Genomic DNA, 72,089 nt, shown 5'->3' with positions numbered 1-72,089 from the left:
AGGTGGAAGAGGGATGGAACATGGAGATTTACCCAGGTTCGGGCCACCTTATGGTGTAAAACCCTACTCCTGCTTTGTGGTGGATTGCGTCGCGAGGGCGTTGAGGATGAACTAGTACAAGGGTGAGCTGCCTCTGGAGGGCTCGAGGGGTGAATGGGTTGGATGGGATCTGATCCCTCGCTATGGTGGAGTCTAGCCTATATTTATACTGGCCCCGATACTCTCCTCTCATGGTTTAGGCGGGAAAGGATACCACAACGGCCAAATTCAAAGGGGGACAAGAGTACACCCTATCCTGACTAAGGTGGTCTTCGCCTACAAAGCTTCTGGTCGTGATGCGTTGATGGGCTCGGTGATGACCTCCATCATGCTGAGCATGTGGTCTTGCTCTCGTTGCACCAGAATGGCAACCTTTGGGGGATTCCTTGGGAACCCGCGTACGTCCTTTCCTCCTTAGCACCAAAGGGGAAACTATCCTTGCCTGCGCCCGCTGGCGCCCTCCTGGCTTCGGTCGTCACTGCTCACGTCACCGTGCACCTCGCGAGGTGGACGCGAGCCTAGAGGTGTCCGCTCCTCAGGAGACAGCCTCAGGGGGCCGCTCCCTCGGAGGCCTTTGCGTAGTTCGCCTCGCGAGGTGGGTGGGGGAGTCCTGGATTAGGGGGTATCCGGACAGCCGGACTGTGTACAACGTCCGTACTATTGAAGCATGAAGGTACAAGACTCAAGACTTCGGCCCGTGTCCGGATGGGACTCTCCTTTGCGTGGGAGGCAAGCTTGGCAATCCGGATATTATATTTCCTTCCTTGTAACTAACTCCATGTAAACCCTAGCCCTCTCCGGTGTCTATATAAACCGGAGAGGTTGGTCCTTAGAAGGCCGATCACAATTACATTCATACCATCATAGGCTAGCTCTTAGGGTTTAGCCTCTACGATCTCGTGGTAGATCTACACTTGTACTACCCATATCATCAATATTAATCAAGCAGGAGGTAGGGTTTTACCTCCATCGGGAGGGCCCGAACCTGGGTAAACATCTATGTCCCTTGCTTCCTGTTACCATCAGCCTTGACGCACAGATCGGGATCCCCTACCCGAGATCCGCCGGTTTTGACACCGACATTGGTGCTTTCATTGAGAGTTCCTCTGTGTCCTCGCTGTCAGGCTCGATGGCTCGTCTCATCGTCAAGGACGACATTACTTCGGAGGGAGCTCTGGCTGTAGGCCAGACGCTCCGACTCGGCGGCTTTATCATGGCCGCCCCATCAGCGGTAGCGCCAATGATGGCCTCTCAGGTCATCAATCATAACCTTCGTGTCAGTTCAGAACTTGCCAAACAGATGGACGCAATGGAGCTCTCCTCCCTTAATAAACTCTTGGATCGCATCGCCGCTCTGGGAGTCGCTGCAAACTATGACCGGATCGGGCTTAAACCCGACCGAAGGGACATCAGGTCCCCGCCGGCCACCCATGAGGTAGTGATAGTGGAGGAACCACATGCGGATTGTCCCTCAATTTTGAGGACGAAATATGTTCGGATTGCCGAACTCCTTGAGCCAAAAACCTGCTCAAAGGGAAACACGCCCCAGGTCCCGGACTTAGAATCGGGCACCGGGCCAAAGGAATTGGGTGATATCCCGGATTCTGAGCTGTTAAGCGCGCAACCGCCCGCGCCCTTGGGCGTTAGATCGGATCAAAATCCGGATTCCATTAGCAACACCTATCTGGACTTAAACTGTCTCTCCCGCATCAGGCAAGAGCCCCAGGAGACGGTACACCATTACTAGGCCAGGTACCTCCTTGCGCTTAACAAGGTCAAGGACTGTCGCGAGGTGAACATGGTCTCACTCTTCTGCAAAAACTGCACGGAAGAAGGGCTCCTTAATGCTATAAGCCGCCGCGACATAGTACGCTTCGTGGACTTGACAAACATAGTACGGAAGTACCGTCCAATGGAGAGCGCTTGGAAGACCCAAATAGAATTTTGTGATAGTACTGCTCTCACCAAGACCTTTGTCCGAACTAAACGGACCAACTCTCGTAAGTTGTCCGATCCAATCCCTAAGAAACCAAAGCCCGCCCCAGGGCGGGGATCCGTATTGGTGGAATGGCTCGACGGGCCATGTAAGCTCCACAATACTCCGGATAAAATGCCAACTCATAGCCTTAGGGCATGTTGGATACTCTGGCAGGTGGCAAAAAGTGGCGAGGATCTTCTTGTAAGCCATAAAGCGGAACAACATCCTGCCAGCGGACATAATACGGTACTAACAGTCTTTGAGACTTTTGCCTCGAACAACAGGCGCAAGCGGGCTCATCGAAGCTCTACAGAAATTTGCCAGGTGGCAAAGATAAACCCCTGGAATGGCACTCCTATAGATTTCAATGCCAGTGATGAACCTCGATTCTAGACTGTCCGGGCACCGGCCGCTCTGGTCCTCAGCCCAATCGTGGACGGCTTTCGGCTCACCAAAGTACTCATGGACGACGAAAGCGGGTTAAACTTGATCTATGAAGAAACGCTAAACAAAATGGAAATTGATAAGGGCCGCATTGAGCAAAGTGGTACCACCTTCAGGGGAATCATCCCTACTCGGGAAGCGCGGTGCGCGGGAAAAATCACACTCAATGTGGTATTCGGCACCCTGGAGAATTACACGTCTGAAGAAATCACATTCCAAGTGGCTCCCTTTAGTAGCGGATACCACGCCCTTCTAGGGAGAGATGCGTTTACAAGCTTTCAAGCTGTACCCCATTACGAGTACATGAAGCTTAAAATGCCCGGACCCAATGGAATCATCACTCTAGCCAGTGATCCGGACGTCGCACTTCGCGCCGAAAACAAAACCGCAACACTAGCCGTGGAGGCATTATCTGAAGCCCTAGCGGCCAAAGAGTTAACAACACTGCGGGCCACCATAGACAGGGACGACGTGATACTCGACAAACGACCCAAGTCCACCTCATTTAAACCTGCAGACGAGATAGTCAAATTCCAAGTCCACCCAACGAACCCCGCCAAGACAGCATCCATGGGGACACAATTGAGCCCCGTGATGGATGCCGCACTGCGAGATTTCTTACGCGAGATATGGGACATTTTCGCCTGGCACCCTTCGGACATGCCAGGCATCCCATGTCGGCTGGCCGAACACAGCCTCAATATACTAAAGGGATACAAACCGGTCAAACAAACCCTAAGGTGGTTTTCAGAACCCAAACGGCAAGCCATGGGGGAAGAGCTAGCCAAGCTGCTTGAGGCCGGATTCATCAGAGATATTAAACATCCGGATTGGCTGGAAAATTTGGTAATGGTACCAAAAAAGGACAAATCTTGGCGCTTATGAGTCGACTTCAAAGACCTCAACAAGGCCTGCCCCAAGGATCCCTTTCCCCTCCCTCGCATCGATCAAATCATCGACACCACAGCTGGACACGACTCGCCATGTTTTCTTGACGCATACTTCGGATACCATCAAATAAAGATGACAGAGTCTGACCAAGCTGCAGCTTTTATAACGCCATATGGCCCTTTTTGCTTCAACACTATGCCTTTCGGGCTCAAGAATGCCGGCGCAACCTATCAACGCATGATTCAAACATGCCTGGAAAAACAAATTGGCAAAACAGTGGAAGCATATGTGGACGACGTAGTCATAAAAACTAGACACGTCAAAACCCTAATAGATGACTTGAGGCTCACATTCGATGACCTCCGGACATACGACATCAAGTTAAATCCGGAAAAATGCGTTTTCGGTGTCCCCTCGGGGAAGCTGCTCGGCTTCATTGTTTCCAATAGAGGAATCGAAGCGAATCTAGCAAAAAATCCGAGCTCTATCACAGTTGGCTATACCAACAGACCTCAAGCACATCCAGAAGCTAGCTGGATGCGTGGCCGCTTTGAGCCGCTTTATATCCAGGGTAGGAGAAAAGGCATTGCCTCTTTAGCTCCTCCTTCGGTGCAGCGAACACTTTGTATGGACGGATGTAGCCGCGGCCGGACTCGAGGAGATGAAGACCTTATTGGCCAGTAATCCAGTCCTAACAACGCCAAATATCGGCGAACCTATGCTACTATACATAGCCGCAACACATCAAGTGGTAAGCGCAGTGCTCGTCGTCGAACAAGAGGTGAACGGATACAAATTCCCGCTTCAAAAGCCGGTTTATTACGTATCCACGGTCCTCACTCCATGCAAATCCCGATACCCACACTATCAAAAAATAGCATACGTGGTCTTGATGGCATCTCGGAAGCTAAGGCACTACTTTCAAGAGTGTTCGATTATCGTCGCCTCAGAAGTACCACTCAATGACATAATTAACAACCGCGACGCTACGGGCCGGATTGCTAAATGGGCTATCGAGCTCCTGCCGTTCGACATAATATACAAACCACGGCGAGCCATTAAGTCGCAAGTACTGGCTGACTTTGTCGCCGAATGGACAGAAGCCGATCTCCCTAAAGAGTACGGCGCATCTCTAACTGGATCATGCACTTTGACGGCTCCAAAATGCTGGCCGGACTGGGAGCAGGGGTAGTCCTGACATCTCCCACTGGGGACACGGTCCAGTACGTCCTACAAATATTATACACAGACTCCAACAATGCAGCCGAATACAAGGCTCTGTTGCATGGTCTTCGGATGGCAGTCTCCATGGGCATCCAACGCCTGGAAGTGCGCGGGGATTCGAACCTTGCAATATCACAAATAAATGGAGACTTTGATGCCAAGGATCCGAAAATGGCGGCCTATCATAATGACGTCCTCAAAATGTCAGCTCGGTTCGAGGGGCTCGAATTCCACCATGTGGCTCGAGAAAACAATCAAGCGGCGGACGTCCTCGCCCGCATCAGCGCTAAACGCGACCCTGTCCCACCTAATATATTCCTGGAAAGGCTGTTCAAGCCATCCGTAGTATAGGAAGGGGAGTCCGGCAATACCAACATGGATCCGAATACACCATCAGACACAATCGGAGGCTCTACCACCGAAATAACATTTTCGGCCCATGAAATCATGGCTATAATTGCCTCGTGGACTGAGCCTTTCTTGGCCTACCTAAATAGGCAGGAGCTCCCCGAAGACCCAAATGAAGCACACTGCATAGTCCGGCGTTCTAAAGCTTACAAAGTCCACGATGGGGAACTCTACAAGAAAAGTGCGACCGGAGTGCTCAAAAGGTGCATCTCCGAAGAGGAAGGGCGGCAACTCCTAGCTGAAATCCATGCCGGACTGGGCGGACACCATGCCGTAGCTCGAGCGCTAGTCAGCAAAGCCTTCCGTACAGGCCTCTATTGGCCAACGGCCCGAGCAGACACACAAGACCTTGTCCAACATTGTGTCGACTGCCAGCTCTTCGCCAATCAGAGTCATATGCCCCCTACCGCTCTCCAAACAATCCCCATAACCTGGCCCTTCGCGGTCTGGGGGCTGGATATGGTTGAACCTCTTAAAGGGGGAAGCCATAAGAAAAAATACTTACTGGTCATGGTGGACAAATTCACCAAATGGATCGATGCCAAACCAGTTAAAACGGCCGAATCCGGACCAGTAATAGACTTCATATCAGGGGTCGTACACCGGTACGGTGTCCCCCATAGCATCATCACTGATAATGGCTCAAATTTCACAGCCGATGAAGTGAAAACTTGGTGCGGCAAAATGGGCATTAAGCTCGACTACGCTCTCGTCTACCACCCCCAAACAAACGGCCAGGTCGAGCGTGCAAATGGTCTCATCATGAGCGGCATAAAACCCAGACTAGTGCGATCTTTAACAGAATCGGATAAGCACTGGGTAGAAGAGCTAGAGTCCGTACTCTGGGGGTTGCGGACCACACCGAATGGAACCATTGAATATACACCATTTTTTATGGTGTACAGTGCGGAAGCAGTACTACCCTGCGACATAATACATTATTCACCACACGTACGCATGTACGAAGAGAAGGAAGCCGAGTTAGATCGGCAGGATAACTTGGATGCCATGGAGGAGGAGCGCGATGTCGCAAAAGCCCATTCCGCATTTTATCAGCAGCAGGCTCGACGATATCAAAGGAGAGAAGTGCAGGCCAAAACTTACAATATTGGCGAGCTCGTTCTACGCCTACCGGAGAAGAAGAAGGACAAACTCAAATCCAAGTGGGAAGGTCCCTTCGTCATTGACAAAGTTCTCACCGGAGGAGCGTACCGTCTATGTAATGCATCCGATAACAGACTCGAGCCGAACCCATGGAACGCGGCCAGACTCCGGAGATTCTACGTCTAACGCCGAACTCAGTGTTCGTCTCCTCACCCCTCCTTTTTAATTATGCTCCACCTCTTTTTCTCTCCTTTCTCGACTCCTTTTTTTCTTCTCTCTTCACATAAAGTATTTAATACAATACAGACTACCGGATCATTCCGGCCGTACTATGTGTGTAAGCTGTACCTGGGGGCTTCCTATTCGGAAGCTAGACATAATTACTTTAAATGGCTTTTTGCCCATCACATATGCGTTCCTTTTCCATATGTGCCTTTCTTCACCATTTTATGAATCGATATGACTTAAGATGTGGCCAAGCTGGGTTGCCTGGCTCTTGTGTTATGCCCTACGTTCCCATTAATTCGGCTAGGGCATAAGGGGAGCACCTCTGCGATTGTTACTGCCAGTTAAGCCGGATGTGTACCTCAGACTGGGTGAAGCCGAAAGCTAGTTTCCATAAGAGAATATTCGATCGGTGAACAAAGGATGTATTTGTTGGTTACACACAAAAAAACCCAGAAGCTTCTTATCCTGCACCGTCGTTTGCAGTCCGGACATGTGCATCGACACATGCATTCCCAGGGAAAGGAACCCCTAATGGAACTATTCTCCCTGGAAGATGTTTCTTGCTATCCATGCAATATAACATAACTAGTTGGGTACTTGTCTGTTCAAGCACTTATGACCCCTATGCCTGGTCTCCACGCATACCCCGGTTCTTGTATAATCGAGCGGGTATTCGGACACACCCCGGACTATATGGTCCAGGGCCTGAAGCGAAAAGGTCCGCCATGACAAATGATTTCAATCCGGCTAGGGGCTATTTATGCCAATTAAATTACAAAGTCACTGAGACTGACTATACTCCTCCTCTATACCATCTAACAGGCTATCTAGCCTAGAATCTTGTTGAGAATACTTAGCGGCTAACGCTACCTGGTCATATACCAGACTCATGGGAATTTCTTGCCCATCCGGCCCCGCCGGTCCTACTTCGGCCATGTGGTTCGGGTCCAACTTGGTGTAGCGCGTCTTCACCATTGCCTAGGCCTCTCTCGCTCCTTGCCGGCATGCTGATACCTTCCACAGACGGAAGCGCCGCCGGGCTCCTTGAAGCAGGTTCGCAAGCTCCCCATGCCATTCAGCAGGAGGCTTGATGGCCACAAGGTCTGAGCAACGCCGTGCATCACCTGCTGAGCACGCTCGTGCAACTGCGAAAGTTCTTGCAGCAAATCACCTGCAGATGAGGGCATCTCCTCTTCAGGGTGACCCGTTAACATTCCTGCAGGCAAAATTTTTCTCAAAAAACTTCCTCGCTGAACTATCACACAGTTCACTTGAGCTCTTACCATAAATGCCGCGTCGAAGCTTTTTGTTCTCCTTCACGGAGTCTGCTAGTTGAGCACGAACGTCCTTTAATTCCACGTCCAAACGAATAATGGCATCTTGTAGCCTGTTCTTCTCTTGGGTCACCTGCGTAAGAACGCGCTCGCCAGCCTTTAGCTACCGTTGGAGATGCGAATCGTCACCCATTACGCCCTCCGGATTCACCCCGGGATTGTCTGCAGAATCTTCTGTTAGACCAACCGCACCAGCCATTTACTAACTAATACATCTGTGTATAATGGAGACAAATATTACCAGAGGGGGCGTTTCAGGATCCCTCTAACTTGGCCACCGCATCAGTCAACTGGGCCATGCATGCCTCCAGCTCCCGCGCCAGTTGTTCGTTCTTGTCCACAAGGACATGTGCATATATTGATCCTTCAAACAATTGTCCCAACTATTCCACGTCTCAGGGGCTACTACCATACATACTTATCAAAATTTCTTACCCGTATGTCTTTGCTATACTGGTTTGTCGCTTGGGCAAGCCCGCCTCGAGCAGCATGGACATATGCATCTGCCCAATTGAAGGCATTAAAAGCCTCTTCGGAAAAGATATTGTTCCGGAGCACGGCCCTCCGGCGCCGGTGATTCATGGCGCTCTCCACTTAGGAGTTCGTGGCCGAACACATACCCGCATCCTCCATCGGGGGGCTATGTGGTGTTGTCCCCGTGTCCTCCTCCACCCCCGAAGCCGGTTCTGGAACCCGGCTGGTGGAGGTGATTGGTGGGATCCTCGGATATAGTCCGGTTATTCCTCTTCCTGCCAGACACAAAGGGCGTTGTCATATTTCAAATTCTATAAATTGCAGGACAGGTCATTACTTTACCTCTGCAGCGGTGTGTCAACCCTCACCGCCTTCCTCTTGAGCCTGCCCAATCCGGACGCCCGTGGTTGACGAGTCCCTAGGGGCTCGGCCCTTCGCTCCGGCCGTCGCTTCTGCAAACAGAATGACGCCTCAAGGGTAAATTATAATACCCGGGGGGAGTCCTCTTCGGAGGATAGGGTTTTTTAGCCCAGCTTACACGCGATGCGGGGAGCGGTCCGGGGTAGTCGGCCGTAATGGCCACTAGGGCGCCATCCCAGCTTGCCTGATAAAATACCCCGTTGACAAGCTCCACTATGATATCTAGATCTACCTTGAGTCCCGGATCTAGGGCCCTTCCAAGTTCCTCTGGTTGCGGGGAGGTGCTGAAGATTCCCTCTACGGCCCTCCTCAGTTCCTGCTCAAAAGCATTGATGTAAGTAATCTCAGCGGAAGGACGCTAGAGTAAGTAAAGCTGGGAAAAGAATGGCAACTTACCCACTCTGTGGGGTTGTACATGGAGAATCCGTCCCGCGTTTTTATGCGGAGGAATTCCTCCTCTTCCCCTTTGTACAAATCGGACAATATCCTTGCCAAAGCAGCAGCGGAGTCCGGACCCTTACGGTCGCAGCGGGTGGCGTCGTCTTCCCCGTTGAAATGCCACATGGGCTTCCCCTGATATTGGAGCGGCTGCACTCCTCGCCTTATGCATATCGCCATGACCTCGATTATCTTCAGTCCGGATTTGGCCAGCGACTTTATCCTTTTCATCAGGAGGTCTATCTCCTTTGTGTCCTCTTCTCGAGGACCCCGGGGGCACCAGCTTAAGTGTGCCCTCGGCGGGGCGTTGCTAAACTTGGGGAGACCTATCCAGACTGGATCTGGAAGGGGAATGTCATTTATATAGAACCACTCTGAAGGCCAGTTTTCTGGTGCCTTCTTAGGAGTGCCGGACAGGTATACGGTCTCGGCAATGCGCCATACTTCGGCCGCGCCCAGGTGACATAGGGACTCTCCCTGGGTGCGGGGGACAAGGCAGAACAACTTCCTCCATAATCCGAAGTGTGGTTCGCAGCCTAAAAACAGCTCGCAAAGGGCGACATACCCCGCTATGTGCAGAATAGAGGCTGGGGTAAGATTGTGTAACTGGAGGTCGTAAAACTCCAGGAGCCCGCGAAGAAACGGGTGGATAGGAAACCCGATGCCCCTCAGCAGATGCGAGATGAGGCATATCCGCTCATCCGGAGATGGGTTAGGAGATCCCTCAGCCTGTTCCCCTCCGTCATAAGTGGCTATTCCATCTCAGACAGAGACCATGAATGCCGGTGGGATAAACCCTTGAGTTTGTAGCTTTACCAAACGGCTGTGAGGAACTGAGCACTCTCCCCAATCCCCCGACTTAGAGCAAGGGGGGCAAGCAGAAGAGCTGCGGCGTCCCGCCATGCTGGGATGGTTTTCGCGGAGCGCTCTAGGATGCTAGCTCAAGGGAGAAGATTGAGGCTTGGATCTGAGAATCCCTGTCCCTTCAAATAGACGGTTGGCCCGGCGGATCGAGGGTGGCAAATGCAAAAATGCCTCGACTCCTCGCATTCGCTCGACACATGGAGATGGTCATTACTGAGGCGCTGAAGCCAAGGAGAACAACATTGATTGGAGGCCAGACGTAATTCGTCGTAACAGGTACTTTGGAGTATTCGGAGAAGGAACCCGCCTTGCAATGCCGAAGACAATACTGCGCGCCGGACTCATCTTCATTGAAGCCCGGTTCAGGGGCTACTGAGGGAGTCCTGGATTAGGGGGTATCCGGACAGCCGAACTGTGTACAACATCCGGACTATTGAAGCGTGAAGGTACAAGACTCAAGACTTCGGCCCGTGTCCGGATGGGACTCTCCTTTGCGTGGGAGGCAAGCTTGGCGATCCGGATATTATATTTCCTTCCTTGTAACCGACTCCATGTAAACCCTATCCCTCTCCGGTGTCTATATAAACCGGAGAGGTTGGTCCTTAGAAGGCTGATCACAATTACATTCATACCATCATAGGCTAGCTCTTAGGGTTTAGCCTCTACGATCTCGTGGTAGATCTACTCTTGTACTACCCATATCATCAATATTAATCAACCAGGAAGTAGGGTTTTACCTCCATCGAGAGGGCCCGAACCTGGGTAAACATCTGTGTCCCTTGCTTCCTGTTACCATCAGCCTTGACGCACAGATCGGGACCCCCTACCCGAGATCCGCCGGTTTTGACACCGACAGCGGGGGCCCTCGCAAGGGTCTTGCTCATGAGGTGTTGATGTTGGACCGCACCGGGCCGTTGGTGGATCCACGCACTGGCCATAGGGAGACAGGTCTGGGTACCCTTGGTCCAGAACCCTGACACTCCTGTCCGTTGCCGATGATCTTGTATTGCTTCTATATGTCGATGAGCGTTTTGCACCAGATAGCCGAATCGTAAAGCATAGTGGCGTTCTTCCTACACTCCACTGTAGCGAAGGTGGAGTCAGCGGTGCCGATGAAATGTGCGAATGCTCCGGAACCTTTGATGGCCCTAAGTAATGGTAGACGAGATCCTTGTCCCGCACACATACCTGGGCGATGGCGTTCTTCTGGTCCCTGCTAGGAGATGGATGGATGGGCACAAGGTCTAGTCCTGTGAGCTTGTGCTTCTCCTCCTGTAGGTACTTCTTGAACCTGGCAAGGTAGAGCTTCACCGAGTTTGGATCATTGGTGTACATCACATTCAACATGGTGCTGCCATGGGTCTGAACGGCGAACTCAAAGGTGAACTCCTCGTTGAAGGCCATATCCAGCAGGCTCACCCCTCGGATCGCCATTGGAGTCTCTTCTCACGCAGAGTTGATGTGGCAGCTCTCGTTTTGTGGCGATTGGGGGTAGGGGGAATATTAAGATGATGGGGAGATACGAGAGCGGAGGGCTCCTTATTTACACCAGGGATCAGTGTGTAGTGGGGTATTGGGGGCAGCAACAACAGCTCATTTTTTTGATCTTGGGGAACTGCAATCGCCAATGAATATAGTGGGTATGCGGCGACAGCACTTAGTTTTTCAACTCTTGGGAACTAAAATCACGAGCAAACAGAGTGGGTATAGGCGGCATCAATTATACTACCCCTCCTCCCTCGCTCGCTATATGTTTGGAAGAACACACCTCCTTGACGCATTCAAACGCCTCCATTAAACCTTCCTGGAAGCCAAGAAACCTATTCGAGCCACACGTCCATTCATGACCGGGTAACTTTACTTAAATTTTGTTTACTTTATTTAAAATTTATTCTTAAAACAAGCAAACCTTTCGCTCGTTCTATTAGTGCCACGTGATTATTATTCTCAGGATGCACATGATCAACTCATTTGCCGCACTTCCACAATTACAATACTACCAAGTTTGAACAACTTGCTATGGTTGTTGTCCTCTGCATCATCATGCAGTGTATTCCAGCTTGCAAGATTCACAACCAACCCATAATATTCAAATAATAAGTATAACAAAGATTCTTAGACATCTCAATGATTCACATATCAGAGCCAATAGTTACTATAGAACTAAAACATTGTGAGAATGTGAAAAAATAAATATAATTGATCGATTCTTCGTGTAAGCAATTTGATTCAAGGATTTGCTGAAACATTGGAACCTGTCCTATTTATGGCCACGCAGGTCAAACATGGGTAGATAAAATGTTCTGCAACACTGGTGGCACTACCACTTCCAACTTCTGCCTTATATATTTTGAAGTAGTGTAGAGCCTCATTCTTAGTATTAACAAATACACATAGCACAATCTAGTGGAATCATCAATCAACATTATGAAATATTTATTTCCACCTTTAGTCAAGACACCATTCATCTTGCACAAATTTGAACGTATTAGCTCTAGTGGTGCCAGGTATCTCTCCTTCATATATAGCCTTGTGAGGCTTATGAGGTTGCTTAGCTTGCACACATGCATGGAACTTAGAGCCTTTGGATAAAGTGAAACTTGGGATTAAATCCATCTTGGCTAGCCGTGTCATACAACCCGAGAACTTGGCAAATGCTTTTGACCATCCCAACATCTGTAGTTGGGTATTCCTGTTAGCACAGATATAGGAAGAGCATCATTATTATAGTAGTGGCACTAGTTGAAGCAACTTTATTTTCAAAACGAGAAAAGATTGCGATATAATAGCTTTATTAAACAATACAACGTTAGCACAGTATGACAAAGCACGATCATGTGGATAAAAGGAAAGTACTGACCTATGTGAGAAGAATTTGGGAGATCAAGTTATTCTTTAGGTCCCTGTATCTTTATATGGAGGAGATTCATTGACATCTAATAACAACCTCAGTCTGGCAGTAGAGGGAGGAGCGTCGACTCATTCCAATCTTTGTTGCGCAGTTCAACTAAAATTATGGCGCCCGCCATGCCGCGAGGGAGAGAGGGATCCCGAACATCCTTGCGGTAGGCCTGATGGACTCAACTAGTTCAGTGCAATGGACTTGATTCTACCGGATACGCCTTCTACAAGTTATCTGCATTGGAAATGAAATGGTAGCTAAGACAATAGCTCTATAAATGTATTATTACTTCATTTTATCAGTGGTAGTAGCAGTGCCAAAACATGCCTCAAATTATTAGTGGCATTAAATGAAGATGTAAAGACACTTCATTCTTGCTTTCTCATGGCAGTGGCAAAACAGTAGCACAAGATCACTAGCTGGATGTAGAGTCAAAATCAACCAAAAATGAACACACCTGATCATGGGAACCATTACTGAGAGAGGGCCCCTACACCGCCTGATGGTAGGCCTCATGGACTCAGCCAATCCAGGACTCGATTCTCCCGGATACGCCTTATGGAAGTGGTGAACCTGCAGCTCCACTGAGATGATTCAATTCATGCCACCTTTTTGTATAGTTCACCTAAAACGTAGCAATGATTGCATCATGCAGCTAGCAAGAAGTACTTGGTCTCATGATCTGGTAGCTTCTTCTTTATTAGTTGCACTAAAATTGCGCAACATTAAGGTTGGTTGTTATGCTCATGCAAGCTGCAACTATAATTTTCTTATCCTTTTGTGTAGTTCCACTAAAATCAAGTGCCATTGTGGTGACGGTGGCGGCTAATCTTGCAAAGGCAAATAAACTATTGCACGAGATTACCGACAGAGTTAGTCGAAGAGGTTAGGAACTCCAATCACCCTTTGTGCAGTTGAACTATATTCGAGATATGTTACCCATGTGACATTTTAGTAGAACCACACAAGATACTCTTTAAAAAACATGTTTTGTGTAGTTCACAAAAAGGTCACAATAGCAACAAGGTGAAATGGATACCCCTATCTGCACAAAAAAAGAAAGAAAACAGTTACTGCTCAATAACGAGATATGAAACATACACGAAATGAAAAGAAGCATATTCATTATCTTCATAGCAATCACGCAAGGACAGTAGAAATTTTAAAACGGCAATATTGCTTCATATTACCAGAAGCATTATGATAAAAAATGATATTAATCAAATATGGCATTACTTTAATGGTGACATTGCTTGTTTTATCAGATACATTAGATTAACAACAGCTAAAGAGTTGGTATAAGGGCATGGCATAGTGGGGACACCAGGACATTCACCAGCGTAAATAGGCAACTTACTTATCATAATGGGTAAATGGCAGGAGAGTACCATTTCTAGAACAATTTAATTGCATCATACTACTAGAGGCATTAGATTAATTATAACGTTGGTTAGACATGTCCTTACTGTAACAATGGGATTGCTTCATTTTACAAGTGCCCTTACATTAACAACATAAAAAAGTAGGTATAAGGGCATGCGATCGTGGACGCATCAGCACCATGTACCTACAGGGATGCATAAAATGGTGATGCCAACATCCAATCAAGATCTGGGATGGTCCCAAATTTAGTTGTCTTTAGCCACCTTTTACTATGTGAGGGAATCCTAGACATACTCTCTTGAGTTGTTCCCCAGCCACCATTTTCTTTCCTTTTTTAACCACTAGCAAAAAGGCCCGTGCGTTGCAATAGAAAGAAACAACAATGCAAACTCGTGGTGGCCATGTGACCATGACGTCTCCATTGACGCCTAGCTTCCAATAACATTGTTTTCCTGGCGAATCACAATATTTTGTTGGGTCGTAGCAAATATGTCCATGAGTTGCATCAGGAAAAAAAATCACAATCCCATTCCCAACACCGCCCACACACAGCCCACAACATCTATTTCAATGCGACACCTCATCTGTCAGCGTTTATCCTATTTTCCACTATCGCCAACGGTCTAACAGGTCGTAAGGCATCTGAACATGATCAATCCCAAGGCGACGAGATTGCTCATCCATTAAACCATACTGTCACAAGAAAATGTTTATAACTTAAAAACACATTCCACTTGAGCTAGGCGTCCTCAATGAGCTACTATATGGTGTCCATGTATTGGTAAAGAATACAAAATCTCTTACAAACAATATTTTTTAACTCGGTAAAATCGTACTCCAACATTGACCTCAATAATTGGAGTAGTTGATCAGAAAAGTGAAATATTATTATTTGCTACAAAAATCGAAATTGTTAACAAATCACCTAATGAAATACACATTTCCACAAAAATCACACTCATTATTTAATATCACTCATCAAGCTTTCAATTTGCGCGTACATGCATGATTGCATGCCATTTGAGTGTGATAGGTATGAAGTCTCCCGTTGGTATTTTATAAACACCAGCTCGACTCAGGCAACACACGTATTCACATGAGGACACGACAACACAATAGCTCAGCCATGGTGATAATTTAAGCATCTCTGCTTCTTTGTGAAGGGAGGTCTGCTGTTTGATCTACTACATAAAGACGTAGAACAGGACATTGTAATGGGAAAGAGAAGATGTTCAAACGCCAATGTGTTCCATGTTAATGAAAGAAGCCTATTAGTGTCCACAGGCCGTGGGAATTTTTCGTTCATGAGAACTGCAAGTACCGACTGTTGACCTGTCAAAATTGAAACAACCATCCCGAAATCACGATCCTCAAAGACCCAATCGGATCGATACCACAATCACTAATTCCTCCAGCATGTTCGTCGCTGCTACTACAATCGTCTACTTATCCTCTAAACTCCGCCGCCCCGGCAGTGCCACCTCTGCCTCCCGATGTGATGCCTTAACCGCTGCCGCCGGGCACAAGACGGCTGGAGTGCGGATGTAGTCCGTGGAGGTGTCTTACATGCGAAATCATTGTCATCCTATGGCGCGACCTGACCGGGAAGGACAGGCGTGCGCAGTCATGGCCACAATGATGCCCAGTGCTGTATGATATCTTGTTCGACCAGTGCAGCGGCCAGCGGTGTTCATCGTGGACCGGGACCATGCAGGCATGGCACGACGGTGGACCATCTGTCGGTGAGGCGGATGGAGGGCATCTTGCTCATGGACTCGCTGCCGGTGGATAGCATGACAACAATCCGACTGTCGGCTAGGCGGAGGAGGATCATCAGGCTCCTCTACTTTCTGCCGATGATGACACAACGGGCGACATCGGTGAGTTCCTATGGCACCTTTCATTGCCGGCACGCCCGTCTGTTGCCTCCCGTCTTCGCCGAGATGATATTTATGGGAATAGGGAAGGCGGCCAGGGATATCGGTGTTTGACTCCAACTGTCCTCGTCCTCTATAGTCACGAAGAAAAAATAGTACGTGTTGGGTAACACGATAGCAGGGGAGCGACCTACGAAAAGACCGAGCCAGATAAAAGTCATGTCGTGGTTATCGGAAAATCCTATATGCCGCTCGTTGCGTCAAACTGCCGGTGCTTCGCACAGGCGAGCGACCGAGCAGCGATGCAACGGGCCGGCCCGTTTAACCGTCCAGCGCTCTCGGTTTTGGGAACCTTCTAGAGGTTCCCAGCTCGGTTTTTCGGTTTTGGGAACCTTCTAGAAGGTTCCTGAACCGGTTTTTTATTTTCCTTTCTTTTTCTATTTCTGTTTCTTTTACTTTTCTTTTTTTCTTTTTTGTCTTTCAAGTTTATGTTTTCTCTTTCAAAAAAATGTTCGCGCTTTTTCAAAAATGTTCGTGAACAAGTTTGCTCAAAAAATGTTCTTTTCATTCATAAATTTGTTCTCAAGATTCAAAAAATGTTCATGCTTTAAGAAATTGTCCAAATTTGTTCTTCGTTTCAAAATTTGTTCTCAAGATTCAAAAAATGTTCGTACTTTTAGAAAATATTTATGTTCAAATTTTGTTCTCAATTTGAAAATTTTGTTCTCTAAATTCAAAAATTGTCCGGGATTTTAATTTTTTTTTCAAAAAATGTTCTTTTCATTCATAAATATGTTCTCAAGATTCAAAAATTTTAATGCTTTAAGAAATTGTCCAAATTTGTTCTTTGTTTCAAAATTTGTTCTCAAGATTCAAAAAATGTTCGTGCTTTCAAAAATTGTTCGCGCTTCCAAATTTGTTCTCCATTTCAAAATTTGTTCTCAAGATTCAAAAAATGTTTGCACTTTACAAAATTGTTCGCGCTTCCAAATTTGTTATTCGTTTCAAGTTTGTTCTCAAGATTCAAAAAATGTTTGTCAATTAGAAAAATTTTCAGGGAATTTTATAAAATTTCTTGTTTTGAAAATTTGTTCGTAATTTTGAAAAAATGTCGAGTTTTCAAAATAGGTTCTCTGTTTCTTTTTGGTTTTTCCTTTACTTTTTTGTTGTTATTTTTCATGTTTCTTTTGTTTGAAATTTTCAAATATTTGTTCTCAATATTAACAAATGTTCTCATGTTCAAAATTTGAAAAAATGTTTCATGTTTCAGAAAATGTTCTGGAATTTTAAAATGTACTTGTTTACAATTTCAGAAAATGTCCAGTAATTTTAAAAAATGTTATAGGTTTCAAAATATATTCACAATTTCAAATAAATATTTCATGGATTTCAAATAAATATTTCATGTCCGTATCAGTACATTGTTCTTAATAGGCTGCGATGCTTATATGTCACCAATGTTTGATTGGATTGTTGGCTATTGTTGCGCCCCCAATAGCGTGAGATCCAGGGTTCGATTCCTAGTAAGAGCGCACATTTTCGCATTTTGTATTTTTTCAATTACGCGATACACTGCACCGACTGGGCCGGCCCAGGTTAGACTCCTTCTGTGTGTTTGCTCGACTCCTTGCCGCAACGAGCGGCGTATAGGAGCCCCCGTGGTTATCTCCAATTCATCGTTCATCTAGCTTCAACTGGACGTGGCCTCGTGGGCCAGGCTTAGTTAGAAAAAAAGAATCAAATTTGGCATATAACTTGACTGGATGACTTGCATGGGCGAGGTGGACGGACGATACAGACTGCGGGTTTAATAAAGAAAAAAACATAAAGACATTTTTACAAAAAGTCCACGACGGTGTACCTGACGGAAGAAACACTACTGCAGGATGCTGCTAATGCGACACTACGATCAGAGACCCTTTGACAAAACTGTGTGCGATGCATTAATCACAAAACGAGGATGTAAGAAACCGTCAAAAAAGATGCAAAACGTTTGCGATGGCGGAGACATTAAACACAATTCAAATTTTAGTTACGTGTGCGATGCGGGGCATATGGTTGATCCATACGAAGTGTTTGTAGTTAGACAGAACAATAGAAATGGGCAGCCATATCAATGTGTGTGCGATATACGACATACAGTTTGCTCCGATGAACTATTTTCTATTAGGGAATGCAACAGAAATGGTCAGCCAGATCATGGTGTGTGTGATATACGGCATACGGTTCACTTGGACGAACTGTTTCCGATTAGGGAAGGGAACAAAAATGGTACAACTTAACAAGATGTGTGTGATATACGGCATACGGTTCACTTGGACGAACTGTTTCCGACTAGGGAAGGGAACAAAAATGGTACAACTTAACAAGATGTGTTTGATATGCGGCATACAGTTCACATGGATAAACTGTTTGGGATGAGCCAAAATAACACAAACGATTGGTGTAAAAAAGATGTGTCTGATATGCAGCAAACAACCTACTCGGTTACTATAGTTAGTTCGTGTGCGATTCTGTTTGTACAAAATCTTTGAAAAATGCAAACTAGTTGCTTGCGGTGGCTAGGAGTATCGCACACGATGCGTCTGCAAGTACTCGTGTGCGATGATTAGTAGGTTACACATACGTTTCCCTATGTTAACACGTGTGTGATAAATAACACGTGGCAACCCATACGATATTTGGGTTGTGTGTGTGTTCTACTTAGTCTTCCCGCGCTCCAACGAATGCTTCCCGCGCTCCCACGGGTGAACTGTAAAATCCACGCCTCTTCCCTCATCGGTTTCCCGTACCAGCTAATGGCTTGCTGCATATAACCCAAGCGACAAGGCACCGTTGTGACACTCTGCGCAGATCTAGTCCTCACCCATCTACCATTAGTTATTCCAAGCATGCTAGGCAATGACCAAAGCTTCGACGTCGACCCCTACCTGCCTTACATCTTCGACGAGGAGAACGAGCCGGAGTAGGTCGGGGAGCAAGAGCTTCATCGGTCGATGCAGGCACCATGGTACATTGACAATGATATCAACGTGATAGTCCTTGGGCGCACAATCGACATATTGTAGAGGAAGTGTGATGAGCAGTTTGCCATCCACCATGCAAAAGATCCAGAACTACTCGGTGGCAGATCGACGACCCACCTGAAGAGCTGCCGTCACCAGTGCTCATCGAGAGGCTGATGCCTCACAAGGAATGGGCAGAGGACCTCTGCGATTCAGTTAAGACACAGCCAGGCTGCGGCTTCATCACTGCCCGCGACGGCCGTGTCAACCTCGATCCCCATGATGTGGTGCCCAGGCTCGCGCACATCCTTGGCGGAGTTGACGTCCCCGACAAAGTAGAACATCGCCAACGTGATATCTTGAGGATGCAGGTGATGGACGGAATTTGGTACCATGCCAGAGACATGGAAATGGAGCGGTTCCGTGGAGATATCGTACACACGATTGCACGTTGTCAAACTCTTCTGGAAGAGGCCCAGCAGCCCCAAGAGCCTCCCAGCGCCATTAGCTCCGTAGGCGGACGCGGTCGAGACACTTGGAATGAACGGCCGCAAGGGTGCCATGCTGTTCATGGAGTCTGAGAAGACCATCATCTGAAGGCCGCCAGCTCAGCCTTTTAGCCTATATTTTATTATAATTGTATGCATATGTAGGTCTTGAGTGTTTTCGGCATTGCCGCATGTGGTATTTTAAATTATCTTGAATATGTAAGACAATTATTAACCGTTGCCATTGTAAATTTGCCTCAACGGCGAGCAGATTGTGCGTAGGGATGCGAGAGCGGAGCGTGCCGCGACCGCCTCAATGGTGAGCAAAACACACGGATGGACGCGAGCAGAGCACCCCGCGGCCGCCTCAAGGACAAGCAGAACGCGCCACGGCCGCCTCGACAGAGAGCAACGATGTGGTAAACCTTCTGGCGCCCCGCGGGAGGCGCGACGGCGCATCCATCGGACGCGATGGTGATATCTTGACCATGTGAGATAGTGGGCAGACACGTACAAGTACATTTGTGAATGCGGGCCCACGTTTCGGGCTTCCGATGCATGGCATACGGTTGATCCATAAGAACTGTTTGCGATGAGCCAGAACAACATAAACGGGCTTTGTAGGCCTAGAACCATCAATAAATCTTGACCTTGTTTCCCGTGACATTGCAGATTACAACACAACAAGTAATTGCAAATCTATTCACACCGATCAAACTGATACGTCTCCGTCGTATCTATAATTATTGATTGTTCCATGCCAATATTATTCAACTTTCATATACTTTTGGCAACTTTTTATAGTATTTTCGGGACTAACATATTGATCCAGTGCCCACTGCCAATTCCTGTCTATTGCATGTTTTATGTTTCACAGAAACCCCATATCAAACGGAGTCCAAACGGGATAAAAATGGACGGAAAATTATTTTCGAATATTTGTGATTTTTGGGAAGTAAAATCAACGCGAGACGGTGCCCAAGGTGGCCACAAGACAGGGGCCCACGCCCACTCCAGGTGGGCGCACCCCCACCCTCGTGGGCCCCTCGTAAGGCGGTTGATGCCCTTCTTTGGCCGCAAGAAAGCTAATTTTTGGAAAAAGATCTGGGCGAAGGTTTCAATCCAATCTAAGTTACGGATCTCCGGATATAAAATAAACGGTGCCAGGGCAGAATCCCAGAACGCAGAAATGGAGAGAGACAGAGAGATAGATCCAATCTCGGAGGGGCCCTCGCCCCTCCCACGCCATGGGATCCAAGGACCAGAGGGGAAACCGTTCTCCCATCTAGGGAGAAGGTCAAGGAAGAAGAAGAAGAAGGGGGGCTCTCTCCCCCTTGCTTTCGGTGGCGCCGGAGCGCTGCCGGGGGCCATCATCATCATCGCGATCTTCACGAACACCTCCATCATCTTCACCAACATATCCATCACCTTCCCCCATCTATATTCAGCGGTCCACTCTCCCGCAACCCGCTGTACCCTCTACTTGAACATGGTGCTTTATGCTTCATATTATTATCCAATGATGTGTTGCCATCCTATGATGTCTGAGTAGATTTCCGTTCTCCTATCAGTGATTGATGAATTGCTATGATTGGTTTGAGTTGCATGTTTTATTATTGGTGCTGTCCTATTGTTCCCTCCATGTCGCGCAAGCATGAGGGATCCCCGCTGTAGGGTTTGCAATATGTTCATGATTTGCTTATGGTGGGTGGCGTCAGTGACAGAAGCACAGACCCGAGTAAGTAGGTTGTTTGCGTATGGGATAAAGTGGACTTGATAATTTAATGCTATGGTTGGGTTTTACCTTAATGATCTTTAGTAGTTGCGGATGCTTGCTAGAGTTCCAATCATAAGTGCATATGATCAAAGAAGATAAAGTATGTTAGCTTATGCCTCTCCCTCCAATAGAGTTGCAATAGTGATTACCCATCTAGTAACGTAGTCAATTTCTTAGGGACAATTTCACAACTCCTACCACCACTTTTCCACACTCGCTATATTTACTTTATTGCTTCTTTATCTAAACAGCCCCTAGCTTTTATTTACGTGTTTTCTACTATCTTGCAAACCTATCCTATCACACCTACAAAGTACTTCTAGTTTCATACTTGTTCTAGGTAAAGTGAACACTAAGCGTGCGTAGAGTCGTATTAGTGGCAGATAGGACTTAAGAGAATATTTGTTCTACCTTTAGCTCCTCGTTGGGTTCGACACTCTTACTTATCGAAAGAGGCTACAATTGATCTCGTATACTTGCGGGCTATCACAAACTAATATGTGTTCACACTTAGCACCAGGCTATAAAAACTACCAACTCGAAAATTACTTCACAGTGCCTCTCCTCGTCACCCACAAAACTGGTCTTTCCTGTCAAGTCATTCCACCATGACCGGTAGGAAGAGTTTCAGGTGGACATATAACAAGGCAGCAAAGACCAAGGCCGAGGAAGCACTAGAGAGGTCCTGACGCCAAGCGGCAGTCGCAGCAGAGATGTCCCGGCACCCTACGGAGCCCTTAAACGAGCTCTCATGGGCACATGAGGGCTCTTACAAGCGCACTCGCCGCGTTGGCGATCGCGACGAGCTCGCATTGCTGAAGTCCTTGGCCGGCAACGACGACATTCTCGCTGGCCTCATTAAGCAGCAGGAGCTGGTCGACGGCTTGATGAAGCTTCTCGAGATCAGTGATTCCTCGGTTGAGAAGTTGACTGGCCTCATCGAGCAAATCATGGGTGACAACGTGAAGCTTCTCAAGGCGCTCACCAAGAAGGAGGAGGAGGCCGCCAGCTGGAAGATGCTACATGAGCAGAGCAGTACTTCGGGGACGATGCTGACAATGATCGTCGAGGAACTAATGGGTAACTTGAGGAAGCTCCGGATCGAGCGAGAGCAGGAGCTAGAGGAATCGGTGGATGCTTTCAAGCAAAGTCATGAGGAATTGAAGAAGGAGCTGGAGGATGACGTTGCCCGGCAATCCATCGAGGAGTAGAGACAATAGCGATCCAGATCATTGTCTGTGATTTCTTTCTTCTCTTTCCCCCATGTATTCCGGGCTTTGCCGCATGTGGCATTTTAAATTAACTGGAATATGTAAGACAATTATTATCCGCGCGATTGTAAATTTGTCGTTGTATTATCCGTTGCCATTTTATTTATCGTCGTATTATCCATTGCCCTATGTGGCATTTTAAATTAGGCCGGAATACGAGTTGAAAACACGAACAAAGCAAATGCTAATATTGAGTGGGGCCATGGGATCACAAGCAAACACCCTCCGTCTAGGTACTTTAATTAACCTCGTGTTAAACAAGTCAAAGAGCTCTCTTCCCGGTGAACATGGGAGGTGGACAGGATGAACGCGTCCTGTCGAGCATGTGGGGCGGACTGCTCGCACGTGTCCCGTCGAGCCTGCACGGTGGACTTCTCGCGCTCGTCCTGTCTAATCAAACAGCAGCACGCACGCCAACGAGTATGGTTAAATTTTGGCACAAAATACAAATGCAACGCCCCCGATTCAATCGTACACTAATCATGCACGCAAACGTGTACGATCAAGATCAGGGACTCACGGGAAGATATCACAACACAACTCTAAAAACATAATTAAGTCATACAAGCAACATATTACAAGCCAGGGGCCTCGAGGGCTCGAATACAAGTGCTCGATCATAGACGAGTCAGCGGAAGCAACAATATCTGAGTACAGACATAAGTTAAACAAGTTGCCATAAGATGGCTAGCACAAACTGGGATACAGATCGAAAGAGGCGCAGGCCTCCTTCCTGGGATCCTCCTAAACTACTCTTGGTCGTCGTCAGCGGGCTGCACTTAGTAGTAGGCACCTCCAGCGTAGTAGGAGTCATCATCGACGGTGGTGTCTGGCTCCTGGACTCCAGACTCTAGTTGCGACAACTAGAAAGAAAGGAAAGGGGGGAAAAGGGGGAAGAAAGCAACCGTGAGTACTCATCCAAAGTACTCGCAAGCAAGGATCTACACTACATATGCATGGGTATATGTGTAAAGGGCCATATCGGTGGACTGAACTGTAGAATGCCAGAATAAGAGGGGGATAGCTAGTCCTGTCGAAGACTACGCTTCTGGCAGCCTCCATCTTGTAGCATGTAGAAGAGAGTAGATTGAAGTCCTCCAAGTAGCATCGCATAGATTAATCCTACCCGGCGATCCTCCCCTCGTCGCCCTGTGGAAAAGCGATCACCGGGTTGTCTGTGGAACTTGTCTGGGTGTGTTTTATTAAGTATCCGGTTCTAGTTGTCATAAGCTCAAGGTACAACTCTGGGTCGTCCTTTTACCGAGGGACACGACTATTCGAATAGATTAACTTCCCTGTAGGGGTGCACCACATAACCCAACACGCTCGATCCCATTTGGCCGGACACACTTTCCTGGGTCATGCCCGACCTTGGAAGATCAACACGTTGCAACCCCACCTAGGCCTAACAGAGAGGTCAGCACGCCGATCTAACTCCTATGGCGCAGGGGTCTGGGCCCATCGCCCATTGCACACCTGCACGTTGCATGGGCGGCCGAAAGCAGAACTAGCCCCCTTAATACAAGAGCAGGCTTACGTTCCAATCCGGCGCACGCCGCTCAGTCGCTGACGTCTAGAAGGCTTCGGCTGATACCACGACGTCGAGTGCCCATATCTTTCCCACGTAGTTGGTTAGTGCGTATAGGCCAGTGGCCAGACTCAGATCAAATACCAAGATCTCATTAAGCGTGTTATTATGAAGCAACCGCGAACGCCGACCAGGGCCAGGCCCACCTCTCGCCTCGGTGGACTCAACCTGCACTGTCGCTCCGCCACAAAGATCCACACAGAGGCCCGTCGGGACAAAGGTCTTTTCAGCCCCCAATCCCTGAATCACTCGCGGGTACTCTTCGAGTGGACCCGACTTTAGTCACCATCTGTAGTATGTATATATGTATAGTATATACCCGTGATCACCTCCCGAGTGATCATGGCCCAATAGTATAGCAAGGCAGACTGACAAGAATGTAGGGCCAATGGTGATAAACTAGCATCCTATACTAAGCATTTAGGATTGCGGGTAAGGTATCAATGACTTTAGCAACAATGACAGGCTATGCAACAGAATAGGAGTAACCAAACAGTAACATGCTACACTACTCTAATGCAAGCATTATAGAGAAGAATAGGCGATATCTGGTGATCAAGGGGGGGGGGGCTTGCCTGGTTGCTCTGGCAAGAAGGAGGGGTCGTCAACACCGTAGTCGTACTTGGTAGCAGCGGCGTCGGTCTCGGGGTCTACCGGAGAAGAAGAGGGGGAAGAAACAGTAAATACATTGCAAACACATGCATGACAAAGCAAACAACGGTGCCAGGTGTGCGCTAACGCAGTACTAGGTGATACCGGCAAAGGAGGGAAACATCCTGGAAAGTATTCCCGGTGTTTCGCGTTTTCGGATAGATGAACCGGAGGGGAAGGTTGCGTGTTTGCTATGCTAGGGATGTGTGGCGGACGAACGGGCTGCATATCCGGATTCGTCTCGTCGTTCTGAGCAACATTCATGTAGAAAGTATTTTCATCTGAGCTACGGTTTATTTTATATTAATTTTAAAAGGATTTTATCATTTCTAGAATTAACAGAATTAGTTTAATCCTCTAATGCATTTATGACGTCAGCGGTCAACTCTGGCTATTGACCTGGTCAACCTGACATGTGGGTCCCGCATGTCATACTCTATTTATTCTAATTAGGATTTAACTAATCTAATTACTGTTTAATTAATTAACAATAGTTAATTAGGTGAACTAAACATGATTGGTTAAGTTAATTAATTTAGTTAATTAATTAATTAATTAATTATTATTATTATTATTATATTCTTTTTTTTATTCTTTTCGTTCTAATCTGGGGCTGGCCCCACTGGTCAGGGACCCAGCCCAACCGGGGCGAGCAAACGGGAAACGGGCGTAGTTGAGCGCCCGATTGGGCGTAGCGGGGCGAGGCCGTGGCCACGGCGGGGCAACGGGAAAGTAGCGGGGCGGTGGACGAGCAGCAGGGGGAGGCAACAGCGACCGGCGTGAAGGGCGCCGCGGGCGGAGTGAAGTAGAGGCCTCGGCGCATGGTGTCAAAGAGCGGAGAGGAGAGGAGGAGGCGCGGAGCGCGGACGCGGGGTGAAGGCCGCGGTCGCCGCGAGCGCGCGTGCGCGAGGGCTCGTGCTAGCGGGGGGGGGGAAGCGTACGGTGCGGTGGCGGGGGTGAGCACCGACGTGAGGGCACGGGGAGCAGGAGGACTGGGGTCCTCACTAGCGTTGTGGGGAAAATGGCAGCGGTTGTCGAGGAGGAGGACGGGGATGCGGTCGACGACGAAGAGGATGGCGAGGCGGCGATCCGGGCGACGAAGGTTCGGTGAGGTGGTGGTGGTGGTGGTGATGATGGGCGATGGCGTTGGGTCGGTGACGTGGTGAGGCTGCGGCTTCAGGCGGGCGTCGCACGAGGGAGAGTAGAGGCGAGGAGTCCGAGAGGGCGGCGCCGGCGCCGGCTGGCGGCGGCCTTAGCGGAGCCGCGGCTTGTGTCGGGCGCAGGCGTATGGGATTGAACAGGGCGCCCCTCCCCTGTTCGTTCGTCAGGGCGTGCGTGTGTCGTGGGTGACGGCGCGCTGGAGGGGCGAGGGAGTGATGGGGATCGATCTAGGGTTTGCCATGATGGGGGGCTTAAGCAGGTGTGAGGGGCCGGCTGGGCCAGTGAGCTGGCCGGCTGGGCCGTTGGCCCAGTTGGCCAGGGAGCCTTTTTTTGTATTTTAGTTTTCTATTCTTTTATGTATTTTATTTCTTTTTTTTGTTTTATTTTGTTCCTCATTGCATTTTAGTTTTGTAAAGTACAAAAATGATCCCTAAATTAGTAATAGGAATTATACCACTGCCACAATTAACTTGGCACCTAAATATAATAGTTTGTAATTGCTTATCATTTTAAAAGCATTTAAATAATTGTTTTTGCTACTGTTTAAATCATTTTAGAGTATTTGAACATTTCATAAAAGTGTGGTTCCTCCGCCATCATTACCTATGCATCATTTGCTCACTCTGAACATTTTAGTTTTAATATTTGAAAACTTTTATCGTTTAACTTTATTTTAAATTTGAATTCAAACGGGACTTGATTCACCGCGAGACTAACAACGGTAACCGTGGAGACGTGGCATCATTAGTAGAGGGTTACTGTAGCTTAACTATCCGGGCATCACAATTCTCCTCCACTACAAGAAATCTCGGCCCAAGATTTAACGGGGAAGTAAGGGGGAAGGGATTTGGTTACGGAATTCTAACGAGTCTTCTCGGTCTTGGTTGCTCTTCTCGAGGAGGTCGATCCATTACGTTCATGCTTTTTTTTCTCTCTCTCTTTTTTTGGCTCCAGGTCATCATGATGAAGTCGGCATCCTTTCTTCGGGAACTCCATCGTACTTACAAAAGAATAAAGGGTGGGTATATTCCGGGAGAACGGACCTCTGCAAGGTTGACCATCTGGTAGCTAACATCGGGGTAGGTGGCGGAAAGTAACTCTCGAACTGAAACTTAAGAAAATATCGAGAGTAAGTAAGCAGGTACCATGAGAAGTGTCAAGCGGGTAGGCAATCGTTCGATGCCTAAACAAAGTGTGAAAGGGTTCTAGAGCAACGAGAATAAGTATTGCGTCTAATACCAGAATAGAGCACTAGGAAAGTGGCCCGTGAATTAAATATGAAGCCAAGCGTGAGGAATAACTAATAGAAATAGGGTTGTACAGGAGAGTCAAGTTTCGATCCTATGGAACTGTGGGTTATGGGCCCACCATGCGGTTAAAATAGAAAGGGGGGCAGGCATCTTGCACGGTCACGATAGCAAGGCATGTCAGAGGCTAGCCTGTCAGTTATGTCGGCAACAACATCGATACCAAGGGCTAGGGACGGAGAGAACCATTTTCCTGCTCGTTGAATGAGGCGGACCAATAGGCAAAGTTCTCGTCCATCGGTGGTTACCGAGATGCTATCAACAATGGTAACAGGGTCTTACTGACAGAGTTGTACAACGAGGTGCTTACTAAGCAGGGAATTATCACTGCTCAGTTAAGTCAGATTACAAGAAAGCTTAAACAAGACAATGGAAAGGAAAATGCGATTATCAGGTTTAAACAGAACAATGGAAATGAAAATGTGTATACACACATATTTCGGGGGTATATCCTTCCCAAGGACAAGCGGAGCATGATATCCATGACAGGATAGGAAGTAGAAAACCATTTAGGTAAGGGGGGAGGAATCTCATGATATTACCCATACAACGGTGTTAGGATAAATGATAAAGAAAATTTAGCATTGTGCTTCAAATGCTCTTATTGAAAATCGGATTACCACAAACATGCTTCAAGATAGCATTGACATGGTCATCAATTAAGGTTCAGAATTTGGATGCACAAAGGATCCATCAGGAACAACTTGTAGAATAAGTTTTACAATTTCCTCATGGAAGAATGGATAACCTTGCTGAAAAGGAAACCATAACAATAGTCCTCCAATCAGGTGTGCTAGGCATGACATCACCTTACCGGGTCATATAAGAGCAACATTATAACTCTTGGATATATGTTCCAACCATCATATCTGACCGAGATTCAGATCTGATTGGTGTCAGGATACCTCAGACTCAGGATGTCTGAGAAGAAAGGTACAACACAAATTGACGGAATGACATTGTAAGATTCTCGGGAATGAACTACGGAAGCGAGTTCCAAAACAAGAGTTCATCAGTAAACCAAGGAGAGGATGAGGGGGTGGCCGATGGACTCAGCAACAATTCCTCAAGATTTCCAAAAAGATGGATTTCCACAATCATGCGAACAAGGAGATAACATTTGTCAGATCAAATGATATAATGATGTATGCTCGAGGAAAACATACATAATTAAACAATGGCTGAAAAGAGCACCCGAAACATGGGCTTAGGTAGTACGATCAATGTTAGAATGATGATTCGATAACCAATGGTCTAAGAATGAAACATCGACCATTAACTTCAAAGCAATAGGGTTGCTAGAAGTTTTTAAGTCGCACATCATAGTTCAATTGTTGGTTCTCCGGTTAGAAACAACACGGGGACCAAGGAATGAACGGATATGGCAAGAAGGATCACCTGTATCAATAATTCTTAAGAGGTTGTGAAATTCTCACGACATTCTTGACATAAATGATGGTAATACTCCAAGGTAAAGAAGAAGAAATGCTGGATAGCAAGGATCTCAAGGTATAACACAAAACACGAACAAGTTTGTGTTGAACGGAAGGCAATAAAGTGGTCGATGATAAAACAAATCATCGAGGGCAAGGATGGTATTTCTCATCATGAATTCAATTGATATCCTTGAGGAGCTCGGAATGTTGATGATGATCATGGCACATTTGTCGAGAGGTTTCATGAAGATATAATCGCCCATCGATGACATCAAGCAAAAGGAAGGATGGAGCGAAAAGTTATTGAAACCACAGATACGACACAAACTCAGAATCAAGCTTGTTGTTCAAGGCGAAATGATATGACGAGGAAAGTCGACGTAAGCTTAGCTCATCGTCGAAAATTGTGCTTCGGAAAGAAGGACCAGATAACACAGTTAAAAAGTTGCACGATAATAATATAGCCGATCAGGCTAGGAATGACTTGAAGGGTTATTGAATCGGAGTGCGGAATCGACTCACTTAACGGTGTTCTCGAGTGACTAATAACTCAGAACCCGAGGGAAATTGGAATTGGCGAGAATAATAGTTGATGAAGAACTCATAAGAAGTTATGTAGTTCCGTGGTATTCTTGAGATACCAAAGTGTAATTCTCGACGGTAGATCAAAGTAAGGGTTGGACAGGTGCAATGATCTGCAGAAGACAAGTACTTCAACTTGTCTGAGAAATGGTATTTAAAAGGAGAACATGGCCGGAACAAGGATTGCAAAATGCCAGATCCCAGATATAAGATAAACTTATACCAAGGAAATATTTATTTGAAGAGAAGCTTTAATGATACGATCTACATCGTTTCCATGGGCATGAACACAAAGTTCAAGGTCGACTCCCACTTCTCCAATGTGAGACCATTCATTCAATGCTCTAATAAAAATGATTTCAGTGTGAAAACCTACCGGGTGAATTACTAGAGGAGTATGACCTGTGAGAAGTTTCCGGGTCACACAGATTAAGGAAGGCATAAGGTTCAACCCATCGGGATATCTTAGAAACATATACCACAAGTTCCAAGAGTAAATATCACCAGCTCGAAAGCAGAGCATGGTTGGCCAATTCAAAGAATAGGATTTACTAATGGCATTATGTATCAGGGAAGAATTCACAAAGCGATTAAATATGAAGGACATTGCCGAATAATAATCAAACAAAGGATTTGACGGTCGATAGCGGGAGATGATGTGAGCATCGGCACACAACCAGTTTAAGAAAGAATGCAAGGGCATCATATTATAGATCATCTGAATGATTCGATGCTTAGATATCAAAGGAATTATGATTTCCAAATCGAAGGATCAGAAGAGGATGCTCTGATCACGGGTGGATAAGTTCAATAGACCTAAGGGTACAATTGACGACAAATAGATTGGTCGAGAACAAGCTCATGTTTAAAATGACGTCTGAGCCGGAAAGATAATCTAAAAGGATCAACTGATGATTGCGTGCATTCGCACTTAGGTTGAATCAATAGGATCAAAATGACGGTGCCTAAGGATACTAACGAATATTGCCAGACATATGGAAATAATCCATAATGCAAGTAGATAAGTATTGCGGAGCAATAAGCTACTAAGGATTTTTGGAGGATCAAATAGTATTTCAAAGACCAATGTGAAACACATGAACAACTGGGGATGAACAGATACTCGATAAGGGCGAGAAATTATCCATAGGGGTATTTAGGTGGCAAGGAACTGCAAGGCAGTAGGCACAAAATATTCTCGGAACAATAGAAAGGATTTCAGGGTATCTTGTAATAACAAGATCAACTCGGAATAAAAGTAAGAACGGCAAGTATATGTATTTATCCATAGGGATATTTCGGTGGTAGGGAATTGCAAAAGCAACGGGCACAAAGTCTCAAAAGAGTATCGGAGAGTAACTTCGAAATCTTCTGGCGCAGCCGGTGATCAACTGGACTAAAGGGGCTCTCTGGAAGAAAGTGTTTTCGAGAACCTAAAGTTAGATTTTAGAAAATCATGTAACCCGAATAGAAGAGAGATTAGAATCCCAGAGTATAGACGAGGAATAAAAGATCCTAATACCACCCAATGGCGACGTGGGCCCATGGGCCACACAACCATCTTAGTAAAACAATTTTGTAATATCTAGACTCGACTTCGGGCAAGGAGTGTGGAAGGGGGATTCCTACAGGCAGTCGGCTCTGATACCAACTTGCAACACCCCCGATTCAATCGTACACTAATCATGCACGCAAACGTGTACGATCAAGATCAGGGACTCACGGGAAGATATCACAACACAACTCTAAAAACATAATTAAGTCATACAAGCAACATATTACAAGCCAGGGGCCTTGAGGGCTCGAATACAAGTGCTCGATCATAGACGAGTCAGCGGAAGCAACAATATCTGAGTACAGACATAAGTTAAACAAGTTGCCATAAGATGGGTAGCACGAACTGGGATATGGATCGAAAGAGGCACAGGCCTCCTGCCTGGGATCCTCCTAAACTACTCTTGGTCATCGTCAGCGGGCTGCACTTAGTAGTAGGCACCTCCAGCGTAGTAGGAGTCATCGTCGACGGTGGCGTCTGGCTCCTGGACTCCAGCCTCTGGTTGCAACAACCAGAAAGAAAGGAAAGGGGGGGAGGGGGAAGAAAGCAACCGTGAGTACTCATCCAAAGTACTCGCAAGCAAGGATCTACACTACATATGCATGGGTATATGTGTCAAGGGCCATATCGGTGGACTGAACTGCAGAATGCCAGAATAAGAGGGGGATAGCTAGTCCTGTCAAAGACTACGCTTCTGGCAGCCTCCGTCTTGCAGCATGTAGAAGAGAGTAGATTGAAGTCCTCCAAGTAGCATCGCATAGCATAATCCTACCCGGCGATCCTCCCCTCGTCGCCCTGTGGAAAAGCGATCACCGGGTTGTCTGTGGAACTTGTCTGGGTGTGTTTTATTAAGTATCCGGTTCTAGTTGTCATAAGGTCAAGGTACAACTCTGGGTCGTCCTTTTACCGAGGGACACGACTATTCGAATAGATTAACTTCCCTGCAGGGGTGCACCACATAACCCAACACGCTCGATCCCATTTGGCCGGACACACTTTCCTGGGTCATGCCCGGCCTCGGAAGATCAACACGTCGCAGCCCCACCTAGGCCTAACAGAGAGGTCAGCATGCCGGTCTAACTCCTATGGCGTAGGGGTCTGGGCCCATCGCCCATTTCACACCTGCACGTTGCGTGGGCGGCCGAAAGCAGAACTAGCCCCCTTAATACAAGAGCAGGCTTACGTTCCAATCCAGCGTGCGTCGCTCAGTCGCTGATGTCTAGAAGGCTTCGGCTGATACCACGACGTCGAGTGCCCATATCTTTCCCACGTAGTTGGTTAGTGCGTATAGGCCAGTGGCCAGACTCAGATCAAATACCAAGATCTCATTAAGCGTGTTATTATGAAGCAACCGCGGACGCCGACCAGGGCCAGGCCCACCTCTCGCCTAGGTGGTCTCAACCTGCACTGTCGCTCCGCCACAAAGATCCACATAGAGGCCCGTCGGGACAAAGGTCCTTTCAGCCCCCAATCCGTGAATCACTCGCGGGTACTCTTCGAGCGGACCCGACTTTAGTCACCATCTGTAGTATGTATATATGTATAGTATATACCCGTGATCACCTCCCGAGTGATCATGGCCCAATAGTATAGCAAGGCAGACTGACAAGAATGTAGGGCCAATGGTGATAAACTAGCATCCTATACTAAGCATTTAGGATTGCGGGTAAGGTATCAATGACTGTAGCAACAATGACAGGCTATGCAATAGAATAGGAGTAACCGAACAGTAACATGCTACACTACTCTAATGCAAGCAGTATAGAGAAGAATAGGCGATATCTTGTGATCAAGGGGGGGCTTGCCTAGGTGCTCTGGCAAGAAGGAGGGGTCGTCAACACCGTAGTCGTACTGGGTAGCAGCGGCGTCAGTCTCGGGGTCTACCGGAGAAGAAGAGGGGGAAGAAACAGTAAATACATTGCAAACAGATGCATGACAAAGCAAAACAGCGATGCCAAGTGTGCGCTAACGCAGTACTAGGTGATACCGGCAAAGGAGGGAAACATCCGGGAAAGTATTCCCGGTGTTTCGCGTTTTCGGATAGATGAACCGGAGGGGAAGTGTCGGTGTCAAAACCGGCGGATCTCGGGTAGGGGGTCCCGAACTGTGCGTCTAGGCGGATGGTAACAGGAGACAAGGGACACGATGTTTTACCCAGGTTCGGGCCCTCTTGATGGAGGTAAAACCCTACGTCCTGCTTGATTAATATTGATGATGTGAGTTACAAGAGTGGATCTACCACGAGATCAAGGAGTCTAAACCCTAGGAGCTAGCCTATGGTATGATTGTTGTTCGTCCTATGGACTAAAGCCATCCGGTTTATATAGACACCAGAGAGGGCTAGGGTTACACAGAGTCGGTTACAATGGTAGGAGATCTACATATCCGTATCGCCAAGCTTGCCTTCCAAGCCAAGGAAAGTCCCATCCGGACACGGGACAAAGTCTTCAATCTTGTATCTTCATAGTCTTGGAGTCCGGCCGATGATGATAGTTCGGCTATCCGGACACCCCCTAGTCCAGGACTCCCTCAGTAGCCCCTGAGCCAGGCTTCAATGACGACGAGTCCGGCGCGCATATTGTCTTCGGCATTGCAAGGCGGGTTCCTCCTCCAAATAATTTTTACAAGATTGTGAACACCAGGATAGTGTCCGGCTCTGCAAAAATAAATTCCACGCACCACCGTAGGGAGAATAATATTACACCAGTTCAATCTGCTGACGCGTTTTGTGGCGTGACATCACACCACTACCAAGCCTTTACTTGAATTGTTTTTATTGTACCACCTCAGCGCGTTTAGCGAAGCGGTTTCCTTGGCACGTCTTGTCAAAGCAGAGATCGTGTTCCCCTTATTTCGGGATTCCCATCAATACGGACATGGGTAACCCAACCGCGCCATTGATTGCGGCGCTTGGGAGATAAGCGAGTTTTACCAGGCCGGTGGGGACACATGTTTTTGTCCGCCCATATAAGGGGATAAAGATCCAACCCTTTCACCTGTGCCTTCTTCCTCCTTGGCTTATCCATCTCCACGAACTCAAGCTCCAGCGCCAAAGTCCGCACTTCTCACCTCAACCTTCTCCAACTATATCCGGAGCGGGAGGCAAGTGGATGGCCTCCTCCGTCACGGAGGGGCAGATCCAGAAGCTGCGCGACACCGGATATTTGCCCAGCAACATCGCGCACCGGCTCCCCGATGAGGGTGAGCTCATCCCCACCCCCAGGCCCCATGAGAGGGTAGTATTTCTTCCCCATTTCCTCCGTGGACTGGGCTTCCCACTTCATCCGTTCGTCCGGGGGCTCATGTTCTACTACGGCCTGGATTTCCATGATTTGGCCCTGAATTTCATCCTCAACATCTCGGCGTTCATCGTCGTGTGCGAGGCCTTCCTCTGCATCCAGCCCCACTTCGGCTTGTGGCTCAAGACCTTCAGTGTCAAGCCGAAGGTTGTGAAGGGCAGCCAAGCAGAGTGCAGAGGCGCCATGGTGGGCAGGATGTCCCACGTTACTTGGCTGGAGGGCACTTTCATGGAAACCATTAAGGGGTGGCAATCGGGGTGGTTCTACATCACCGAGTCGCGTGACCCTGATTGGGCAGCGGCCTCCGAATTCAGATCTGGCATTCCTACATGGCTCACCTCCTGGAAAGAGAGTGGCCGGATCTGGGGTGATTCGGAGGAGCTGACCGGACTCCAAGCATGTATCCAAAAGCTGGTGGACAAGAAGCTCAAGCTTGTCAACGTAGTCCAGGTCATGCTCATCCGCCGGGTTCTCCCGTGCCAAAGATGGGGTTTCAACATGTGGGAGTTCTATCCGTCGCAAAACCAGACTCTAAGCGGGCTCTACGACACTATGTACGAAGATGTCTGGAAGGTGCTGTTCAAGGGCGCCGAGGCTCCCGCATCCGCTACCGAAGATCGCGGATTCAGCTCGTAGCGTCCGGCTAACGAGGTAAGTGATTTTGTCCTTTATGGAATGCTCGTTTTCATAGTTTGACTCTATGCGGGATCTAAACTCCCTTTTCCTTTGACAGGACTGGCTGGCGAAGGCCGAACAGACTATCTGTCCGGCCCCATTGCCAGAGGACCCAGCGGACGCCCGCGTAACGGGGCTGCTGGCTCCGGCACCCCACGTGGTGCCGGAGAAGAAGGCCAAGAAGAAGGCCACGGGGACTCGGAAGAGTTCCCATTTTCAGGTCCTATCGGATGACAACTCCAAGGCCGACTCCTCTCACCAAGGTGAGGAGGAGAAGAAGAAAGCCTCTCCCCTAGTGGGGGGAGAGAAGAAAAGGAAGGCCTCCCCAACGAGGGAGGCCGAAGGGTCCAAAAAGGGAAAAACTCTTCCCCTGGACTGCTCTGCCAACGCCAGTGACGACGACGAGGACTTGCCTCCAAGGGCCAAGCCCCGGGCATGGTCGTGAGTATCCGGACTCCCGAATAACTTCATGGATTTTATTTTTTGCCACACAATGTCTTTCTAATGCCGCATACAACCCTGCAGTCCACCCAAGGACGATCTTCCCGCTTCGTCGAGCGGGTCTTTAGGTGCGTTGGATATGGATTCTCTTCCGACCGCCTCCACCCCTCGTGACACAGACGATGCCGAGGTAGGATCCCAGGAAGGGACCCGCGAGGAGGAGGAGGCCCCGGAGGTGTCGCAGGACAACCTCCCGGACTTTGCACTGGACTCGGCTCCGGATCCCATAGTGGCTCCGGAGTCCGGCGGGCGGCCCCTTCGTAAGAAGGGAAAGACCGTGACACCGGCAGCCTCCGTCCAACCGGAGGCGCCGGATAGCTTGCTGGAGGCGCTCAATGGCGCCTCCATTGAAGAGGAACACTGCATTGTTATGAGTGCGGTGATTCAGAAGGTGCAGCTCGCCAAGAGCGGGCTGACCGAAGCCTGAAGTAGCCTTCTAACAGGCTTTGAGGTAAGAATTTTGATATATGTAAAATAGTACCGCATAGACAGTAGCCCCTGATGCTCGGTTCGGTGTTCGGAAAGAAAAGCCGGACTGAGGATCTAAGAAGATATACGCAAGAGTCATAAAAAATATGTCAATATGGGATTGCAGGCTGCGTGCTGACCTCTGCCGCACTGACTGCGGAGGTCAATACTTTGAAGGAAAGCCTCGAGCGGTCCGAGAACGAGCTCGGCCGTGCCAAGAAGCAGCTCGAGGACAAGGAAGGTGAGTAACACCTTATTAAAATACTACCTTACAGAAAAGGATTTTGGTTGCAAAAAGAATGACAAGGATAACGTGGGTATTGCAGGGGCCACTAACGAGGTGGCGACCCTGAAAGAGGTGGTGGCCGCGGCCGAACGCAATGCGGCCGCGGAGCGCACCGAGCGAGAGAAGCAGGAGGCGCGGGTGGCGGAGGTACAGCAAGAGCTCCAGGATATCGTGAAAAAACATGAGAGCCTGGAGCGTGACTCGAAGACTCGAGAGTCTGAGCTTGCAACGGCTGTTGAGAGTGCCAAAGCCGCTAAGGCCGAAGCCTACAAGGCCCTCCAGGAGATCGAGGCGGTGAAGAAAATAGCAGCGGGTAAGGCATTTTTCATGCAAAGTAAGCATGTGAGTGTTAATTACATGTTGCTTACCCGAATTCGGAGCTCTCCAGGAGCGTTCGCAGATCTTCCTCGCAGCGTGTCCGATGCTGCCGCGTTCTACCGGGCCGAGGAGGGGAGCTCGACAGAGAAGGTCTTCTAGTCTCAGTATGCTGAGGCCGGACATCCGGTGCTCCTTAGTGACCAGCTGAAGCAGCTGGTCGAGCTCCACAAGGCGGCCGAACAGGCCATGAAGGGCCTCATAGTTCGGCTGTGACCTAAGGAGGCCATGCCTGGGAGCTACTTCGGCCTGTGTGGCGGCTGGTGGATGCGTGCCCGTGGGTTGAAGTCATCAAGCACTCCGCCTGTATTGAAGGTGCCCGTCGGGCCCTTGCCCGCGCAAAGGTGCACTGGGGCAAGATGGATGCCCAAAAGCTCGTGACGGACCTGCCACCAGAGGGCAAGGAGCATCGCACGCCCGAGATGAATTATAAGAGTGTGCTGAAGGGCACCCACACTATTGCGGGTGAGTGCTCCAAAGATGTAATATTTGAGTAGACTCGCATGTTGTTATCCTGTGCGCTGAAAACTTAGTTCATTTGTGCTAAGCAACACATTTTAATTTAAAATATTACCTTTTGTGCGGCTGTTTATCAAATCTGAGAGATGGCAAGTCGTCGGCTTCAGCCCCCATGCCACGAGTGCTGGGGTGTTTGGGATAAATTTGAGCACTCTTGTTCCCATATTTGGGTCCATCTAGGGAGGCGCTCAACACAACGAACAAGGCAACCGGACTTATAATGCTTGAACACTCTCACTTAGCCATAGAATTCTATAATTTTAAATTTCGGTGAAGCCCCTAGTCTTCGGAAGGCCGAATTTGGGGCGCTATCCACGCCTGGGCCGGACTAAGTCGGCTCCTCGCTCTAAGCGGCATAAGTCTTTAAGGACTCGCAAAAACCTCTCGAACAGCGACCAGCTCTCGCTTCATCATGACGGTCAGTTTTAGCTTTCTCCACTGAGGCGTTAACCCAGCTCAACTAGGGCGCAGTCGCAGTGGTTCTCCCAGTGCTACCTTAGCCGATACAAGGGAACGTAAGGTACCAAAACATGGGAGCCGGGCAAACCCAACTATTGACCCAAGACATGATTCGGAGCCGATGCATATAATGTTATAAGTTCGGGGTGCCGCACTTGTGAAAGTGTTCGGACTTATCACACCATGATGCGGGAAACGTAAGCCCCTGGTGTATTTAGCCATACCAAAATGTACGGATGCAACATGTCATAGATGAACATATGTATAAGAAAGAAATGCAATTGGAAGCAAAACGGTGTTGCATTACTTTATTCAAGAAAAACTGCTGTAAGTGCAGAACGATACAAATGGTGCGATAAGCAAGGGATGGGACTGTTAAACATGTCCCCCTCCAGGGGTAGGCTGCGGAATGGTGCATAAAACAGATTTAATGCTCGTAATGGAGACCACCTGGATATTCGTTGTAGCCTTTCTCCTTCCCTGGCTGTTGCATCGTGAGTTCGGCATGTCTGCTGCCGGACAGGGCCTCTGACGAACGGAGTCCTGTGGGAAAAAATGAGAAGGAAAAAGAAAAGAGAAAAAAAGAACGACACACTTGAGAGCCCCTGGTGTGGTTGAGCCGCAGTCTGGGCCTATCGTGGTCGTGCCCCTCTCCCCATGCCCATGGTATCTTCAGAGCATAATGGTGTACGCGAAGGACCTGTCTTGACGTTTTACAGGGGCTGGGGTTGGGGCCGTACTGCTACGCGTGCTCGGAACGTGCCAGGTGGTCTTGTTGGAGGTTACTCCGGGCGCACTTAGCTGTGTCCGGCCGCTTAACGGCCGGACTCGAGAATTGCCTTAAGAGGTTGCATTGTACTTCTGCCGTGAGAGCCACTGTATGTTCCTCCGTGCGGAGAGAACGTTCAGTGTTTCCGTTGACCGTGATGACTCCTCGAGGGCCTGGCATCTTGAGCTTGAGGTATGCATAGTGCGACACCGTGTTGAACTTTGCAAATGCGGTACGTCCAAGCAGGGCATGATAGCCGCTTCGGAACGGAACTATGTCGAAGATTAACTCCTTGCTTCGGAAGTTATCTGGGGATCCGAAGACCACTTCCAGTGTAACTGAGCCTGTACAATTGGCTTCTACACCTGTTATGACACCTTTAAAGGTCGTCTTGGTAGGTTTAATCCTTGAGGGGTCTATGCCCATTTTGCGCACTGTATCCTGATAAAGCAGGTTCAGGCTGCTGCCGCCGTCCATCAGGACTCTGGTGAGGTGAAATCCATCGACGATTGGGTCTAAGACCAATGCGGCGAATCCGCCGTGGCGGATGCTGGTGGGGTGGTCCCTTCGGTCAAAAGTGATCGGGCAGGAGGACCATGGATTGAACTTCGGGGTAACTGGCTCCATCGCGTATACATCCCTGAGTGCACGCTTCCGCTCCCTTTTGGGTATGTGCGTTGCGTATATCATGTTCACCGTCCGCACCTGTGGGGGGAAACCCTTCTGTCCTCTATTGTTCGGCGGTCGGGTCTCTTCCTCGTCATCGCCATGCAGCCCCTTGTCATTGTTTTCGGCAATTAACTTGCCTGCCTGCTTGAATAACCAACAGTCCCTGTTGGTGTGGTTAGCTGGCTTTTCGGGGGTGCCATGTATCTGGCACAAGCGGTCGAGTATTCGGTCCAAATTGGACGGACCCGGAGTATTTCTTTTGAATGGCTTTTTCCGCTGACCGGGTTTAGAGCCTCTGAATCCGGCATTGACTGCTGTATCCTCACTGTTGTCGCTGTTAATGCGGCGTTTGTTTTTGTTACGACGCGACCTGCCATTACGGTCCTTGATATCCGGACTGCCAGCTGTCCTCACCCACGCAGAAGCGGGTCATGAGTGATGTGAGGGCTGCCATGGATTTCGGCTTTTCCTGTCCCAGGTGTCGGGCAAGCCACTCGTTGAGGATATTATGCTTGAAGGCTGCGAGGGCCTCCGCATCCGGACAGTCGACGATTTGGTTTTTCTTTGTTATGAACCGTGTCCAGAATTGTTTGGCCGATTCGTCTGGCTGCTAAATTATGTGGCTGAGGTCATCAGCGTCTGGTGGTCGCACATACGTGCCTTGGAAGTTATCAAGGAATGCGGCTTCCAGGTCTTCCCAACTCCCAATTGACTCTGCTGGCAAGCTGTTGAGCCAATGCCGGGCTGGTCCTTTAAGCTTGAGGGGGAGATATTTGATGGCGTGAAGATCGTCACCACGGGCCATGTGGATGTGAAGGAGATAGTCTTCGATCCAAACCGCGGGGTCTGTTGTGCCATCGTTTTTTTTGACCAGGAACAGTAGGAAAGGCTCCTACTGTGTTACTATATTATAATAGTAAGTAAGTTGTACAATGGGTATTTACATGATGGGGGGGGGGAAGATACAAGTTGCCAACTTTGTGGCAAGTAGCACTAAGAAAAACAGAGAGAAACCACTAAAGGGAGTGCACAAGGTTTAGCACAAGGAGCCTATGCTCCTCCTTGACTCTATGTTGAAGAAGCCCAAAATATCTCTTGAATCTGTCCAGCCAGGAGGTTAGTGATGGTGTTATTGCTCGAAAATGCTTGTTATTCCTCTCCTTCCAAATACTCCAGGCAGCCACAATGAATTTCTCAAGGAACAATGGGGTGGGATGAGAGTTTCTGTGATCTTCAACAGCTTGTATTCGGCCAAGGAAAGGTTCCCAATTAAGCCCAAGTTTGTCCCAACAAAGTTTACTGAAAGTGCATGTGAAGATCATGTGTTCCACTGTTTCCTCAATGTTCAAGCCACAAAGGAGGCAATTGTGGTCATCTCCTATGTTCCTCGTATTGAGCCTGTCATGGAAGAGCAACCAAGCAAAGACTTTCAACTTCATCGTGCATTTTGAATCCCAAATCCATCCAAATATCTGCTGCACTTAGACATCTTTGAAGAAGAATTTGTACTAGTCCGTTGATTTGTAGATGGTTTTACCCCACGTGTAGTGCCAAATATCCATGGATGACGAGGATGGTTGTAGATGAGCCGTAATTGTCTGCAAGTCTCTAACCTCCGCAAAGGCTTGAGGGGTCAAGGGCAGGTGGAACGTTTCTTCCAGCGAAGTTATTCCCAGGAACTTTTTGACCGAAACATCCTCATCGAGAGAGTGAGAGAAGGCCCTAGGATGGGAGTCTTGAAGAATTTGCCCTGACCACAGATCTTTCCAAAACAAAGCCGTGGTGCCACACACAATATTGATTTGAGAAATCCCACAAAACTTAGGGGTGAGCTTGAGTACGTCCTTCCACCAGAATGAGCTGACTGGATCCGAGGCATGAAGAATTTTTTTGGGTGCCATCGTAAGATTCAATATTCACGGGTTTAAACCCTTCGGGGATTTGATGATCCATTACTTCATCTGTGAAGCATAGTGGGTGTGCGGCGCCTCTGTACTGGGCGATATCACGACGGAGCTTGAAAGAGCTTTGTCTGTTTTGTTCGGCCCGGCCGGACTTACTGTGTCCGGCGCGATGGTTCTCGTCACGTATCATGGGGCGCCCACGCGATCCATAGATCGATCTTGATTGTCTTGCCCTATCCTCCAATATATCTTGCAAGTCCGGAGCGTTCCCCTATGGCCTTGTGCTTTTCGAGCGATGCCGGGGTACGGGTCTAGGGGAGGGCCTAGAGGCCTCTCTGTCACGACCACGGGGTGGTCGATCAGCCGTATTATCTCCTGGTGATGCGGGTTCATACGCCTCCTCCTATAATCGGGGGAGCAGCTTGCGTTTAGGGTAGCTTTTGGAGGGGCGTTCGAGCTCATGCTCTTCGGCCGCGAGGACTTCAGCCCATCTGTCGGCTAGCAGATCTTGATCAGCTCTAAGCTGTTGCTGCTTTTTCTTGAGGCTGTTCGCCGTGGCCATAAGCCTGCGTTTAAAACGCTCTTGTTCGACGGGATCCTCAGGCACGACGAATTCATCGTCATCGAGGCTTGCCTCGTCTCCGGAGGGAGGCATATAATCCTCTACCTCTTCTTTTGCCGCTCTCTCATGAGGGCTGGCGTCTCCGTCCTCCTGCGCTAGATCTTGCTGGAGTTTGTTGTCTTCGGCACTGTCCGGTGTGTTATTATCTCCGGTGCCGGAATCTTCATTCTTGCTGTGGCGGGATTTAGAGCGGCGCCGCTGACGCCGGCGCTTGGGTTGTTTCTTGGAGGGGTCATCCTCTGCTGTTCCTTCGCCATTCCCATCCTTTGGGATATCCACCATGTATATGTCATATGATGAGGTGGCTTTCCAGTGCCCGGTGGGTGCTGGTTCTTGGTCGTCTCTGGCATCGTCGTCCATACCGTCGATGTCTTCGGAGTCGTAGTCTAGCATGTCGGTTAGATCGTCCACAGTGGCTACCAAGTGGGTGGTGGGTGGGCTTTGAATTTCTTCGTCGTTCGCATCCCAACCGTCCTGACAGCAGTCCGGCCAGGGCTCTCCTAATAACGAGAGATACTTTAGCGAACTCAAGATGTCGCTGAAAGGTGAGTGTTGAAAGATGTCCGCTGCGGTGAACTCCATGATCGGCGCCCAATCAGATTCGATCGGAGGGGGCGCGGGAGGTTCGGAGTCCGGCTAGGAGTCTGGCACCTCGGAGTCACGAGCTTCATGAGGGACAAGGTCAGTGTTTGGCTCTATCGTCGTAGAGGTTGCAGTCCCCGAGGCGGTGTCTAGCCATCCGTCCTCGATCTGCGCAGCTGGCTCCGAATTTAAGATCAGAGCGGACTCGAGTGCGGCCTCCAGGGTACTGTCCGGCTGCAGAGCTAAATCATGCCCATCGTAACAGTGCGGCGCGCTTGGTTGTGGCCCGAACCCATCGAAGATCAAGTCCCCGCGGATGTCAGCTGTGAAGTTTAAACTTCCAAATCTGACCTGACGGCCAGGGGCGTAGCTTTCGATCTGCTCCAGATGGCCAAGTGAATTGGCCCGCAGTGCAAAGCCGTCGAATACGAAGATCTGTCCGGGGAGGAAGGTCTCACCCTGGACTGCGTCGTTGATGATGATCGAAGAAGACATCGAGCCTATCGGTGACGGCACAGAGGAACTCTCAATGAAAGCACTAATGTCGGTGTCAAAACCGGCGGATCTCGGGTAGGGGGTCCCGAACTGTGCATCTAGGCGGATGGTAACAGGAGACAAGGGACACGATGTTTTACCCAGGTTCGGGCCCTCTTGATGGAGGTAAAACCCTACGTCATGCTTGATTAATATTGATGATGTGTGTTACAAGAGTGGATCTACCACAAGATCAAGGAGTCTAAACCCTAGAAGCTAGCCTATGGTATGATTGTTGTTCGTCCTATGGACTAAAGCCATCTGGTTTATATAGACACCGGAGAGGGCAAGGGTTACACATAGTCGGTTACAATGGTAGGAGATCTACATATCCGTATCGCCAAGCTTGTCTTCCACGCCAAGGAAAGTCCCATCCGGACACGGGACGAAGTCTTCAATCTTGTATCTTCATAGTCTTGGAGTCCGGCCGATGATGATAGTTCGGCTATCCGGACACCCCCTAGTCCAGGACTCCCTCAGGAAGGTTGCGTGTTTGCTATGCTAGGGATGTGTGGCGGACGAACGGGCTGCATATCCGGATTCGTCTCGTCGTTCTGAGCAACATTCATGTAGAAAGTATTTTCATCTGAGCTACGGTTTATTTTATATTAATTTTAAAATGATTTTATCATTTTCTAGAATTAACAGAATTAGTTTAATCCTCTAATGCATTTATGACGTTAGCGGTCAACTCTGGCCATTGACTTGGTCAACCTGACATGTGGGTCCCGCATGTCATACTCTGTTTATTCTAATTAGGATTTAACTAATCTAATGACTGTTTAATTAATTAACAATAGTTAATTAGGTGAACTAAACATGATTGGTTAAGTTAATTAATTTAGTTAATTTATTTATTATTATTATTATTATTATTATTATTATTTTATTTTATTTTATTTTATCCTTTTTTTATTCTTTTCGTTCTAATCTGGGGCTGGCCCCACTGGTCAGGGACCCAGCCCAACCGGGGCGAGCGACCGGGAAACAGGCGCAGTTGAGCGCCCGATTGGGCGTAGCGGGGCGAGGCCGTGGCCACGGCGGGGCGACGGGCAAGTAGCGGGGCGGTGGACGAGCAGCAGGGGGAGGCAACAGCGACCGACGTGAAGGGCGCCCCAGGCGGAGCGAAGCAGAGGCCTCGGCGCACGGTGTCAAAGAGCGGAGAGGAGAGGAGGAGGCGCGGAGCGCGGACGCGGGGTGAAGGCCGCGGTCGCTGTGAGCGCGCGTGCGCGAGGGCTCGTGCTGGGGGGGGGGAAGCGGACAGTGCGGTGGCGGGGGTGAGCACCGACGTGAGGGCACGGGGAGGAGGAGGACTGGGGTCCTCACCAGCGTTGTAGGGAAAATGGCAGCGGTTGTCGAGGAGGAGGACGGGGACGCGGTCGACGATGAAGAGGATGGCGAGGCGGCGATCTGGGCGAGGAAGGTTCGGTGAGGTGGTGGTGGTGACGACGGGCGATGGCGTCGGGTCGGTGACGTGGCGAGGCTGCGGCTTCAGGCGGGCGTCGCGTGAGGGAGAGGAGAGGCGAGGAGTCCGAGAGGGCGGCGCCGGCGCCGGCTGGCGGCAGCCTTAGCGGAGCCGCGGCTTGTGTCGGGCGCAGGCATACAGGATCGAACAGGGCGCCCCTTCCCTGTTCGTTCCTTAGGGCGTGCGTGTGTCGTGGGTGACGGCGCGCAGGAGGGGTGAGGGAGTGATGGGGATCGACGTAGGGTTTGCCACGATGGGGGGGTTAAGCAGGTGTGAGGGGCCGGTTGGGCCAGTGAGCTGGCCGGCTGGGCCGTTGGCCCAGTTGGCCAGGGAGCCTTTTTTGTATTTTAGTTTTCTATTCTTTTATGTATTTTATTTCTTTTTTTGTTTGATTTTGTTTCTCATTGCATTTTAGTTTTGTAAAGTACAAAAATGATCCCTAAATTAGTAATAGGGATTATACCACTGCCACAATTAACTTGGCACCTAAATATAATAGTTTGTAATTGCTTATCATTTTAAAAGAATTTAAATAATTGTTTTTGCTACTGTTTAAATCATTTTAGAGTATTTGAACATTTCATAAAAGTGTGGTTCCTCCGCCATCATTACCTATGCATCATTTTCTCACTCTGAACATTTTAGTTTTAATATTTGAAAACTTTTATCGTTTAACTTTATTTTAAATTTGAATTCAAATGGGACTTGATTCACCGCGAGACTAACAACGGTAACCGTGGTGACGTGGCATCATTAGTAGAGGGTTACTGTAGCTTAACTATCCGGGCGTCACAACAAAGATGACCAATGAACGAGGACGAAGGTAGTACTATCCCATAAGAAAAGAGGGACGCGTTACCACACTTAAATGGCTACGGGAATACACGGTTCATATAATACAACCATTTGTGATATTAACATGTCAACTATTTGTTTCAAAAGGACTTTGTTGGCTATTAATGTGTGCGCCTTGTCTCAAACTGGACGATTTTTTTTACCACGGCATATATGTGCCATGTCATGAAATCATGCCAAGTTTCATGTTTTTTGGGCGAGTTTTCGATTTACTGGGATTTAAAAACCCAGATTCTCAATCTTTCAGGATGACGAGAAGTTTGTAACTCATTCCCATTCCTTCAATGACACCTAAACATGCACCCAATGACACATGCACGATTTCCCACCCATTTTTGCTTCATTGGAGCATGTGCTTGTAGTTCAAATTTGAATTATGGACTACATTAAATGCCTAGAAAACTCAATTATATATAAAATGGCCAAACGAACCTTGAATAGTTTCAAATTTTGGCACGACACTCCTGTTATTCTATGTTGCCTATAGAAAACAAAGTTCAAGGCAAGAAGAGGCAGCGATAATCATTTTTCCCACAAGAGGGGCATGTTTCCCTACCGGAACCACAAGGATTGTGAGAAGCTTTGGTTTGTAAGAGGCTTGTAATATAGCTTGGGCCAATTTGGACAATTATTTTACGACGACATATATGTGCCATGTAGTGAAACCATGCAAGTTTCATGATTTTCTGGTGAGTTTTGGATTTATGGGGATTTAAAAACCGATATTACAAATGTTTGAGGACGAGCCAGGATGCAGGTACGGTTGTAACTCATTCCCATTCCTGGCGTGGGACCTAAACATGCACCCAAGGACACACGTATAATTTTTCTAGCCATTTTGGTGAACTGGAGCATGTATTTGTAGTTCAGATTTGAATTATGGACATTAAAGTCCTAGGAAACTCAATTAGTGTATAAAAAGGCCAAACGAACCCTGAATAAGTCTAAATTTCAGCATGGATATCCTGTTTTCCATGTTGCCTGTAGAAGAAAATACAAGGCGAAAAGAGGCAGTGATTATCGTTTCGCCCACAAGGGGGACACGTTTCCCTATCGAAACCACGAGGCTTCTTGAGAGAAGCTCCGGTTTGTAAGAGTCTTATAATAAAACTTGCGCCAAAATGGACAAAAAAATTCCTCGACATATATGTGCCATGTCATGACACCATGGCAAGTTTCATGATTTTCGGGTGATTTTTGGATTTTCGGGGATTTAAAACCGAGATTCTTCTCACGAAATGTTTTCAAATAGCACAGGGGTCAGTCATGAAAGCCGTGTGCCTACCAAACCGTGGCTGATGCCCCCTGCTACGCGTGCGATCTGAGTCACGTGTTCTGATTTGCCAGAACCCAAACCCCACGGATCGTACGTCTGCACCGTTGGATGCTCCCAGATTGAATGGCAATACTCATCCCATTCGATAGCACATGCAGTTCAGGTTGTGATTTTATTTAAATGGGTAAGCACTGTGCGCATGCATCATGCTAGCTCACGCTTCCTTCTCTACTAAGTTTTCTACATTAATGTTGTTATATATCCAAATAGGCTACCATTTCCCGCTACTCCTCTCATTGGTTTCCCGCCTCTTCTCCCGTCGTTTTCCCACTGCTAGTGTCGGTGATCATGGAAGGCTAGGTGGAGACACACCGGCCATGTAAATATCGCATAGAGTTTCGAAAAGCACAAATGTGTGTTATAGTAGGGAGTAGGTCCCATAGGGTGACCAACGTCAAATGCCTTAAAGGCAAGGAGGCAATTCCTATCAGCAAGGGTCGGCTTCCCATCCGCTAGCCTAGTCGAATAGAATGCAGAAGCTAAGCATGCTCGGGCTGGAGTAGTCTAAGGATGGGTGACCCGGTGGGAAGTTGCATATCTCAAGCTTCATTTAAACGCTATGCCACAGTCATTATAGAGATAAATATCTCTATAGTGACCTATCATGGCGATTATATAAACCTTGGTGTCCTTGTTTGCTAATTTTTAGACTATGTTTTTTATTTTTTATTTTTTGTTCTCAAAATCAAAGAATGATCGACTCTATAATGACCTGTCATGGCGATTATATAAACCTTGGGATCCTTGTTTTGCTAATTTGTAGACTATGTTTTATTGGTTGTTTTTTGTGCTAAAAAAGAAAGAATGATCAACATATGTAGGCCTACACAAATTATACCTTTGACTCAATGCACGAGAAGGGTTTACTCTTTGGTCCGTGTTCTATGTTAGAGGAAATCAAGTTTCAGCGCATGCGTTGGACGGAACCTAGTCGCTATCCCCCCATCAGCCTCGAAGTTGCGTTCCCGACATCGTACGTCTTTAACCTGACCGCGGGGGTATGATGTTCAGTTTGTAATGTTACTGATGTAGTTGGAGCCCCATCGAACTTGTGCTTTTAGGATTTGAACAAATCACACACCAGACCCATACATTTTTTTCGGGTCGCATGCATGGTATAGGGGGGTGGGTGTTCTAATTGAGCATGTCTCCCTTGTGTGGTTTATAGATTCTGCACATATCCATGGGCTTCCCGAGGTATATATATTATCCTTGACCGATAACGAGGGCCCCCCCACACAATCTATCCCTTTGATGCAACATACGAGAAGGGTTTGAACATGATGGTTTCCTATTGCTATGTGTGCCATGTTAGACCAAATAAAGTTTGAGCGCATGCGTTGGACGACACCCCCCCCCCCCCCCCCGCTGCCTCAAAGTTGGGAAACCAACATCGTACGTATTGCACCATGCTTGGGGCCGGGTACAGTGTTCGGTTTGTAATGTAGTTGGTGGCCCATCGAAGTTGTGTAATAGGGATTTAAACACATCACACACCATCGTACCCATACATATTTTTGGGCCGCATGTAGTGTATACGGGGTCTTCTGTTCGACCACGTCTCCCTTGTGCGGTTTTTTGTGATGACACACATATCTATGGGCTCCATGAGTGTATATACATCATCCCTTTGACCGATAACGAGGGTATGTGTTGGCCATGAATGGATTCCTCCTAGTTCGTGTTAGGGTCGGCCACCGTCACATGTCAGCCAACCAAAGCTCGAGCTCATGCATTATCAGGATTCCCTCCAACATGCTCGGATTGCTGGGATCGACCAACACCGTACCCTGCGTATCTCGTCCTTAACTACTTGGCTTTCATGGTTGTTGGTTGTATCGAGAGGCAGGCACCACATCTAAATTGTACATTATTCTATAATTAAAACACACATCACCCCTTCCAACCTACACCATTTTGGGCCGCATGCAAGAGGTGCTGGTTTCGTGGTCCCTCTCATGCGACTTCTTATGATGGTTCAATCTATTGGCACAAGCGGTTTATCGATAACAACAATTGTCATTTGACCAAATGATAGATTCACGGGTCCGTCTTATGGTAGGTCATGGCGACATGCATGTATGACCAAAGTATCATTATGTGCATGCGCCCCACTGACACGAAGTGGGAGCTGGGTCAAGCACCCTAGCTAGCTATGACATTATGTCATTATAGATATATCCAAGCACTACAAAAAAAAGACACATCCGTGACATTTTGGGCCAAATGAATTTTTTTTCCTGTCATACTTATGACACTTCTATGACCATAATTATGACAAAACCATGTATCATCATAGATGTGGTGGGCTCCTACTTCTATGACAAAAAATCATGATAGAAAGTGGGCTTTTGGTCCTGGGCGGGCCGGAGACACAGCTACAAGACATTCTTTGGGCCGTCCATGACGGAAAAAATCATGGTAGAAGCGAGGGCGAGGAAAATTTCGGGGAGTTCCAGGTTACCATGGGTGGTCGGGGGCCGAGCGATGCGCGTTTCTCTCATACCGTACACGCGTGGGTGCGAGGCGTTGAGCCCTAACTGAACCCGAGTGAGGCGTCACCTAACTGAACCCGAGCGATTGCACTGCAGGCTATGTGTTACTGAAGCCGAGCGATCGAGCGATTCCTTCGCTACTACTGCTAACTGAAGCCGATAGAACCCTGCTGCCTCCTTCCCTTGTTGAACTAAGAGCGTTGTTGGGGGGAGGGGGGGTTGGATGAACAGTTCCCGGTGGGGGTGGATGAACAGGACCCCGTGCTGTTGCCTCTGGATGAACAGGAACCCGATCGATCGAGCTAGTTGGGGCTGGATGAACAGGACCCCGTGGAGGGCTGGATGAACAGGACCCCGTGGAGGGCTGGTTGAACAGTAGCTGGTGGAGGCCTGGATGAACAGTAACATGACCCCGTGGAGAGGGTTGGTTGAATAGTAGCTGGTGGAGTAGCGCGCGCTGGAGGCTGGATGAACATGAGCCCGTCGATGAATAATCGCAGGTGGAGGCTGGAGGAGGTCGACGGTGGATGAACAGTAGCCCGTGGAGGCTGGAGAAGGTCGACGGTGCAGATGATTAGTATCCCGTGGAGTCCCGTTTTGCGGTACGCCACACCCCTCCCGATGAACAGGACCCCCATTTCAACCATAGCGCTCCAACACAAGTCCGTTTCCTCCGTTTTGCGGCACGCCACACCCCTCCCGATCAACAGGACCCTGTTTCGACCGTAGGACGTCCAACAGAAGTCTGTTTCCTCCGTTTTGCGGTACGCCAGACCCCTCCTGATGAACAGGATCCCATTTTGACCGTGGCCGGTCGAACACAAGGACATTTCCTCCATTTTGCGGTACGCCAGGCCTCGTTTCCATCGGCTATTCCGTCCAAGCCAGTTGGCTCCCACGCATTCCATTGCCTCCCGATGAACACGACAACGGCGCAGTTTCTCCGTTCCGACCCAGCCATGTACACGAGTCCTGGCCGTACGTATGCGCGAGTAGGCGTTCGAGACCCCGCCTGTATGTACGTACGTGGCCGTATTTACTTTCTTGCACCCTGGCCGCTGTACGTACGTGTACATGCTACGTGCGCGCCTTTACTATGACATGTGCATGCCTCTACATCGACTAGTATGTACGTACATGTTCGCGACCAGAATGACAACGCTACGTACGCTTTGACCAGGTGGGTCCCGACTGTCAGGCACTTCCTTGCGTGCGAAGATGTAGCTGGTGGGTACCAGCAGTTAGGGCGCGAATCATTTCTTTGCCCGTAATATGGACGCACTTCCTTAAGTGCGAAGATGTAGCTGGTGGGTTCCAGTAGTCAGGGGGAAATGCTTTTTTGTGAAATACGGTGGCCCGTCCGGTGGGTCCCAGCTGTCAGGTGGAGGAATCATTATTTTCTGTGTAATAAGGAGGCACTTCCTTGCTGCGGCCGTGGACCCAGCTGTCAGCCTCTCCACGTACAGTGCTCTTCCGATGGAAGTCATTCCTTGACCATGTTGACCACGCTGCGCTGAGAGCACCAGGGCGGTGGACAACCGCGAGGCCTAGGAAGGATACACGAAGCCGGGGAAGACGCGGCAGTGGATGCCCTTGCGGAGTGCAGTACGAGGGTTCACTGGTTCGGCTTTGGTGTGAGGCTGCCATCACCGCAGAATAACAGGGGGTGTGGGTGAGTGGAGGGATGGCCTGGCCAGCGGTGCGAGTAGTAGGGGGCGGTGAGGCCTCTGCGGCAGCACCGCCGGCCATGGGAGGCAGGAGCAGGGGGGACGACCGGCGCTGCTTTGGGCGGCTGGAGCAAGAAGACCAGAGGTTGAAGAAGCACTACGGCCGTTGGATGGACATCGTTTATATTGACTAAGTTGACAAAGCCCTTGGTACACGTCAACTTAGTAGGCCCACAGGTCAGCCTCCCACTATGCTGGGTCCCAGCTAGCAAGGGGAGTATTCATTTTTTTTGTGCGTAATAAGGAGGCACTTCCTTGCGTGCGAAGATATAGCTGGTGGGTCTGACCTATCAGCGGGGGGGGGGGACGTTTTTTTCACGAAATACTGAGGCCCTTCCGATGGGTCCCAGATGTTAGCTGCCGGAATTATTATTTTGCGCGTAATAAGGAGGCATTTCCTTGTGTGCGGCCATGGACCCAGCTGTCAGCCTCTCCACGTACAGTCCACGTCCGATGGAAGTCATTCCTTGACCACGTTCACCACGCCATGCTGAGAGGACCAGGGCGGTGGACGACGGCGAGGCCTAGGAAGGGGACGTGGAGCCAGGGAAGACGCGGCGGTGGATGCCCACGCGGAGAGGAGTACGTGGGTTCACTAGTTCGGCTTTGCTGTGAGGCTGCCATTGTCGCATAATAACATGGGGTGTGGGTGAGTGGAGGGATGGCCTGGCCAGCGGTGGGAGTAGTAGGGGGCGGTGAGGCCTCCGCGGCAGCACAACCGGCCACGAGAGGCAGGAGCAGGTGGCACGATAGGCGCTGCTTTGGGTGGCTGGAGCAAGAAGACCAGAGGTTGAAGAAGCATGACGACCATTGGATGGACATCGTACAGTCACTACAGCTAGATTCGTTTATATTGATTAAGTTGACAAAGCCTTGGTACACGTCAACTTAGTAGGCGCACAGGTCAGCCTCCGAAACAGTGCACCCCAAATGTCAGGGGGAGGAATCATTTTTTGGGCGGCCGAAGATAGAATATCCGAGATTGAAGAAGAAGCACGACATCCATTGGATAGACATCCAACGACCACTACTGCTAGAACCGTGTGTTGACTATAAGTTGACAAAGCCTTGCATACGCGTCAACTTCTTTTTTTAGGGGACACATCAACTTAGTAGGCCCACAAGTGTGTGGCAGAGAACTTATAGCCCATTTGCGATTTGTAAGAATGTACAGCCCATTTTTGAATTCTAATGGAATTTACTACAACGCATTTATAGTTTGTTAAAAGTACAGCCCATTTTCTATCTAGGAAAACGATTAATAATTTCAACCAACCGTTCAAGACAGAACTCAATAAAATTTCCCACATTTTCATGGGATCCGAAATATTTTTATCCCGAAATTTCTAGTCAGATTAAATATAAATTTGTGTTACGTAAAAATACATCGAAACATTGCGCGCGCAACATTTAAAAATAAAGATTTTCAAAACCCAAAGACAATATTTTATAAACTAATTACGTGTTTGGTGCATTTTCTTATAGTTATTGCCCAAATTTTATAATTACATCCCATTTATTATTTCTTAAATCCCATTTTCCTGTTAAGCCTAATGCATCCCTCGTAGGAAAGATTTGCAGCCTAGCGGGGCGGAGAATAACATGTTGACCTTGCCTGGGTATTCCTCAAAAAAACGTATAGCTGGGCTAGCCATTTTCATCTTGAAAAAAAATAATACTTGGGCTGGATATCTGGCCTGGGCTAGACGGGCCATAGCCCGCCCAGTTAATACCCTGATCTCCTCTAAACAACAATGAAAACTTCGCTCACAAAAACTCTGCAGTGCTCACGCCTCAAAAACACAAATACTGCTCGAGCTGCTTGGTCCTAGCTGTCGGCCGCACCTTGTGCAATTCTCTCATTTATATTGACTACATAGGTTGACAATGGTGTGGGACCGTAATGTCAGAAACCAGGAGGAAGCAAAAAAAATATAGTTGTACATAATAAGGAGGCACTTGCGTACGTACAGCTATGGCCCTAGTGGGTCCCTACTGTCATCCAGTCAAAATAAAGTCATCTCCTGAATCCCCATGTTTGTTAACCATGTTAACAATGCTCGGCGCCATGGCGAGCGAAACAACTCGAAGGACGATGGAGAGGGCCTCGCGGACCATACGGATGGTCTGATACTGTGCCCGCTGCTCATTCCGGAAGCCAGGATCATCGGACACCTATGAGCTCCTTCGAGAGACTGAGACGACATGAAACGGTAAGGCCGCGCTTGGGAGCTCTGGTTTATTTCACACCTATATTAATAGTGTAATTTACTCGTCATCGGAAACAACGCGTAAAATACAGGTGTAATGAAACCGAGGGCCCGAGGTCTGTAAGTAAAACCGGCGGGTTACGCGTGTAGTTTGAGAGACCAGTGTATATTTTACTAGTCGAGATCGACCAACCAAGCGTTTCGCCCGAGACCATCTGGTTTTATTTACAAGCGTCAGTTTTACAAGCGGTTTGGTTGGAAAACGACGATCCAATCACGGCCTAAGATGATGAGTTGGTCGCAAGATCATACGGTTTCACATCTAACCTACCCGACTTGTCGTATAGGCTATGAATGAAACATAAGATGATGAACTTCTTAAGCACGGAAACAATAGAAGAGGATGATCTTCTTAACAAGCAAATCACTGGCATTAGATCAACATGCAAAACAATACGAAGCATTATTTTCAAGAGGCATGGTGAACAACTCGTGATGCCGCATGCCACAACATTCCAAGCTCAACTTTGCAATCAAACACAAGGCCTGGCATTACATAGAAAATATTCAGAACAAACTCTTAAAAAGTCAACATTCATGTGACTATGCATCTCAGCTTTGTAACTATTTACTTCTAAACTGAACACAGGCATAGGAAAAACGATCGACGCTGCTCACAGCAAAGGGCGTCCCAGTCAAAAATATCACATGCATGTCTTCTGGCTAACATTAATGATCAAATTTTGACAAGGTTTTCCAATTCCAATATATTAAACTAATGTCTTCTTGCTAACATCAATGATTAAACTTTGACAAGCTTTTCCCATTCAAAATATGTAATGCCTATGATCGTGGAACGGGCAGGGTTTTTCATCAGTTTGTTAGCTGGTAGTCCAGTGGTTCAAGGTGACGATGAATGATTAGAGAACCATTCGATGTATTGTGCATGATGAACTATTATGGAGGACACAAACCATCTCAACATTTTGTGCAGGTCCACTAAAATCAAGATGAGCATCCCTATGGATTTCGTATTTATATGCTGCAAAAAACAAAGACACATCAGCACACACATGAATATTGGCCCCAGTGTCAACCCACCAATCGGTGGACTAACAAACTGAAAGTATGGTAAGCAGATTACCATACCCAGATGCCCCATCATTGTTGCTTAGAATGACATTGACACACTTGGAGTCCTGTCATGGTTTCTTGTACTTGTTTGGGCACTTTTTTCCCAGTGCACTCCATGTGTTGTAGAGTTGCCTATGCTCTCTGCAGACTAGTCATGTCACCAGCGTCTACTAATACTCTATAAAGCTTCTCGATCATTCCTTCTATAATGTAGTGCAAATAGTGACTACTTCTTTCTGCAAAGTGGAATGACCAACTAGACCCAGTAATGCAGCAGTTTGCCTTGAACACATTGGCTCCTTTTGTGCAGTTCAACTAAAATCAAAGTCGGAATAAAACCGAGCTTTAATTTAGATATCCCTGTAAGCAATAATAGGTATGAGGGAAACAATTACTGAGAAATAATGGTTGATGACTTATACTCCCAGAAGAAAAACATCTACTGATCTACCTTATCTTAATGGGAAACAAAGTAGGAGAGTAGCAATTCTCCATCAATGTGATTCATTCATATTGACTGAGACATTATCTTAACAATGCCTTGTTTCAACATGTATAAAGAAAGACAAAGAAGAAAAGTACCATTCCTAAAACAATGCGACTGATTCATTTTAACAGAGACATTATCTTAACAATACACTACTAGGGAAAAGCCTAGCAGCAGCGCGGGTTCTAGGTATATCAGTAGCGCGGGGACCGGCGCTACTAATAAGGCGCTACAGCTAACTCGTAGCAGCAGCGCATGCACTCCTGCGCTACTGATATACAAGTGTAGCAGCAGCGTTCTTACAGGGAGCTCGCTACTGCTAATAGCTATAGCGCGCTTCTCTTTTGTGCGCTACTGCTACTACCGAGCTGCTGCTAACTTTTCTCCACTCGCTACTGCTAATTTTAGTTTTTTTTGTTTTGTTTTCTGCATATCTGTTTTGTATTTGAACAGGCTTTATACAAGAATCTTTAGCACATACAAATGTCATCATGATACACATACAAATGCCCGCGAGACCACAAATGTAATCATAGCATATACATACAAATAGTCTCATCATAATCATCATCCAACACAAAGTGGTATCTTGTCATCATCTCGAAAATAGTGATACATGCAAGTCTCAAATACTTGCAACTACAACGTCATCCATCTAAACAAAGGTATATGCGAGAAGAGCTATCACTATGAGTGAGAGCGGAACTATGCCGTACATGAGGTGGCGGTTATGAGTCCTCTCTCGCGCTAGCGTGAACCTCAAGTAACTAGCTTCTCCTTCTTGTCTGCTTTTGAAGCCTTTATGGCTGGCACCCGAGAACCCATTCATTTGCGCCTGACACTCATTCCACTCGTTGTACACCCCTGGAACCTTCCCTTTGTACACGACATAGCACTGCCATCTCGCCATCAAGAAACTAGGTACCTGTTAGAGATGCATCTTCATGAAGAGGATGTACAATCATATATATGCAACAGAATATACAAGAGCAACACGAAAAAGAAAGGGTTAGAAACTAGATGCAACATACAGTACGCAAACTAATTAACTAGAGGTACACAGGTCATTGTACGCAAACTAACAAAGTAGCGTTACGCAAGTTCGGCACGGACCGTGGACATCACAAAGTTTCATCGCTACAAAAAGTATACAAGTTGAACCGACACATATCATCATCATCGGCATCATAAATCACTAGAAGTTCCATCCTTCCATATCATCGAGGATGGACCCTAGCTTCTTGAACAGCGCGAGGTCTAGACGTTGCATGCCTACGCGAGTTCGGACGTCGGCTCGCGATATAGGGCCCTGGTGGAACATCCCCTTCTCATCGACGACTTATTTCATGATGATCGTTGCAATGTCCCTTTGGATGCGAAAGAAGTCATCTCTAAGTTTATAATCCGCTTCTCCACGAGATTCTAGCCACTTGTGGATATGATCATCATTTCTGCTTGTCATGCGAAGCTTTTGGTGATCCGTGTTGAACTGAATCATGAGATGGACGATGTAGAATCCATCCTTCTTGCTTGGTTTTGGGACATGGATGCAAGAGAAGTAAGTTTTATGTGCGAAACCCATCTTCTTGTTCCTTTGTTTCCTTATCTGCATGTGGCCACCTCTAATGTTGAAGACTTGGAGAGCATCATCTAGAATATTCATTTTGTGGGTGTAGTCCATTTTCTCATAGTCTCTGGAAGGGTCAAAATACACGGCGTGGGAGACTTGCGGGTAAAGAATGATAAGGACAGCGCGCCCGTTGCTGCGGGGAAAAGACACCTCAAATTATTCTCCATATGAGCGAGAAGGAATGATTGAAATGTACGAAAGGGTTGTCCAGAACTGACTTACTTTGGATGATAAGGCACGAGGACAATTTCGTGGTCCTTATTCTGTACCATGAAGTTTTGGAGGTAGTCCCTAGCAGTTTCACACTCAAAGTCGCCGAGACTCAAGAAAGACTCGTGCATGTAGTATGGATCCGCCACACAGATTTGGAAGACTTCTTCACTCTTCATGACGGAGCTCATATGTAGCGCAAAAAGCCAGGGAAGACGCGGCGGTGGATGCCCACGCGGAGAGGAGTACGTGGGTTCACTAGTTCGGCTTTGGTGTGAGGCTGCCATTGTCGCATAATAACATGGGTTGTGGGTGAGTGGAGGGATGGCCTGGCCAGCGGTGGGAGTAGTAGGGGGCGGTGAGGCCTCCGCGGCAGCACAACCGGCCACGAGAGGCAGGAGCAGGTGGCACGATAGGTGCTGCTTTGGGTGGCTGGAGCAAGAAGACCAGAGGTTGAAGAAGCATGACGACCATTGGATGGACATCGTACAGTCACTACAGCTAGATTCATTTATATTGATTAAGTTGACAAAGCCTTGGTACACGTCAACTTAGTAGGCGCACAGGTCAGCCTCCAAAACAGTGCACCACAAATGTCAGGGGGAGGAATCATTTTTTGGGCGGCCGAAGATAGAATATCCGAGATTGAAGAAGAAGCACGACATCCATTGGATAGACATCCAACGACCACTACTGCTAGAACCGTGTGTTGACTATAAGTTGACAAATCCTTGCATACGCGTCAACTTCTTTTTTTAGGGGACACATCAACTTAGTAGGCCCACAAGTGTGTGGCAGAGAACTTATAGCCCATTTGCGATTTGTAAGAATGTACAGCCCATTTTTGAATTCTAATGGAATTTACTACAACGCATTTATAGTTTGTTAAAAGTACAGCCCATTTTCTATCTAGGAAAACGATTAATAATTTCAACCAACCGTTCAAGACAGAACTCAATAAAATTTCCCACATTTTCATGGGATCCGAAATATTTTTATCCCGAAATTTCTAGTCAGATTAAATATAAATTTGTGTTACGTAAAAATACATCGAAACATTGCGCGCGCAACATTTAAAAATAAAGATTTTCAAAACCCAAAGACAATATTTTATAAACTAATTACGTGTTTGGTGCATTTTCTTATAGTTATTGCCGAAATTTTATAATTACATCCCATTTATTATTTCTTAAATCCCATTTTCCTGTTAAGCCTAATGCATCCCTCGTAGGAAAGATTTGCAGCCTAGCGGGGCGGAGAATAACATGTTGACCTTGACTGGGTATTCCTCAAAAAAACGTATAGCTGGGCTAGCCATTTTCATCTTGAAAAAAAATAATACTTGGGCTGGATATCTGGCCTGGGCTAGACGGGCCATAGCCCGCCCAGTTAATACCCTGATCTCCTCTAAACAACAATGAAAACTTCGCTCACAAAAACTCTGCAGTGCTCACGCCTCAAAAACACAAATACTGCTCGAGCTGCTTGGTCCTAGCTGTCGGCCGCACCTTGTGCAATTCTCTCATTTATATTGACTACATAGGTTGACAATGGTGTGGGACCATAATGTCAGAAACCAGGAGGAAGCAAAAAAAATATAGTTGTACATAATAAGGAGGCACTTGCGTACATACAGCTATGGCCCTAGTGGGTCCCTACTGTCATCCAGTCAAAATAAAGTCATCTCCTGAATCCCCATGTTTGTTAACCATGTTAACAATGCTCGGCGCCATGGCGAGCGAAACAACTCGAAGGACGACGGAGAGGGCCTCGCGGACCATACGGATGGTCTGATACTGTGCCCGCTGCTCATTCCGGAAGCCAGGATCATCGGACACCTATGAGCTCCTTCGAGAGACTGAGACGACATGAAACGGTAAGGCCGCGCTTGGGAGCTCTGGTTTATTTCACACCTATATTAATAGTGTAATTTACTCATCATCGGAAACAACGCGTAAAATACAGGTGTAATGAAACCGAGGGCCCGAGGTCTGTAAGTAAAACCGGCGGGTTACGCGTGTAGTTTGAGAGACCAGTGTATATTTTACTAGTCGAAATCGACCAACCAAGCGCTTCGCCCGAGACAATCTGGTTTTATTTACAAGCGTCAGTTTTACAAGCGGTTTGGTTGGAAAACGACGATCCAATCACGGCCTAAGATGATGAGTTGGTCGCAAGATCATACGGTTTCACATCTAACCTACCCGACTTGTCGTATAGGCTATGAATGAAACATAAGATGATGAACTTCTTAAGCACGGAAACAATAGAAGAGGATGATCTTCTTAACAAGCAAATCACTGGCATTAGATCAACATGCAAAACAATACGAAGCATTATTTTCAAGAGGCATGGTGAACAGCTCGTGATGCCGCATGCCACAACATTCCAAGCTCAACTTTGCAATCAAACACAAGACCTGGCATTACATAGAAAATATTCAGAACAAACTCTTAAAAAGTCAACATTCATGTGACTATGCATCTCAGCTTTGTAACTATTTACTTCTAAACTGAACACAGGCATAGGAAAAACGATCGACGCTGCTCACAGCAAAGGGCGTCCCAGTCAAAAATATCACATGCATGTCTTCTAGCTAACATTAATGATCAAATTTGGACAAGGTTTTCCAATTCCAATATATTAAACTAATGTCTTCTTGCTAACATCAATGATTAAACTTTGACAAGCTTTTCCCATTCAAAATATGTAATGCCTATGATCGTGGAACGGGCAGGGTTTTTCATCAGTTTGTTAGCTGGTAGTCCGGTGGTTCAAGGTGACGACGAATGATTAGAGAACCATTCGATGTATTGTGCATGATGAACTATTATGGAGGACACAAACCATCTCAACATTTTGTGCAGGTCCACTAAAATCAAGATGAGCATCCCTATGGATTTCGTATTTATATGCTGCAAAAAACAAAGACACATCAGCACACACATGAATATTGGCCCCAGTGTCAACCCACCAATCGGTGGACTAACAAACTGAAAGTATGGTAAGCAGATTACCATACCCAGATGCCCCATCATTGTTGCTTAGAATGACATTGACACACTTGGAGTCCTGTCATAGTTTCTTGTACTTGTTTGGGCACTTTTTTCCCAGTGCACTCCATGTGTTGTAGAGTTGCCTATGCTCTCTGCAGACTAGTCATGTCACCAGCGTCTACTAATACTCTGTAAAGCTTCTCGATCATTCCTTCTATAATGTAGTGCAAACAGTGACTACTTCTTTCTGCAAAGTGGAATGACCAACTAGACCCAGTAATGCAGCAGTTTGCCTTGAACACATTGGCTCCTTTTGTGCAGTTCAACTAAAATCAAAGTCGGAATAAAACCGAGCTTTAATTTAGATATCCCTGTAAGCAACAATAGGTATGAGGGAAACAATTACTGAGAAATAATGGTTGATGACTTATACTCCCAGAAGAAAAACATCTACTGATCTACCTTATCTTAATGGGAAACAAAGTAGGAGAGTAGCAATTCTCCATCAATGTGATTCATTCATATTGACTGAGACATTATCTTAACAATGCCTTGTTTCAACATGTATAAAGAAAGACAAAGAAGAAAAGTACCATTCCTAAAACAATGCGACTGATTCATTTTAACAGAGACATTATCTTAACAATACACTACTAGGGAAAAGCCTAGCAGCAGCGCGGGTTCTAGGTATATCAGTAGCGCGGGACCGGCGCTACTAATAAGGCGCTACAGCTAACTCGTAGCAGCAGCGCGTGCGCTCCGCGCTACTGATATACAAGTGTAGCAGCAGCGTTCTTACAGGGAGCTCGCTACTGCTAATAGCTATAGCGCGCTTCTCCTGTGCGCTACTGCTACTATCGCGCTGCTGCTAACTTTTCTCCACTCGCTACTGCTAATTTTAGTAGTTTTTTGTTTTTTTCTGCATATTTGTTTTGTATTTGAACAGGCTTTATAGAAGAATCTTTAGCACATACAAATGTCATCATGATACACATACAAATGCCTGCGAGACCACAAATGTAATCATAGCATATACATACAAATAGTCTCATCATAATCATCATCCAACACAAAGTGGTATCTTGTCATCATCTCGAAAATAGCGATACATGCAAGTCTCGAATACTTGCAACTACAACGTCATCCATCTAAACAAAGGTATACGCGAGAAGAGCTATCACTATGAGTGAGAGCGGAACTATGCAGTACATGAGGTGGCGGTTACGAGTCCTCTCTCGCGCTAGCGTGAACCTCAAGTAACTAGCTTCTCCTTCTTGTCTGCTTTTGAAGCCTTTATGGCTGGCGCCCGAGAACCCATTCACTTGCGCCTGACACTCATGCCACTCGTTGTACACCCCGGAACCTTCCCTTTGTACACGACATAGCACTGCCATCTCGCCATCAAGAAACTAGGTACCTGTTAGAGATGCATCTTCATGAAGAGGATGTACAATCATATGCAACAAAATATACAAGAGCAACACGAAAAAGAAAGGGTTAGCAACTAGATGCAACATATAGTACGCAAACTAATTAACTAGAGGTACGCAGGTCATCGTACGCAAACTAACAAAGTAGCGTTACGCAAGTTCGGCAGGGACCGTGGACATCACAAAGTTTCATCGCTACAAAAAGTATACAAGTTGAACCAACACATATCATCATCATCGGCATCATAAATCACTAGAAGTTCCATCCTTCCATATCATCGAGGATGGACCCTAGCTTCTTGAATGGTGTGAGGTCTAGACGTTGCATGCCTGTGCGAGTTCGGACGTCAGCTCGTGATATAGGGCCGTGGTGGAACATCCCCTTCTCATCGACGACTTCTTTCATGATGATCGTCGCAATGTCCCTTTGGATGCGAAAGAAGTCATCTCTAAGTTTATAATTCGCTTCACCATGAGATTCTAGCCACTTCTAGATATGATCATCATTTCTGCTTGTCATGCGAAGCTTTTGGTGATCCGTGTTGAACTGAATCATGAGATGGACGATGTAGAATCCATCCTTCTTGCTTGGTTTTGGGACATGGATGCAGGAGAAGTTAGTTTTATGCGCGAAACCCATCTTCTTGTTCCTTTGTTTCCTGATCTGCATGTGGCCACCTCTAATGCTGAAGCCTTGGAGAGCATCATCTAGAATATTCATTATGTGGGTGTAGTCCTTTTTCTCGTAGTCTCTGGAAGGGTCAAAATACACGGCGTGGGAGACTTGCGGGTAAAGAACGATAAGGACGGCGCGCCCGTTGCTGCGGGGAAAAGACACCTCAAATTATTCTCCATATGAGCGAGAAGGAATGATTGAAATGTACGAAAGGGTTGTCCGGAACTGACTTACTTTGGATGATAAGGCACGAGGACAATTTCGTGGTCCTTATTCTGTACCATGAAGTTTTGGAGGTAGTCCCTAGCAGTTTCACACTCAAAGTCGCCGAGACTCAAGAAAGACTCATGCATGTAGTATGGATCCGTCACACAGATTTGGAAGACTTCTTCACTCTTCATGATGGAGCTCATATGTAGCACAAAAAGGCGGACGATTGTAAAATCGAGCCGCCTTGTCAAAAACATCTCAAAGATATGGTCAAACCGCAGGAAGAACACCTCCACGGTCCGTGTGTTGACGTAGGACTTCCCCTCAGGCAAATGAGCCGCGTATGTCGGATATCCTGGATCCTTTTAGGCTAGTAGGATTTTCTCAGTCGACAACACATGGTCGTGCAGTCTCCTGAGATCCCCTGATAGTGCCTCTAGTGGTTTCAGCGGTAGCATCGGCTCGCCCGTGAGATGGAACATGGCCGCACCTTTCACGGGTACACGCTCTTCAGAATCCATCATCTGGCTATTATGTGCTCTGGCTTGTTTGGATGCAGTTATCTTCCCCGATCTCTTCCTCTCCTTTTTCTTGGGCACACCTTCCAGACCCTTCCTTAACCCCTGCCCCAGGGTTCCCGGGCTAAGCACTTGTACGACCCCCGACTAGTTGAGCCTGTGTTGAGGCGACATCTTTAGGCGTGTCCTGTGAGGAATTCATGAAGAGAGACTTTTTGCAATCCTTCCAACGACCTTCCTGCCCGGGCATATCATCCATATCCTCATTAGCATGCCGGTAGCCCGATTCGTCATATGGTTGACTCATCATATCTATGTCACAGCCATACGCGTTTGTATTGAGGAAACCCATAGGGTCGACCTCCGTCTCATCATCCATTCTTTGTTCTACAGGACCGATTACATCAGCCAGTACTATTGCACCCCCTTCATCACGTCGTCCGCCGCTCTCACTCGGCACTACAGGAGCTGGTAATTGTGTAGGAGGGGTGGTGGTTTCCGCACATGCTTGTTGATGTGTGGTTATTGGTGTGCTCACGGCCGGCTCCAGACGAATAAGATTCTTCGGCCATAGCAGCACCCAACCCTTGCAGCTTCCAATCCACGGCAGGGTCTCGTCATCCTCTCCCACATGTTGTACTGGAGCAAAGCCTCGTGCCCCGAGTTCACACTGGACAAGCTAACCCTGAAGTGCCTAGCGGGAATCGGCTGGTTGTGGAATGTTGGTTTCAAGGGATTCAATATCATCCCCTTTCCACGTCCACCTTTTAGCGTTTGATCAAGTAGAGTATGGTGCACGGGGTTTCTTCGCCCTGCAAACACATATGTCTGTGGCATAAAACATCTAAAAGGCAACGAAAATGGAATATTCTCTCTATCTCTCTCTCTCTCTCTCTCTCTCTCTCTATATATATATATATATATATATATATATATATTGGTGCGTCATGTAATTACCGTGATGGCGTTGAGCTCAGCCAAAGACGAAGGCCCACCTAGCGCACCGGAAAACAAAGGACGGGCTGTTATGAGCGGGAGCGACTACGAGAGGAGGCACGCTTGCGTGAGCAAGTGATGGTGCGGTGTTGTTGTTGTTCATGGAGTTTCTCCCGACAAAACTGGGCATCGGGAAATCATGTACCGTCTTGTCTGGATTTTCCTTCGTCCAGTTGATGATAGATGGAACCAAGTTAGTAGTGAAATCATTTCTGCAGGCAGTTACAGCTGCATTGAGTGCCTGCTGTAGCAACTCATTTTTCTCCTCAGCTATTTTTTCCGTGTCCTCAGCTGCTTTTTTCTCAACCGCAAGCTTCACCTTCGCGTTGATGTCTGCCTTACTAAACTTATTTTTCTGCTTCTTGGCCTCCGGGCCCTCGTTGTAAAACATCTACCACGCGGCGCGTCTCCAGCGCCGTGCACACGACCATATTGCGGCCGCTGGCCCAAAGGGAGTCCCTTAAGTTTGTTCAAGGCCCGGTTGAGAGGGGTGTCCCACTTGGGCCTCATCGGAGAAGTAGGGTTTTCGGCTGCAAGCTGGTGTTGCTTCTTCTGCAGAAGGAGCATGAACCGTTTAGGAATGTGTAGTCGACTAGATATGGAGCTAAATGTAAGGTGCCAAAAGGATAATTACCAGTAGTCTAATCAATTTCCTCGTGATCTGGTCCGTGTAAAAAACCTTTTTTCCTTGTCCCACTTGTAGCGGGCCCTGATGAAGTCACGCTCCAAGGGGTTGGTGAACTTTGCGAAGGGGTCTGGGAGACCCGCGGCTTCATGTTCCGCGTCCTCCTTATCCCATATGGGCCTTTTACCAAGGTAGCCACGGCTTCTGAGGCGATGCTTCCCCGTGTTCCTTTGCTGAAGGCTCTTGAATTTAGCTGCCTTAGCCTTAGCTGTCTTGGTAGCGCAAGTGTCTTGAACTTTTCAAACTCCTCTTCCATATGTGTCGGATTTTCCTCCAGAATCTTGGACAGGGGTTCCTCAGCCTCAATAGCTCGTTTCACCCTCCCTTTCTAGGAGGCCAAATTATTGTTGAACATGCCCATGGCATGATTGTTAATATCTTTCATCTTTGGATCATCCCATGGTTGTTCGATGTTATCATCCCGGTCAGGGAAATTGAATCTCTTGTGCAACTTCGTTAGGAGCAACTGCGTTAAATGTTCTTTACTCCTTAAGTCATCATCGTTGATGCTCACACAGTCCAGTAGGATGCATCCTACTTGGTTCTCATAGCACTTGCGAGGTTCTTCCGGCTCTAATGGCTCAAACTTGCCAAGTTCCATCTTTGTGATCACTAGTCGTCCAATCCCTAGCTTGTTAGTTTTTCGTATCATCTACTTCTTATGCTTCTTCTTTTCGGTAGCGTCATCGGTGCCGGTACCTTCCCCGCTGGTATCTTCCCCGCCGGCCTCGGCGCCGCCATCGGTGCCGGTGCCGTCGGTGTCGATGTCGGCACCAGTACCATCATCGAGGCCGACCTGCAAACCTTGCTTAGCAGTCAAATAGTCGAGGTACTCTTGTTCACCCTCATAATCCATCTCGTCTGCATCTTGGTCAGAAGGCCCAGTTTCTTCGTTGTTCGACATGTTTCCTATGATTAAGTCACCTCGTTTATTTCTAAAAGTATGAAAAAAATGAGAAATGACATAAAAAAGAAATCTATGTGCCAGCAGTCGATATGCCTACTATCTAGCACAAATCATGCCAAAATTCACGGAAAATTTCGGCATGACCTTTGCTAAAAAATGGACATATCGAGCGCCTGAAATTCACCAGAATGGAAATGAATCAACATTCCGGCGTAACATAGGCCACTCGGATCATTTGCCAAAATTGAACCAAAACATCACATGTCCAAATGACATGTCCAAATTCCAAACATGACATGTCCAAAACATGACATGTCCACATATCACATGTCCAGTTCAAATTTGCATATAAATTCAGCCTACCTAAATTTGCTTATAAATTCAACCTAGCTAAATTCATAACTAAATAAATAACCTAATTAACCTAATTAACCCTAGCTAGCAGAGAGAGAGAGAGAGAGAGAGAGAGGTTTATAGAGGGTGCAGGGGTGAGGAGGCAGGCCCGACGAGGGCCGATGTTGGGAGGGGAGGAAGCAGAGGAGGGAGGCGTGGCGCGTCGGGGTCGGGGGCGAGCGCCGGGGTCGGGGGCGAGGGCCGGGTCGGGGGAGATTGCCGGGGTCGGGGGCGAGCGCCGGGTCGGGGGCGAGCGCCGGGGCGCGGCGGTACGACGGGGGAAGAGAGAGTGGGGATTTGGGGAGAAAAGAGGTGGGATGAAGCAGAGAGATGGAGGATTTTGGGTTAAGTGGATGTAGCAGTAGCGCGTTTAGACCAAAAGCGCTACTACTAATACAGGTAGTTATAGCGGGTTTTAAGGAAAACGCTACTGCTACCTTGACTAGCTGTAGCTCTTTTTCAGTAAACCGCTACTACTATAACCAGTTTTCCTTTTTCTTTCCCTTTATTTTCTCTCACTTTTTTTCCGAGAGCAGTGAACAAAGGGAAGGCGATATATATTGCATCATTTGACGGTTAAATATGTACAGAAAATAGGAACATATATATTACATCATTGGACCCATGCATAATAATGGCTAAGTGTGTATACAAAATAGGAACATATATATATAACATCATTTGACCGATAACATACGGTTCCTCAGCGTTGATGTTTTCGTTTTTGAGTCAACTTCTTTCCCTTCTTGTTCGTCGAAGAATAATTGAGCCCCTCATTGTGACTTGGCCTTTTCCATGGAGTACGATTTTTCTTAGGTAATGTAGTATTGATTCTTCTTTTGACGTATACTTCATCATCATCGTCATCTTCCCTCATTGGGTTGCCGTACTAAGCATAGTCTTCCTTGTTGGCGACTCCATCAATTCCAATGATGTTCCTTTTCCTCTCGTCACGACAACACGGCTGGGATTGCGCGGGTCGGTTATAAAGAAGCATTGTGTCACGTGCTTAGCGTGTACCCATGGCTCGTCTTTTGCGATAGCGTTCACGGTAGCTCTCTTGGCGTCACGTATAGTCATGGTAGTGAAAATCCGGCTTTCTCTTTCGACATTCTTAGCCCATCTAACACGGAACATCGTCGTGTTGTGCAGTCCAGAGTAGTCAAGCTCCCAGATCTCTTCGACCCTTCCATAAAATCGTTCAGTTCCACCGTTGTCGCTGCCGGTCATGCATTCCATCGTCACCCCTGAGTTCTGATCATCACTGTCCATATCTTTGTCCTCCGTGTAGAACGTGTATCCGTTGATATCATATGCCTGATAGGTTATGAGGTTGGGCGAGGGGCCATGTGCTAAGGCGTATATGAGCAATCCGTCCTTAGAGCCCTCCTCCGGGGGATTAGCAATAATATGCTCTTTGAACCAATGCAGGAAATCGGAGTTGCGCTCTCTAGTAACTTCGGCGTCTGTCCTGCATACCCCCTGATCACGATACTTCTTTGCGATACTTTCTTTGTGCAGTGCCATGAAAGGATCTACCTCGTCTAGGTGTTGTAGAACTACCAAGTTTGCTATGTCAAAGTCGTTGCATCGATCTGAGTAGGACACGTGCAGTTCCCTGCGACCGTTGCAGTGACCTTCTCCTTCAAGCCTCCCATCGTGCTTGTTAACAGGCAGACCAACACTAACACCAGGCGGCTGGTCTGCGCCATATAGAAAATTCTCGCAGAAAGAGATGCACTCTTGTGTCACATAGCCCTGGACGATGCTTCCATCCGGACGGGACATCTTACGAACGAATCCTTTGATGATCCCATGCATCCTCTCAAACGGCATCATGTTGTGCAGGAATGACGACCCTAGGTCTATTATGTCATCCACAATATGGACACACAGATGCACCATCACTTCAAAGAACGCGGGCGGGACGTACATCTCAAGATCGTTCAGTATCACAACGATCTCTTCCTGTAGCCTTCGGAGCTGCTTCACATTGATCAACTTTCGAGAGATGACATCGAAAAAGTTAAAGAGACCAATAAGCGTGTGCTTGTCCATTATCCCTCTAAGGGCAACAGGTAGTATCTGTGTCATCATCACATGATAGTCATGGGACTTCATCCTGCTGAACCTTTTCTTGTCCATGTCTAGATATCTGCTTATCTTGCCACAGTAACCGGAACTAACTTTGACTCCGGTAAGGCACTTCAAGAATTGATCGATCTCAGCCTGACTTAAGGTGAAGCAAGAAGGGGGGCAATAATCCTCTTTCTTTATTTTCTTGCCCTTCCTCTCTCGTGCCTCTGTCTCCGTCTCTGTCTTGTCTGACATTTTACGGGGCGGCATGTGCAGATCTTCCCTGATTTTCAAATCTTGCAAGTCTTTTCTTGCCTTCGGCCCATCCTTGGTCTTATCCGGCATGTTCATCAGTGTTGCGAGCAAGCTCTCAAGGACATTCTTACAAATATGCATTTGATCAAGGCAATGAGGTGTATCGAGTTTGTGTCAGTACTCCAAGTCCCAGAACACAGACCTCGTCTTCCATACCTTCAGTAGCGACTCCGGCGCCTTTCTCACCGTCTTTCCCGGCGCGGGGCACTCCTTCGAGCTTTTCAAGAGCTCATCAATTTCGGCACCGCTCCGCTTACATGGAGGTCCCCGATGCTCAGCGTGACCATTGAATAGATCTCCACGGTTTCTCCACGGGTCGTCCTGTTCGAGCCAACTTCGATGCCCCATGTACACGATTTTCCCAAACCCACCATCTTTCCTTGACGTTAGCTGCTGAGACGTCGTATCATCCATGCACCGTGTGCATCCGCAATATCCATGCACACCTGGCCTACGACAAATCCGTAACCGAGATAGTCCTGCACCGTCGTGATTAGCGCGGCTCTCATGTAGAAATATTCGCCTTTGCTGGCGTCCCATGTCTTGGCCGGTGTTTTCCATAACGTATCTAACTCCTCTTGAAGTAGCCCTCGATACAAATTAATATTATTTCCTGGTTGTTTTGGCCCTTGAATAAGCATGCTCATGTGAATGTACTTCAACTTCATGCACAACCAGGGGGGAGGTTGTACATCCATACAAGCATGGGCCATGTGATATGGTTGGTGTTCTGGTTGCCAAACGGATTCATGCCATCGGTACACGCATCGAGCACGATGTTCCTTGCATCACATTTGAAAAACCGATAGAAGCTGTTTAACGCTCTCCACTGGCTTCCATCCTTGACGTGTCTCTGTTGGGTTTCGTAGTAATTTCAAAAATTTTCCTACGCACACGCAACGAGGGGAGAGTATTGTCTACGTACCCAACGCAGACCGACTGCGGAAGCGATGAGACGACGTAGAGGAAGTAGTCGTACGTCTTCTCGATCCAACCGATCAAGCACCGAAACTACGGCACCTCCGAGTTCGAGCACACGTTCAGCTCGATGACGATCCCCGGACTCCGATCCAGCAAAGTGTCGGGGAAGAGTTTCGTCAGCACGACGGCGTGGTGACGATCTTGATGAACTACAGCAGCAGGGCTTCGCCTAAACTCCGCTACAGTATTATCGAGGAATATGGTGGCAGGGGGCACCGCACACGGCTAAGGAATCGATCACGTGGATCAACTTGTGTCAACTTGTGTGTTTAGAGGTGCCCCTGCCTCCGTATATAAAGGAGCCAAGGGGGGAGGGGGCGCCGGCCAAGAGGGAGAGGCGCAGGAGGAGTCCTACTCCTACCGGGAGTAGGACTCCCCCCCCCAATCCTATTCCAACTAGGATTCCCAAGGGGGAAAGAGGGAGAGGGGTGGCCGGCCACCTCTCCTAGTCCTAATAGGACTAGGGGAAGGGGGGAGGCGCGCAGCCCCCTTGGGCTGCCCCTTTCTCCTTTCCACTAAGGCCCATGATGGCCCATATGGTTCCCGGGGGGTTCCGGTAACCCTCCCGGTATTCCGGTAAAATCCCGATTTCACCCGGAACACTTCCGATATCCAAATATAGGCTTCCAATATATCAATCTTTACGTCTCGACCATTTCGAGACTCCTCGTCATGTCCGTGATCACATCCGGGACTCCGAACAACCTTCGGTACATCAAAATGCATAAACTCATAATATAACTGTCATCGTAACCTTAAGCGTGCGGACCCTACGGGTTCGAGAACAATGTAGACATGACCGAGACACGTCTCCGGTCAATAACCAATAGCGGGACCTGGATGCCCATATTGGCTCCTACATATTCTACGAAGATCTTTATCGGTCAGACCGCATAACAACATACGTTGTTCCCTTTGTCATCGGTATGTTACTTGCCCGAGATTCGATCGTCGGTATCCAATACCTAGTTCAATCTCGTTACTGGCAAGTCTCTTTACTCGTTCCGTAATACATCATCTCACAACTAACATATTAGTTGTAATGCTTGCAAGGCTTATGTGATGTGTATTACCGAGAGGGCCCAGAGATACCTCTCCGACAATCGGAGTGACAAATCCTAATCTCGAAATACGCCAACCCAACATCGACCATTGGAGACACCTGTAGTACTCCTTTATAATCACCCAGTTACGTTGTGACGTTTGGTAGTACCCAAAGTGTTCCTCCGGTAAACGGGAGTTGCATAATCTCATAGTCATAGGAACATGTATAAGTCATGAAGAAAGCAATAGCAACATACTAAACGATCGGGTGCTAAGCTAATGGAATGGGTCATGTCAATCAGATCATTCTACTAATGATGTGACCTCGTTAATCAAATAACAACTCATTGTTCATGGTTAGGAAACATAACCATCTTTGATTAACGAGCTAGTCAAGTAGAGGCATACTAGTGACACTTTGTTTGTCTATGTATTCACACATGTATTATGTTTCCGGTAAATACAATTCTAGCATGAATAATAAACATTTATCATGATTATAAGGAAATAAATAATAACTTTATTATTGCCTCTAGGGCATATTTCCTTCAGTCTCCCACTTGCACTAGAGTCAATAATCTAGATTACACTGTAATGATTCTAACACCCATGGAGCTTTGGTGCTGATCATGTTTTGCTCGTGGAAGAGGCTTAGTCAACGGGTCTGCAACATTCAGATCCGTATGTATCTTGCAAATCTCTATGTCTCCCACCTGGACTAGATCCCGGATGGAGTTGAAGCGTCTCTTGATGTGTTTGGTCCTTTTGTGAAATCTGGATTCCTTTGCCAAGGCAATTGCACCAGTATTGTCACAAAAGATTTTCATTGGACCCGATGCACTAGGTATGACACCTAGATCGGATATGAACTCCTTCATCCAGACTCCTTCATTTGCTGCTTCCGAAGCAGCTATGTATTCCGCTTCACATGTAGATCCCGCTACGACGCTTTGTTTAGAACTGCACCAACTGACAGCTCCACCGTTTAATGTAAACACGTATCCGGTTTGCGATTTAGAATCGTCCGGATCAGTGTCAAAGCTTGCATCAACGTAACCTTTTACGATGAGCTCTTTGTCACCTCCATATACGAGAAACATATCCTTAGTCCTTTTCAGGTATTTCAGGATGTTCTTGACCGCTGTCCAGTGATCCACTCCTGGATTACTTTGGTACCTCCCTGCTAAACTTATAGCAAGGCACACATCAGGTCTGGTACACAGCATTGCATACATGATAGAGCCTATGGCTGATGCATAGGGAACATCTTTCATATTCTCTCTATCTTCTGCAGTGGTCGGGCATTGAGTCTTACTCAATTTCACACCTTGTAACACAGGCAAGAACCCTTTCTTTGCTTGATCCATTTTGAACTTCTTCAAAATTTTGTCAAGGTATGTGCTTTGTGAAAGTCCAATTAAGCGTTTTGATCTATCTCTATAGATCTTAATGCCTAATATGTAAGCAGCTTCACCGAGGTCTTTCATTGAAAAACTTTTATTCAAGTATCCCTTTATGCTATCCAGAAATTCTATATCATTTCCAATCAGTAATATGTCATCCACATATAATATCAGAAATGCTACAGAGCTCCCACTCACTTTCTTGTAAATACAGGCTTCTCCGAAAGTCTGTATAAAACCAAATGCTTTGATCACACTATCAAAACGTTTATTCCAACTCCGAGAGGCTTGCACCAGTCCATAAATGGATCGCTGGAGCTTGCACACTTTGTTAGCTCCCTTTGGATCGACAAAACCTTCTGGTTGCATCATATACAACTCTTCTTCCAGAAATCCATTCAGGAATGCAGTTTTGACATCCATTTGCCAAATTTCATAATCATAAAATGCGGCAATTGCTAACATGATTCGGACGGACTTAAGCATCGCTACGGGTGAGAAGGTCTCATCGTAGTCAATTCCTTGAACTTGCCGAAAACCTTTTGCGACAAGTCGAGCTTTGTAGACAGTAACATTACCATCAGCGTCAGTCTTCTTCTTAAAGATCCATTTATTCTCAATTGCTTGCCGATCATCGGGCAAGTCAACCAAAGTCCATACTTTGTTCTCATACATGGATCCCATCTCAGATTTCATGGCTTCAAGCCACTTTGCGGAATCTGGGCTCACCATCGCTTCTTCATAGTTCGTAGGTTCATCATGATCTAGTAGCATGACCTCCAGAACAGGATTACCGTACCACTCTGGTGCGGATCTTACTCTGGTTGATCTACGAGGTTCAGCAGTATCTTGATCTGAAGTTTCATGATCATTATCATTGGCTTCCTCACTAACTGGTGTAGGTGTCACTGAAACAGTTTTCTGTGATGAACTACTTTCCAGTAAGGGAGCGGGTACAGTTACCTCGTCAAGTTCTACTTTCCTCCCACTCACTTCTTTCGAGAGAAACTCCTTCTCTAGAAATGATCCATTCTTAGCAACGAATGTCTTGCCTTCGGATCTGTGATAGAAGGTGTACCCAACAGTTTCCTTTGGGTATCCTATGAAGACACATTTCTCCGATTTGGGTTCGAGCTTATCAGGTTGAAGCTTTTTCACATAAGCATCGCAGCCCCAAACTTTAAGAAACGACAACTTTGGTTTCTTGCCAAACCACAGTTCATAAGGCGTCGTCTCAACGGATTTTGATGGTGCCCTATTTAACGTGAATGCGGCCGTCTCTAAAGCATATCCCCAAAAAGATAGCGGTAAATCAGTAAGAGACATCATAGATCGCACCATATCTAGTAAAGTACGATTACGACGTTCGGACACACCATTACGCTGTGGTGTTCCGGGTGGCGTGAGTTGCGAAACTAT

This window comes from Triticum aestivum, chromosome 6B (genome assembly GCF_018294505.1).
Source record: "Triticum aestivum cultivar Chinese Spring chromosome 6B, IWGSC CS RefSeq v2.1, whole genome shotgun sequence".
NCBI lineage: Eukaryota > Viridiplantae > Streptophyta > Magnoliopsida > Poales > Poaceae > Triticum > Triticum aestivum.
This window is presented reverse-complemented; position numbering follows the sequence as displayed.